This window comes from Lactuca sativa, chromosome 5 (assembly GCF_002870075.4).
Source record: "Lactuca sativa cultivar Salinas chromosome 5, Lsat_Salinas_v11, whole genome shotgun sequence".
Taxonomy (NCBI): Eukaryota; Viridiplantae; Streptophyta; class Magnoliopsida; order Asterales; family Asteraceae; genus Lactuca; species Lactuca sativa.
Genome location: NC_056627.2, coordinates 72,888,510 through 72,960,598, shown reverse-complemented (window position 1 = coordinate 72,960,598; position 72,089 = coordinate 72,888,510). Strand labels below are relative to the sequence as shown.

At 41.0% G+C, this 72,089-nt stretch overlaps 1 protein-coding gene and 5 non-coding genes across 10 annotated transcripts; all 6 read right to left on the bottom strand.

Annotated features, from left to right (window-relative positions):
• Positions 1 to 28,367: 28,367 nt before the first annotated feature.
• LOC111908045 (uncharacterized) lies at positions 28,368 to 47,460 on the bottom strand. Of its 5 annotated transcripts, XM_052764179.1 has the most exons (4): positions 47,171 to 47,460; positions 46,701 to 46,865; positions 43,148 to 43,548; positions 28,368 to 37,432 (listed from the first exon to the last, which is right to left on the bottom strand). In XM_052764179.1, exon 4 carries the CDS (start codon positions 34,837 to 34,839, stop codon positions 33,382 to 33,384), a length of 1,458 nt encoding a protein of 485 aa, XP_052620139.1. In that variant the 5' UTR covers positions 34,840 to 37,432; positions 43,148 to 43,548; positions 46,701 to 46,865; positions 47,171 to 47,460; the 3' UTR covers positions 28,368 to 33,381. The 5 variants fall into 5 exon arrangements, 3 of the variants coding, with proteins under 3 accessions (XP_052620139.1, XP_023759636.2, XP_023759635.1); XM_023903868.3 differs by lacking the exon at positions 43,148 to 43,548; XM_023903867.3 differs by lacking the exon at positions 28,368 to 37,432 and having other exon boundaries at positions 42,566 to 43,548; positions 47,171 to 47,439.
• On the bottom strand, positions 44,651 to 44,735 carry LOC111908056 (small nucleolar RNA snoR27). The gene has a single exon (XR_002855750.1). It is a non-coding gene; the product is annotated as a small nucleolar RNA snoR27 (small nucleolar RNA).
• On the bottom strand, positions 45,078 to 45,167 carry LOC111908052 (small nucleolar RNA snoR26). Its single transcript, XR_002855746.1, has one exon. It is a non-coding gene; the product is annotated as a small nucleolar RNA snoR26 (small nucleolar RNA).
• On the bottom strand, positions 45,346 to 45,438 carry LOC111908055 (small nucleolar RNA snoR27). Its single transcript, XR_002855749.1, has one exon. It is a non-coding gene; the product is annotated as a small nucleolar RNA snoR27 (small nucleolar RNA).
• LOC111908054 (small nucleolar RNA snoR27) lies at positions 45,682 to 45,774 on the bottom strand. Its single transcript, XR_002855748.1, has one exon. It is a non-coding gene; the product is annotated as a small nucleolar RNA snoR27 (small nucleolar RNA).
• On the bottom strand, positions 46,131 to 46,220 carry LOC111908053 (small nucleolar RNA snoR26). The gene has a single exon (XR_002855747.1). It is a non-coding gene; the product is annotated as a small nucleolar RNA snoR26 (small nucleolar RNA).
• Positions 47,461 to 72,089: the final 24,629 nt, after the last annotated feature.

Genomic DNA, 72,089 nt, shown 5'->3' with positions numbered 1-72,089 from the left:
GTCTAGCGGCTGCATCTTTCCGTGAGGCCTCTGGTGCTCTGCATTGACCTTCCTGCAGGTCAGGCATCTTTCTACGTACCAGGCGACATCCCGCTTCATGCAGGGCCACCAGTAGTCGGGTTGAAGATCTCTATACATCTTCGTTGCTCCTGGATGGATGGAAAACCGAGACTTATGAGCCTCATCCATCAACACTTGCCGTACTCCACCCCATTACGTCACTACTAGTATGTTTTCATTCATGAGTTTAAATGTGTTTGTGGTGATTAGTTGGCTAATTTCTTGATTAAGTAAAGGATCCTCAAATTAGCAAGCAACAAATGATTTTTGTGTTGTTTTTGCTTCACACAATCATAAAAACATTTCCTCCAACATGGTGGTGAAAGCATTTGACTCCTCTTGAATTTGGTGACTTTTTGGTTCTTAATGCTAGTTGACTTTCACTAATTACATGCTATTTGGAATTAGTGACTTTGACTAAGGAAATTGTTATGAGCTTCTCTAGCCATTTCAACAATTAAGAAAAGTCTAGGTAATCTCAGGCTCCTTGGATTACTATAGCCAGATTAAGGATTTAAATCAAAGTATTGCACCATTGGATTCTAATGATATGTTCATCAAAAGTCAAAGTGAGGAAACTTTAAGTCAACCATCTTTCCCATATTGATTCTACATCAAACCCTTATTTTCATTGAAATTGTCTATTTAAATTATAGTTAATTCTAGTTTGTTTCAAGTATTTCAAAACACCAAAACCCCCCATTTTTTTCCTATTGTTATTTTACAAGTATTTTTACAAAGAGATTTCTCATAGAGTTATAAATTGAACCAATCTCCGTGGATTCGATCCCTTTACCACTATACACTATTTTAGTGTGTAATATTTAGGGTTATTATTTGTGTTGGCCTCGATAACCACCAAATTTTTGGCGCCGTTGTCGGGGATTGGTTTATTTTTAATCAATTTGTTTCTCTATACCCAGATCTCAGCGTACAGGTGACTTGATTTACAATCCAGAAATCGAAAAAGAAGCAAGGCGTTTGGCGAAGGAAAAGCGAATTGAACGTGGTCAAACCTCTAATCCTCACGGGGATCCGGAGGTTGAAACCGCTTCATTAGGTGATATCGAACCCAATTCTAGTCCCGACCCTCGCCAAGAAATTCCCGAAACACCACCCCTACAACAAAATCCACCCATTATTGAACCAATTGCAATGGCGGACGGAGGAGAAGTTCCCGAAAGAACTTTGAGGCAAATGATGGAGACCGATGTTACACAAACTCCAACCGGTATCAATTACCCAGTTTTAGAAGGAGGCTCGGAGCTGAAGTCAAGTTTAGTCCATCACCTACCAATTTTTCATGGATTGGAGAATGCAGAACCTCATAAGCATTTGAAGATGTTCCACATTATTTGCACTAGCATGAAGCCACAAGGGTCAACTATAACGCCCGTAGATCAGGGCTAGTCAATTTAGAGACGATAAGCGTCAAAAATGACTTTTGATAGAAGATTATTTAGAATGAATAATCTTAACTAAGTTGTAGTATATGTTACAAGGATTCCGTACATATAAAGAACGTCGAAATCTGAGTTATAACGAAGAAGTTATGACCTGTCGAAGTTTCACGACAGAACCGGCACGACGCAGCGCGACGTAAAAAGTGAATTTACGTTAGAGCGATATTTAGCCTTAGCGATCTAAACGAAAGTTGTAGAATACGTTAAACCGTGGGCGTGCATAAAAAGAACGTCTAAATCTGACTTCGTATGAGGAAGTTATGATTTTTCTAAGTTTCGACTTAGCGGTATGCAGCCCGAATAAGCGATTTGAGATCGAGTGGTTTTTAGCCGAAACAATCTAAACAAAATCGAAGATCTCGTTAATAGTAGTAAAACGATAAAAAGATAGGCAAAAACGGACGTCAGACGAAGAAGTTATGAATTTCTAACGGAGTTTTCCTGTCCCGGCCTACTAAAAATAATATAATAAAAATAAAGTCAAAATTAGCCAACGGAGCCTAAATGAAAGTTGTAGATCATAGTCTCACCTACGCGTGGATATAAATAACGTCGAAAATGGAGCTCGTATGCGAAAGTTACGCAATTTTGAAGGTTGGTATGTCGGTGTACGCTAAGCGTAATGGAGTACGCCCAGCGTACCCATATGCATGAACTGAAATGGGCCACGTCGACCTGACCCAAAACACGAGTACCCGGGATCGTAAGCGATGACGTATCTGGCCTGATCCGAAGCGTACGCCTAGTGTACTCCGAAATTATGCCCAGCGTAATCCCAGATCCAGCACCCTATAAATAGAATGCGAGGGCAGCCGATTCTTTTGCTCATTTTCTCTTCTCTCTCTCTCTCTCTCTCTCCTGTTTTGCATCGTTTTGCGTGCAAGAAATATCCTGAAGCCCCGGTATCATTCCCGAGACCCGAAGCGAGTCCCGAAGCCCCGAAGATCCTGAGAAGTGAAATTTCCGAGCCAAAGCTCTGCCCGCGAAGAGCCCGGTTTTTGTGAAGATCTTCCAGATCTACCGAAGAATACTACTTTTACAAGTCGTAGTGCTGTCCAAGCATCATCTAATAAAGTGAGTGTGTAGTTACTTTCTTCTAACACATAAATATGAAGTATTTGCTATGAAATACATGCTATGTGTTTATATATTATTTGTCTATTTGAGATGGGCGTGGAATTGATGTTTTATACAAGTGTTAAATGATTTAAAATGTGTAAGTATTTATATCTACGAAAATGTTGGGTAGATGGGATAGTTGGTGACTATGGAGTTAGTGCCTATTGTATAAACCTTGGCTACAATGTGACTTCGTGCCTATTTGATGAACCTTGGCGACTATGGAGTTAGCGCACGTTGAGTAAACCTTGGCGACTATGGAGTTAGCGCTTGTTGAGTAAACTTTGGCGACTATGGAGTTAGCGCTTGTTAAGTGAACCTTGGTGAGTATGGAGTTAGCGCCTGATAGCTATGGATTTAGTACCTGATAAATAAACTTTGGCAGCAATGGATTCCGTGCCAATTCCTTAGGTAAATCCTTAGGAATAAATGAATGAAGGATAGTTGGTTCTTAGGGTAAAACCTTAAGAAGATAATGGGGATGGGTAATTGGGTTGATTGTTTGCTGATTAAATATAATAATTATATTATTGTGGGTTGAAAACCCTATATGCTCACCAGGCTCCCAAGCCTGACCCACTCAGTTTTCTTTGCATTACAGGTAATGGAACAAGAGTATAAGTTGGTGGACTTGACGAGAGATTTTGGATTATAGATCAGTAGTTATAAATAACTGTTGTAAGGTTTATTTTATATTGTTTATGCTTTTGGTCTGTATCGAACATGACATCCCAAGGTTTTATTATTTAATGAAAATACATTCTCTTTGAGAAATGTTTGGATAAATGGTTATCATATTTTTGTTTTTGGGAACAAATTCCGCAACAGTTTTCTTTAAACGATTACTCTTATTTTAAAAATAAAGCATATACAAATCGGTCTTTTATGGCCATGAAATTGGGGATGTCATATCAACCGATGACCAAATCAAGCTAAGGGCATTCCCCTTTTCATTGGCCGATAGAGCAAAAGATTCGTTATTCTATCTTCCACCGGGGTCGATCAACTCATGGACCGACATGGCAAGAGCTTTCCTTGATAAATTATATCCCGCCTCAAGAGTCTCAAGTCTTATAAATGAGATTTATGGAATCCGCCAAGGTCAAAATGAGACTTTCCATTATTATTGGGAGAGGTTCAACAACTTGTGTTATAGTTGCCCACAACACCAAATTCTGGAAGAACTCCTCATTCAACACTTCTATGAGGGATTGTTGCTAATGGAGAGAAGACTAGTTGATGCCTCAAGTGGTGGAGATGTCTTTAGTAAAACCCCACAACAAACAAGACAACTTTTCAACACCATAGCCGCAAATTCACAACATTTTGGCCATCACCAAGACATGAAGAGAGACACACAACACAAAGTCAATGAAGTGGGAACATCGAATCTTGAGTCTCAAATAAAAGATCTGACATCGGTCGTCCAAAAGCTAGCCATGGGACAAACTCCACAAGTGATGGTTTGTGGAATATGTGCAACAATGGGACATCCTACGGATATGTGTCCCATCCATCAAGAAGATGCGGAACATGTGAATGCCACGGGAGAGTTCCAAAACTACCACAACAAACCATCTGGTTACCAAAATGCATATAATTCAAGTTGGAAGCCAAATCCCAAAATGAGCTACAACCCAAGACCATTGCCTCAAAATGCATTGGTTAGACCGTCCTATCCACCACCACAACCTCAATACCAACATCAACAACCACACTATCAACCCAAACCGCACCCTCCACATCATCATCAACAACCTCCTCAATCTCAACCAAGTAGCTCCGGAATGTCTCTTGAAGACATTGTCAAATCTCTAGCCACTAGTACCCAATAATTCCAAAAAGAGACAAGGACTAGTATCTCCAACCTTGAAGCACAAATGGGAGATATAGTTACATCTATAAGCAAGTTGGAATCCCGTGGTAAACTCCCTTCTCAAACCGAAAAGAACCCAAATGTCAATGTGGTGACCTTGAGAAGTGGCAAACAAGCCGGAGAAAGTAGTTCAAAGAATAATCCAAGGGAAGAAGAGGAAGAAATAGAGATCATTCCCATTGAAGAACCTATAGTCAAGAACGATGCACAATTCGGAGTTCCAAAGAAGAGTACCCCTCTAGTAACACCAATAGCCACTCAACCACCGTTCCCCTCCTGACTTGCAGCTTCAAAGAAGAATATGGAGGAGAAAGAGATTTTGGACACCTTCCGAAAGGTGGAAGTAAACATCCCTCTGCTTGATGCGATCAAGCAAATTCTAAGATATGCAAAGTTCTTGAAAGAACTTTGCACCAACAAGAGGAAGTTGAAGCAAAATGAGAAAATTTTGATGAATGAAAAGGCATCCGCGGTTTTACAAAGGAAACTTCCACCCAAATGCAAAGATCCCGGAATGTTCACGGTTCCTTGCAAGATTGGAGATGTCACTTTTATAAGTGCTATGCTTGATCTTGGTGCCTCTATCAATGTCATGCCCTATTCGGTGTATGAATCATTGAATGTCGGACCCTTAAGTAAAACCGGTGTCATAATCTCTCTTGCGGATAAATCAAGTGTCTTTCCTAGAGGTGTTTTGGAAGATGTCCTAGTGCAAGTGAACCAATTGGTCTTCTCGGCGGATTTCTATGTGATTGATCTGGATGAGCAAGTGTCCTCCAAATCGGCTCTAATCTTGCTTGGGAGACCGTTTTTGAAGACGGCTAGGACGAAGATCGATGTGTATGCGGGAAGTTTGACAATGGAGTTTGATGGTGAAACAATAAGTTTTAATATTTATGATGCCATGATATATCCTAGTGATGTTTCATCTTTGTACTTTGTTGATGTTGTCAAGCCAATTACTCAAGAATTGTTTGAGTTATCTAACGGTGATATGTTGGAGATGATCTTAAGCAAAGGATTCGATTTTGGGAAGCTAGCCGAGCAATTAAAACTTTATTCTTTGGATCCGGAAGTTGAGAAGTTGGTAAAGAAAATGGAGATGAAGAAATCCACAAGATTAGATGTCAAGCAAATTGAATTGCCCCCAACTCATACAAAATTGCCCCCATCCCTTGTTCAACCACCCGAATTGGAATTGAAGGTCTTACCTCAACACTTGAAGTATGCCTATTTAGGAAAGAATGAAACCCTTTCGGTTATCATTTCAACTCACTTAACCGAATTTGAAGAAGAACAACTCGTCAAGGTGTTGAAGGAGCATAAAGAAGCCATGTGTTGGACGATTGCGGATATCAAGGGATTGAGTCCCTCCACTTGCATGCACAAGATCTTAATGGAGGATGAATGCAAGCCGAGCCGGGACGCACAAAGAAGGTTGAATCCGCCAATGATGGAAGTGGTCAAGAAAGAGATTTTGAAGCTCCTAGATGCAGGGATGATCTATCCAGTCTCGGATAGCAAGTGGGTGAGCCCGATGCAAGTCATTCCAAAGAAGACGGGAATCACGGTGGTCGAAAACAACAAAGGTATGATGGTCCCCGCCCGTGTGCAAAACGGGTGGAGAGTATGTATTGACTACCGCAAACTCAATGCAAGCACACGAAAAGATCATTTTCCATTGCCTTTCATCGACCAAATGTTAGAAAGGTTGGCAGGGAAATCCCATTATTGTTGTCTAGACGGGTATTCCGGTTTTCACCAAATCCCGGTGGCACCGGAAGACCAAGAAAAGACCACATTTACATGTCCATTTGGTACTTTTGCATACTAGAGAATGCCATTTGGATTGTGTAACGCCCTTTCCACTTTCCAACGTCGTATGGTTAGTATCTTTTCGGAATACGTTGAAAACATAATTGAGGTTTTTATGGACGATTTCACGGTATATGGCAACTCCTTTCAAGAGTGTTTGACCAATCTCACCAAAATTTTAAAAAGATGCATTGAAACAAATTTGGTTCTAAATTTTGAAAAATGTCATTTCATGGTGAGTCAAGGTCTCATTTTGGGTCACATTGTGTCTAAAAAAGGAATTGAGATAGATAAGGCCAAAATTGATGTTATCCAAAGCTTACCTTACCCGACTTGTGTTCGGGAAGTTCATTCTTTTTTGGGCCATGCAGGTTTCTACCGAAGGTTCATCAAGGATTTTTCAAAGATAACAAGACCAATGTGCCAACTCTTGCAAAAGGAGGTTGATTTTGAGTTCAATGAGGCGTGCAAAGAAGCTTTTGACAAGCTCAAAGAGTTGCTTACATCCGCTCCCATCATGCAAGCACCAAATTGGGATCTCCCCTTTGAGATCATGTGTGATGCAAGCAACTATGTGATAGGCGTCGTTTTGGGTCAAAAGAATGGGAGGGCCTCCCACATGATCTATTATGCATCAAGGACACTAGACAATGCTCAAAGCAACTACTCTACCACGGAGAAGGAGCTATTGGCCATAGTGTTTGCTTTGGAGAAGTTTCACAATATCTACTTGGCACCAAAGTCATAATGTATTCGGATCATGCGGCTCTCAAGTACTTGATGACAAAGAAAGATGCAAAGCCGAGACTCATCCGGTGGATCCTACTGTTACAAGAATTTGACTTGGAAATCCGGGACAAGAGCGGATGCGAGAACCTCGTGGCCGATCATCTAAGTCGGATCACTTCAAATGAAACTCCTCTCCCGTTGCGGGACGAGTTTCCGGATGAACATCTCTTTTCCCTTACTCAATCTATTCCTTGGTATGCCGATATCGCTAACTATTTGTTCACAAAAAGGTATCCCGACACATTCACACGTGCTCAAAAAGACAAGCTCAAAAGTGATGCAAAATACTATGTGTGGGATGAGCCTTATTTGTGGAAACATTGTCTCGATCAAATCATTAGGCGATGTGTACCCCAACAAGAGCATCAATCTATTTTGCAATTTTGTCATGAATTTGCTTGTGGGGGACACTTCGGACCTAGCCGAACCTTGAGAAAGGTTCTTGAATGTGGACTATTTTGGCCAACCATGTCACGCGACTGCTACTTGTTTTGAAAAAGTTGTGAACGATGTCAAATGACGAGAAACATTTCACAAAAGAACCAAATGCCCCAAAATCCAATCATTGTTTGTGAAATTTTTGACGTATGGGGGATTGATTTCATGGGCCCATTTCCTGTTTCGTTTGGCAACGTTTAGACCTTGCTCGCAGTTGACTATGTTTCTAAGTGGGTTGAGGCCAAAGCCACAAGATCGGATGATGCCAAAACAGTTATTGAGTTTTTAAAATCTAATGTGTTTGTGAGATTTGGTGTGCCTAGGGCTTTGATTAGTGATAGAGGGAAGCACTTTTGCAAAAAAATGATGGAAGCTTTATTGAAAAAGTATAACGTGACCCATCGTGTCTCTACCGTCTACCACCCTCAAACGAATGGTCAAGTGGAGGTCTCGAATCGTGAAGTGAAGTCTATTCTAGAGAAAACGGTGAATCCGACAAGGAAGGATTGGAGTTTGAGACTAGACGATGCCTTATGGGCCTATCGGACCGCTTATAAGACCCCGATAAGAATGTCGCCCTTCAGATTGGTTTTTGGAAAACCATGTCATCTTCCCGTCGAATTAGAGCACCGTGCATTTTGGGCGGTCAAGCAATGCAATTTCAACATTGACGACGCGGGAAGGCATAGCAAACTTCAACTCCAAGAGCTAGAAGAATTGAGAAACGAATCCTATGAAAACGCAAGGATTTACAAGGAGAAAACGAAGCTCTTCCACGACAATTCCATCACCCGGAAGCATTTTGAACCGGGGCATAGGGTCCTACTATACCATTCGCAATTGAAGTTATTTCCAGGCAAGCTAAGGTCAAGATGGATTGGACCTTTTGTCGTGATAAAGACCTTTGACCATGCGGCGGTAGACATTCAAAGCGAAAAGACGGGACAAATTTTCAAAGTCAATGGGCATCGGTTGAAGCCATTCTATGAAGGTTTCAGTGCTAATGCTCTTGAAATCATCCATTTGGATGTCCCGATGTGTTGAAGCAAGCCAAGAAGAACGTCTCGCTAAAGACGTTAAAGAAGGGCATTTTTGGAAAAGCAATGTGCTTTCGCCATTTTCCAAATTCAAATAAATCATTTTGAAAAGCGTTTTTTTTGGGATTCAAATAAATTTTTGAAAGGTTTCACCAATCGTTCCCCGTTTTACTCCAAATTTTCTCAAAATTTTGATATCGGGCCTTAAGGGGATCGTTTCGGCTTAAAAATCAAGTTTTTTTGGAAAAATCTCATTTTTGATGTGCAGGCATACCCGCGGCCCGCGTAAGATGCATGAAGGATTACCCGCGGCCCACGTAGGTCAAAAGATCCAATTGTCATTCAGTACCCGCGGCCCGAGCCCAACTCGTGTGTGGGATCAGAGAGCAACATTTCATCTCGAGCAAGTAGACGCGGCCAGCCCGCAGCCCGAGTCCAGCCCGCATAGGCCAAAGCTCAAACTTCATTCAGTACCCGCGGCCAGCCCGCAGCCCGCGCCTGACCCGTGTGGATTTTCGAAGCACTTGGAAAAAATTTTCGAGCAAATCAGTTCCTGCGGCCTGCCCGCGGCCCGAGTGCCACCCGCGCAGATGCCTTTCTTGTTCGTTGTTGGACAGGTCCATTTTTGGGGACTAGACGCGGCCAACACGCGGCCCGTGCCCAACCCGCGTGTTGGTCGCTTGAGTGTTTTGTTGGAGTTGTTGACTGCCTTGACTTTTGTTGACCATGGGGTTTAATGAGCTGACCAAACATTGACCGGGTTTGACCTTCCTTGACCAAGGATTAAACACCTCCTGCCTTCTTCTTCCTCATTCAAACTCTACAAATTCCTCCATTCTCTCTCTAGAAGCTCAAGAACACTAAACCCACTTCTCACAAAAATCCATTTTCCTGGAGTTCTACCGGTCGGAATCTCGTGAAACCACCGCCATTCTTCTCCATTTTTCATCCTCTACAAACCCCACCCAAATTCTGGTCCCATCTGTGGCCGGAATTCCGGGCACCACCGCCACCCACCACCACCTTCTTTCGCGTTTTCCGGCCAACTCCAGCCACCATTGGAGATTCCGAGCACGGGGTTTTGTTTCTCTCATCAAGGGCTTTCTAACCATACCAATCTTTCCGTAAAAACTCACGAAAATTTTCCGTCTAATTCCGGGTGCCGCCACTCTAGTCGCCGGAAAGTCATCTTGAAGCTTGTTTGTGGGGTTGTTTTAGCAATTAAAGCGTCAAATACGAAGCAAAATTGCAAGCTTGGGGTGTGTCTTGACGAAATCTTTTTGGTGGCACTAGTTCATCTCGGGTCTAAGAAATTGGGTAATCTCATTCCTTTAACTTGATAGTTTATATCCCAATTTCCCATTTGTTGTTGGTATTGTATGCCTTTGTTGTGGCTTGAAAGTTATTATTGGTAAAATTTTGTCCCGATAAAATGTCTAAACGTGCAAAAACGGGGACGAGAGCAACTTCCTCTAAAGGAGGGTCGAAGGGAAAATCCAAGGATCCCCCGTTTCGTTTGTTGAATCGCGAGGACCGTAAAACTTATGATTTTCTCGTTTCAAATAAGCGTCAAGTCAAGTCAACGAAATTCCTCCATAGGGAATCATTTGCTAGTCTTGGGGTGCTCGATGGAGTCCAAGCGTTGTTTAACAACATCGGGTGGGGTCAATTCCTCTATAACCACGCCGCCACCTATGTTGAACCCACCTTGGAATTTCTTGCCACATTCAATCCCGAGGAGGAAGCCCAAACCGTCACCTTCCAAATACTCGGTGAGAGACGATCCCTACCGCATCGGGTCGTAAACGCCCTAATGGGCGCACCAGTGGACAACCTATATTACCAACAAGACCCATGGCTAGGAAACTTCAATGAGCATCACTTTTGGCAGCAAATTACCAACTAGCCACAATATTCATCGTCTTCGTCAAAGGCCTCCTCCATAATTCACCCATGATTGCGCCTAGCGCATCGAGTTCTCACATGTACCATTTTCGCCCGCTCCGAAGTGGGACAAATTTCAAAGGCGGAATTATTTTTTCTTTGGTGCATGACTCGTGAGAACGGTCCGCGACCGGATTTTGCCTCCTTTTTCTTCACCAAATGTTACAACCTCACAACTATGGACAAAGGAGACATTTTCATTGGGGGATTGATCACCCTCATTGCATCTCGGCCACTGCTTCAACTCCATCTCTCTACTCTTCCATTCGAGAAGGCTTCCAGCCCCTCTAGCCTTGACGGCAACGCACTTCGCCGAATGCAACTCATCCGGGATTATGTCGTCGGTCCCATGTGGATCCTTGACAACCAACCATACCTCATTCTCCCCCATGAGTATATAGGGAGTTTTGAGCCGACCGATCCCGAGCAATGGATCATTCCATCAGACTACCCTCCTCCTGTAGATGATGAGGATGACCAATTTCAGCCACAACAACAGGGGGACACGAATTACCACCATATTTCCCCCTATGTTCTTTGAGCAATTCGCCACAATGTTCTCCATGGTGCAGTGCATCGATACCCAAACGCAAGAGAACACCAGGGTCATCCAGGATGCGGTGACCCGTGTTGATCAGCTGGAGCAGTCCTTCTTGTCCATTTCCCGCCAGGTTCAAGATATGTGGGACTACCATTATCGCCATGGGTATTTCCCGCCGCCCGACCCTCCGATTTAGGTCCTTTCCGCCCTTTCCCTAAGCATTGAGGACAATGCTTGTTCTTAAGCTTGGGGTGGGGAATTTCCCTTATCTTTTACTTTTTCATGCATTTTTAACTAGGTTGCATAACATTTTAGTATTAAGCTAATTTTCATTCATTTTATTTATTTATTTAAAATTCCAAAAAGATTTTATTTTCTTCTTTTTCACCTTTTATATTTTTGCATAACATTTAGCTTAAGGCATTAGCATTCATGCATTTTTGTTGTCTGTTTATTCTCACCTCTCTTGGATGCCATGGAACAGGTTCACAGTTATTGTATCCTTATTGGTCCAGGATCTTGTTGCCATCTCACCCATCGAACCGGGACCACTAGCTGCAGTTTGGGATTTCATACTTGGGATCAGATGCTGGTAGCTTAAAGGGGTAAGTGATCATGGCCAGGTAGTTTCATGAAAAATTATGCATACAATACTAACAACTATAGGATATACTATAGCAATGGATGTTCTTAGCCTTGTGGTCACTACCGCCGAGAGGATCACACTTGATCATGTTTGAACCGTTAGGATGAAGCACTAGTGCTTGTCCCCGAGTAGAATCCATATCCGGTCTCTTTACATCACCATATCTTTTTGCGATTTTCTTAGAATTTTAGAGAGTCTTTTAGTCCACATTTGGACATTTTCATCATCTTTGAAAAACCACAAGTTTGAAAAGGAGCTTACATTACATCTTTATGCTCCACACATGGTCATTTTCACACTTAGGCCATTCGGATTATATCATTACCTTTTCGGTTCCACTTACACACCTTTGGGAACCAAATTTTGAGTCAAAGGGTTTTCTTATTATAAAAAAACGATTGTTAATATGTTACCTTCAAGTATGTTATAAAAAGAAGAAGAAGAAGAAGAAGAAGAAGAAACATGCAAAATTTTCAGTTGCAACTATCTTAGATAGGTGGCCGGTTCAATTATTGAACAAATTTTCCAACATCTTGGTCACCCGGCGTTTGATATTCATTTGTATAGGTTGGTTTTATTGTATATAGATTGAGTTGTTTTTTTCGCAAATTGGTGATGTTAGAGAGACTGTCGAGTCGGATACTACGGGAGGTTTGGGCCAACACTAAGTGAACCGATTCCTACAACGGTGCCCGAGCGATTAAACCTAGTTACACATGAGAGAAACCGGAAAACGTGAGAACATAGTGTGCACTTAAAGAAGAGCTCCACCCGAGTCCATCCAGTTGCTTTCTCCCTACTACAGATGTTCTTCATTGTATGCATGTTCCATTAAGACTACGAATGACCATCCCTCCTTATTCACCTAGAGGAGTTGTCCTGGCTGTGGTTTATGGTCCCATTGTCATCGGATGAAAAAGTTGTGAGATAGCAGCGAGATCAATTCTGACCATGTTGACTAACGTCGAACAGGTTCCATGGTTCTATCCATTCTTTTTATTTCTAGGGTAGTTCATCCCAAGTTCATTTTAGTCTTGTCTTACTTGAGGACAAGTAAGGTTTAAGCTTGGGGTGATTTGATAGCTTCATTTTATTTACTTCTTTTTATAGTTTTTTTAGCGCATTCCATTCGCATTTTAGTTAATTCCCATGCATATTTTCCTTTTTGTTATTTTTATGACCATTGCGGGTACTTTCTAGTTTCTTGAGCATTATTGCATATTTTAAGGAAACTAGAGGAGCGGGAGTGTGCGGGATCTTTTGGATAGCGTTTGGACTTGAAGAGCAATGGGGATATCATGCTTGATGGCTTTGGAGGTGATCCAAGGAGTAGGCTTGTCGATTTCTTGAAGGCGCAGAAGTGTTGAACTTTAAATTTGAAAGGGCGAGAGAGAATTCTTGAGTGTGCAAGATCGATGTTTAAGAGTTTGTGGAAGTTTTGAGTGATGTGGAAAGACAAATTGGGCTTTAATTGAAGAAATATTGAAGAAAAATGGGCTAGGAGCTGATTGGATTCGAACTGGGCCAATGGATTAGCTGTGGGGGGCCAAGACTTGAAGAAGCCCAAAATACCCGTCAGAGCCCGCGGCCTGCGTAAGATTCCCCGCGGCCCGTGTGGATTCCTGACAAGGGCAATTTCAGGATTTTGCTAAGAGCTCTATATTGGTAAGGTGGGTGTGCCTCTTTAGCCTTATCTTGAAGATCTGAGTTTGACTTGTTCTCTCTGGAGTTTGGAGTGCTTTTGAAGGCCAAGAACACCTCAAGAACATCTTGATTTCACCTCTTGATTATTGTAAAATGTTTGGTACAATTTTCTCTAACTTTGTTTCTTTGAGTTTAGCCATGCTTGGCTAAACTAATCTTGGTTGACTTTTTGTTGAATCCTTTGAATTTTTGTTGAATATTGAAGAATCCATGAACTTGTTCTTAAATCTTTATGGGAATGTTTTGTGTTTTATCATATTATCACTACTAGTATGTTTTCATTCATGAGTTTAAATGTGTTTGTGGTGATTAGTTGGCTAATTTCTTGATTAAGTAAAGGATCCTCAAATTAGCAAGCAACAAATGATTTTTGTGTTGTTTTTGCTTCACACAATCATAAAAACATTTCCTCCAACATGGTGGTGAAAGCATTTGACTCCTCTTGAATTTGGTGACTTTTTGGTTCTTAATGCTAGTTGACTTTCACTAATTACATGCTATTTGGAATTAGTGACTTTGACTAAGGAAATTGTTATGAGCTTCTCTAGCCATTTCAACAATTAAGAAAAGTCTAGGTAATCTCAGGCTCCTTGGATTACTATAGCCAGATTAAGGATTTAAATCAAAGTATTGCACCATCGGATTCTAATGATATGTTCATCAAAAGTCAAAGTGAGGAAACTTTAAGTCAACCATCTTTCCCATATTGATTCTACATCAAACCCTTATTTTTGTTGAAATTGTCCATTTAAATTATAGTTAATTCTAGTTTGTTTCAAGTATTTCAAAACACCAAACCCCCCCCCCCCCCCCATTTTATTTCTATTGTTATTTTACAAGTATTTTTACAAAGAGATTTTTCATAGAGTTATAAATTGAACCAATCTCCGTGGATTCGATCCCTTTACCACTATACACTATTTTAGTGTGTAATATTTAGGGTTATTATTTGTGTTGGCCTCGACAACCACCACGCACCACCGAAACATCGTCAACTGTCGTCTTGCCCTTCTCCCAGGCATCAAAGACATAGGCTACATAACCGGCGCAACCCTGCTGAAAATAGCGCCTCGCTCCCGCCGCTGAGCACAGAACTGGTCCGTGTTGTGGCCTCTCGCCCTGGATCACTAACTCTCCCCCACTGGGAGTGCGAACCCTCACTAATTGCAGCTCACAATCTATCACCGCCCCATTGGGGCTCATCCAATCCATGCCTACGATGACCTTATTCCCTCGTAGGGGAATAGGGACCAAATCCACTGGAAACTACTCATCGAATAACTGCAGAGAACACCCTCTGTGTACCCTTGCAACCCAAACGGTCCTATCAGCTGCTATCTCGACCTCAAGTGGACAATCTAGCTCCCCTGGAGCTCTGCTAAACCTCTTGCTAAGTGCAAGAGAGACGAATGACCGGGTAGCCCCCTAATCAAACAACACTGTAGCTAAAATGCCGTTCACTGAGAACGACCCTATACCAAACATACACCCATAAGAAAATAAACAATAAAAAGGTGCAGAGATAAAAGAGAATCACATACCCATCACCACATCAGGAGTTGCCTTTGCTTCCTCTGCTGTCAGCTGGAAAGCCCTACTCTTTGCCACTGGCGTCTCAGTTCGGCCCTGACGACCATCTGTAATCCTCAAAGTAGCAGGGGCAGGTGCTGACACCTTCCTTGCGGCCGCTAAACTCGGACACTAGGACTTTTTATGTCCCCTCTGGTTGCACAGAAAGCAAATCAGATATGACGCTGCAATCACGGTGATAGTGGCTGTACAATCTCTGCTCATATGCCCAGTGCGGCCGCATTTAAAGCAGCCGGAACTCCCTGCCTTGCACACCCCGTCGTGCAATCTCCCACACTTACCACATCGACTGTGGCTTTGCTGACTCCTGGATCTATGATCATAAACCTTGGGCTTTTTGCCCGAACCCCCTGGAACCGAAGCCGCCTCCAGCTTCCTCATCCTCTCCAACTCAAGGTCAATCTGTCGCTCCCGAGCTCTAGCAATCATGTCATCCAACGTTTTACAGCTGGACCGGTTCACAAACTGGCGGATATCACTCCGCAGCATCTCATGATAACGGATCTTCTTCATTTCCTCATCAGTTGCGTACTGAGGAACGAGAAGTGTCCTTTCCCTGAACTTGGCGGTAATTTCCGCCACTGTCTCTGTGGTCTGGGTCAAATCCTGAAACTCACGAGCTAACTACTGCACCTCAATAACCGGTGCAAACTCGACTCTGAATTTGGTAGAAAAGTCTGCCCAATTCATGGCGTCCAAAGCCGTGTCATTCCCGATGGCATGACCAACCTCCTCCCACCAATCCTGTGCCCTGTCCTTCAGAAGACTGGACGCCAATCTGACCTTGTCCCCCTCGGGACACCTGCTCGAGCGGAAAGCGTTGGCCACGTCCGCCAACCATCTGGTACTCGCTATGGGGTCTCGCGCCCCATGGTAGTCTGGAGCTCCACATGCCCAGAACTCCCTGAAATTAAGCGTGCGCGACCCCATCATGGCCGCCACCTCAGCACGAAAGGTGCCTAGCTTCTCCTCTATCAACTCTAGTATACCCTCCTTGATCGAACCAAAGATCACTGGATTCTGCTCAAGAATGATACGAGTGACTTCTGAAGTGAAGAACTCTATGGTCTGCTCATCCAACTGTTCGGCTCCTGAGCCTGATCCCGATCCTTCTCCGGCACCTAAACTGCCGCCTGCTGGTCTAGAGCATAAAACCACCATTCTGAAAACACATTACGATAAATGTCAGAAACACTGATATATCTCAAGGGATCACTACTACTACAAACCCTCCGGTCTCATCTCAGCCTTCCTTGATTCGAGTATAGATCCTCTGCGTCCAGTAATATTGCACCCTACTACCGTCCACATATATCCGTACTTTCCTCAAGGACTGCCTCGACTCCACCCGACCACTACTATTGCTGTTGATCTCTACAACACTCATCCTAGGCTTGTCCTAGGGAAATATCTGGCTCAACCCTTATCAGTCCTCAGCTGCTGAAGGCCTCCTTGTGATGCCAATTAGTCATTACATGAATACCATCACATGTGGCGAGGCTCAGATAATCCTTCGAGTACAGAACTCATCCCCGCAACGGTTAGACTCAAACAAGAGCTGCGCAGCAGGGCCAAATCCAACACTCTGAGATTATTCAACCCTGTTCTCATGTGCTGTGACGCATTCACCTAACAGCTAACTCCCATCACTCAGAGTCCCACAAAGCACAAAGCAAGTAGCATTCGGACACGGAAACTACTCAAACAATTCTATCCTCGTAATGAGGAACTGTACAAGCATACAATGCTAAGCTCGTGCTATAAGGCATAACCTAAACAGGCTATCCTACTACTGTCTACTTGGTGCTAACATGCAATTCTCATAAAGCTGGAATACACAAAGCAGGCACATAAGGCATCCTCCTAGATCCTTAGTCCTATACTAGCATACTGTTCTACTGAAACAATTAATCATAATATAAACTTGTATGGGTAATTTGGGAGTACTTACTTGAGCTCGGCTGATCGCATGCACCACACCCCTTTTTCATTATCAAAACTCTTTTCTTTCTAAGTTCTTATCAAAAATGCTTTTCTTTTGAAAACCCTTTTTCCATTTTCCTTAGTTTGAGTTTAGATGCACCCGAGAGTGTATCTGAATCCCTCAAACCAACGCTCTGATACCAACTTGTAACGTCCCAAAAATACGGCCCAAAAATTTTTTGTTTTATAATATTAGAATTGTGATACTGAAAACCATACTGATAAACATATTTCATAAATCATAAAACATAATAAAGTGTATCATATCACACTGTATCAAACATGTGAAAATGTCCAATCAAACTCCCAGGAAAAGAAATTGCCGAAGCTGTGGTGTGTGCGATGCTATCAATCCGAGCTCTTCCCTTTTCTTGCGGAAGTACCTGAAACCAAAACTGAAATTGTAAGCACGAAGCTTAGTGAGCTCTCCCAAACTACCACATACCATACAATACATATAAATCACATACTGGGCCTTGCCCATTGCATCGGACCGAGGTCTGGAAGCTGCATCAGACCGAAGTCCGGAACTAACTGCATCGGACCGAAGTCTGGGAACAACTGAGCATAGCATAGCATAAACACATATCACTAGCATATAAACATACCAACCAGCATAAAAACATATACTGCATACTGCATCAGGCCGTAGCCTGGAACACATAACACATAAATCCTGTTTGAGCCACGAAGGCATCAAACACACGAACTGCTACATCAGACTGAAGCCCGGAAACTACCGCTAACTAGTCGGGTCGGCATTGTGGCCATGGACCCGTTCCTACTGGAAGGAAACTCACCTTGTGCACTGGCTACTAAGTGAACTGCTCTGGAAATTGTCTGCTACTGCTCTGGTACTTCCCCGGTTATAATTTCCATAAATACACTCAATTAATTACTGATAACTGTACTGAGGGTAAAATGACTATTTTACCCCTGGTCAAAGTCAACTTCCAGTTGACAGGACTCGCCAAGTCAGGGCGCAGACTCGCTGAGTCCTTCCTTTACTGACTCCAATTTTTACTCACCGAGTCCCTCTTTCACTCTCTGACTCACTCCGAACTCTCGACTCAAAGAAAGACGGGGACTCGCGACTTGACTCACCAAGTCCAAAGAACTACTCGCCGAGTCTGAAGAAATACTCGCCGAGTTCTATCGTGCAGACTCCATATACTGCTTTTGAATCCGCTCTATGGTTCCCAACTTGTAGATCTGAATTCTTGGACCCATTTGAACACGTAAAGTTGCTAACTTTACGTGTAACTACGAAGGAATGAAGCCATTGATCTTTGACAAACTTTATTCGGGAAAACTCATCCAACTCGCCGAGTTGCTCATGTAACTCGTCGAGTTCTAAGGCAAACTTCATCGGACTCGTCGAGTTGTTCTTCCAACTCGCTGAGTCAACAGCTATCTTCATACAACTCGCCGAGTCAGCCTTGGGACTCGCCGAGTTCTTTCAGTCCTTTTTCCATACAGCTCCGATCTGAGCCATGCAACTGATTCCAATCACGGATCTGAACTTCTAGGGCATGCTTTTCACGTAAAGTTGCTAACTTTACGTGCATGCATGCCTTTAAAGGCTTCATATGGCCAAAATAAGCTCTTAATGGGGTTGTAGGCTCAATAGGGACGTCAATCACAACCACAACCAAAACTTTATACTTCTAGCATGCCATGAGTGTCCAGATCTGAAGTATAACCCGGCCTTAAGACCTAATCATGGAGAATTTGGGGTTTTAGAGCTTAGAACCCACAAATTAGGGACAACATAGATCTATATGAACAATAGCCAAGGCATAGAATTTAATACCAGAAAAGATGACCAATAGAGTGTGTATTCCGGATTTACTTCCTCTTCCTTGGACTCTCCAACTTCCACCTTCTCCTTCTTACTCCAAAGATGCCTTCACAAGCAATAAACACACACACACACACTCACTAAGAACGGCTAGGTTTTTGTTAGCAGATGCTCTGGGGTGAAAAGGGATGAGTTTGGGCGCATAAGGGAGTTTAAATAGGTCCAAAACCCTGAAATTAGGGTTTCTTCCAGATAGGCAAACTCGCCGAGTCCAACGTATGGACTCGCCGAGTAGCCGGCAAAATGCGCGCACTCATCCCGTCTCTACTCGGCGAGTTGGGCAACGGACTCGCCGAGTTCTTCCTCAAAAATGGAAAGACTTATTTAAATACATACCGGGAATGAGGCGTTACAATTTAACCTAGTAATTTTGAAAAAAAAAAAGTTTTAAATTACACCATTTAGGTTTTATAGTTTAAATTTGAAAATAAAAGTTTTAGTTTTGAAATTTAAATAGTTAAACCCTAATATTTTGAAAATGTTTCAACATGTATCCTCAAGTTTTGGAATTTAAAATGTAATTGAAAGGTATTAATTTTGAAATATTAAATTCTACAACCCTAATATTTTGAAAAGTTCAAATTACACCCTTATGGATTTTATTAAATTAATTAAGTGTTTAATTAAAAGAGAGAATTAATAAATTCATAATAATATGGTTTAAGTTTAATCAAATTAAAAGTATAATTTATTAATAGATTAAACCACTTAGTATTTTAAATGTATAAAATACACCAGTATACTATATAAAATTAAAAGTTTAATATTTTATATGTATAAGTGAAAGGTTAGTCTTACCGTTAGTAAACCTCATTCACGAAGCTGGTAACTAAGGAGTGTTTAAGGAAGCGGCCTGTAAAATGACTGCTGAGAACCCAAAAAAGTTCAGAACCGAAGAACAACTTTTTTTAAAAAATATTTTCATTAAGAGCATTTTGGAGAAATCCAACATTATATTATATTAATCAAACTTTTTCATTCAATTAGTTTTCATTCGTCGTCGTACCATCATCGAACCGATAACAGACTGTCTTTGAACCACCACCGGACTAACACCAAATCCATTGGCATTTTTCTAGTTGTATGCACAATTTGATAGAACATATATTGTAGCTTCCATTTCTTTGGTAATACTCATTTCATTTTTACAGCCAAATATAGAAAAATTAATAATAAAAAAATTGTCTTGACAAATTTAATTTTCTCTCTTTTAAATTGTATGCTTTTAAAAAAATGTATGGTTTATAAGACATGTTCGCTGTTTAAATTACCATATGCACAGTTTAATAGATATATTAATTTATTAATACCCGGATTAATATATTCATGCATACATACATTCATATTTTAACACAAAATTTATATAATATATACAATTTAATACAATCAATTTTTAGTTTAATACATAAATTCACAACACAATACAATCCATTATACATTAATTCACATATTTAAATAAGTCAAACCCAAACTCTACCATCACCATCAACAACCACACATCGTCATAAACTACATTTATCACTTCCGTAACCATCATTCTTTCCAAATCATATCTGTATATAAATCATGGATCAATATATTAAATACTATATTCACAATTTAATAAATCAATTAATTTACTACTCAAGATTTTAATGCAAAACAATTATAAAACTAATACTACATCTGTCCCATATTTATTGTCCACTTTTGATTTTAGAAGTCTTTATTCTTTAACTTTGACCTTAAATATTTTTATTTATGTTATATATTATTTGATGAAACTTATAACAATCAAAATACATTTAAACCACAATCCATTCATATATTTTGCATCAAGTATTATATATCAAAAATAAAAATATTTAAGGTCAAAGTTGAAGAATAAAGACTTTAAAAATCAAAAGTGGACAATAAATATGGGACGGAGGGAGTATATTCTTACAAATTTATCAACATAAAAATAAATATATTCACAAAAAAATTAATACAAACATTCATACATAAATGAATCATATTTTAACATAGAATTAATAAAGAACTTCACAACTTAATATATTTAATTCACAGCTTAAAACAGTCAATTCACAATTTATAACACAAAATTCACAACTTAATATAATATATTTACTATTTAATACACAAAATATATAGTCACAACCTTATTTTCAACTTAAGACTTACATTTATACTTTCAGATCTATATACACTAGTGTTTTTTTTTGAAGTTTATTTACATAAATATTAAAAGTTTAAATTTTACGTACTTTAATGAAATTAGATAAAATCACATGTGTATAAAGCTTATTTCATCTCATATTACATAAGCAAACAAAAAATTCATGTAGCACCCGGTTCCTGGTATGTATTTCATTCAAGTATTATTCATTTTTGGCCTAGGACTCGGCGAGTTGATGGCCCAACTCATCGAGTAGGAGCGACTTGGACTCGAAAGTTTAATGACCTACTCGACGAGTCAGCGTCCAGAATCGACAAGTAGACAGTGTCTGGACAAAACCCTAATCTAAGGGATTGCACCCTATTTAAGCATCTCATTCGGCCTCCCTTCGTCCCTATTGCTTTCAGGACTCTCCATATCAAACCCTAATCGTTTGTGTAAAGATCTAAGGCCTTTGTGGTGGTTTTTGGTGATTTTGGAACATAAGAAGGAAGAGAAAGGCTTGAGGAATCAAGAGGAAGCCAGAGGAGTTCGAGTTTGTGCACCCTCTACAGTTCTTTAGAGGTATAAAGCTGATACCTTTCTCTTTCATGTTTTAGATCCCTTTTTGGGGTGATTTAGGGATTTTAGGAGCCATTCTTGGTGACCAGTCATGAGTGCAAGCATTGTTGGGGGCTAATACTTCAGATCCAACGTCTTTAAGGGGTTATAAGGCAGAAAGGGACTGATTTTGGAGCCTTAGAGAGCCTCATGCATCTTAAGAGTCTCATTTAGGGCCATTTGAGCTCATAGTCCCATGCATGCACGCAAAGTTTGTAACTTTACGTGCTAGATCGATCCTAGAAGCGTAGATCTATCTTTTGGTCAAGTGTTTTACATCAGAAATCGAGAAATGAGACTTGGTCATTCTCGACGCGGCGATTCGTTCTTGGGACTCGGCGATTCCATGGCTTGACTTCCCTTTTCTGTTATGGTTCGAAGGAACCCAGTGAGTGTTAGAGTGGTTTTAGAGGGTCCGGGGGAGTGACCCAACGCATTGGATGTAGACATAGACCTGGAAATTGTAGGACTCGGCGAGTGTATGAGCAGACTCGGCAAGTCCAAGGCAATATCCCAACTTTCAAAGATGAATTCGACGAGTTGTTAATACAACTCGGCAAGTCAAGGACAAGACTTGTTCATAGGATGGGGATGAACTCGACGAGTTGTTCTCAACTCGGCGAGTCAGATGAAAGTCCATTCGAGGTTGTTTTAGAAGGAGAACTTGCCGATTCGTTGCTAAACTCGACGAGTAGAAGCATGAAGAAGGTCAGATGAAAGGATAGGGACTCGACGAGTTGGCGGCCCAACTCGGCGAGTCAGGTCAACTGGAAGTTGACTTTGACTTTGACTTGGTCAGGGGTAAAATAGTCATTTTACCCTAAGAGTAGTTATCAGTGTCTGATTAAGTGTTTTATGGATTTATAGCCGGAGGATCACCGGAGCAGCAGTCAGACATATGTCGATCAGCTTTTCAGCAGTCAGCCTTACGAGGTGAGTTACCTTCCAGTAGAAGTGGATCTAAGGCACCAATGCCGGCCCACCAGTAGGAGTCGTATGTTAGATGATTGTCTTTGTGATATTCATCTAGGTTTGCTGCTACCTGATATGTTATGTGCTAGTATGATATGATGTTATATGCTAGTAGCAGTAGGGGAGATAGTCCCCAAGATTTTCGGTCGATAGGGCCGAAGGGGGTAGTCATACCCAGTCATGCTAGAAAGAATATGATTATGTGTTGCATGTTATGTGATAGTAGTAGTAGAGGGGTGAAATAGTCCCAAGTATCCGGTCGAGAGGACCGAAGGGGTAGGTCGGGCACCCAGATATGTTTGATAGTATATATATGTTATGTGATTGTATGGTATGCAGTACGATGGGGGAACTCACTAAGCTTCGTGCTTACAGTTTTCAGTTTTGTTTCAGGTACCTCTTCAACGAAGGGGAAGGAGCTGACGCGGTAGCTGCACATCATACACACACACACATTGGATAGAATTGCTTGAGCTTGTTTCCTTTTTGTCTAAATGTCGTTTGCTTTGTGCTTTGTGGGACTCTAAGTGATGGGAGTTAGCTATTAGGTGGGTACGTTAGGTCACATGCAATCAGGTTTGAATAACCTCAGAGTGTCGGATTTGACCCTATTGCATAGCTCTTGTTTGAGTCCTAACCGTTGTATGGATGAGTCCCTTGCTCGAAGGATTATCTGAGCTTCCTGGCATGTGATTGTATCCATATGGTGGCTAATTGGTGTTGCAAAGAGGCCTTCAACAGCTGAGAACTGGTTTGGGTGGAGTTAGAGGTACCCTAGGGCAAGCCTAGGATGATAATAGCATAGATTAGTAATAGTAGAAGGGACTTGGTAGAGTCGAGGCAGTTCTTGAGGAAAGTACGGATAGATGTGGAAGGTAGTATGGCTCGTACTACTAAAATCAGAGGATCCGTACTTGAGTCGAGGAAGGCTGAGACGAGACCAGGAAACTTGTAGTAGATGTTATCCCTCTAGATATATCAGTATTTCTGACGGTTGTCGTTGTGTGTTTTCAGAATGGTGGTACTACGCCCTAGACTAGCAGTTGGCAGTTCAGGAGAGGGATCAGGTTCGGGTTCGGGCTTCGAGCCAGTGGACGAGAGGTTACGCGAGTTTATCGCGTCGAAGATCACTAGAGGCATCCTTAATGCGACCTCAGTTATCTTTGGGTTGATCAAGGAAGGGATAGTAGAGTTGATGGTGGAGCGCCTCAGGGCATTCAGGAGTAACATGGCGACCAGTCAGTCAGGATCACGCACACTGTCCTTTAAGGACTTCAAGGGAAGTGGTGCGTCGGATTTCCATGGGGCGAAGGACCCCATTGCTGCCAGACGATGGATTGCAGACATTGAGTCTGCACAGTTGACTAGCTTCTGCCCCGAGGGTCGAAGGTGCGATATGCAGCAGGATGCTTGAGGGACCGGGCCAGGGATTGGTAGGAGTCGGTTGGTGACTCTGGGAGCCTCGGCTATTGAGGCTTTGACATGGCCGGATTTTGTGACCCAGTTCAAAGCTGAGTTCGCGCCTGCGGTGGAACTCCAGCAGTTGGCCCGGGAGTTCGTGGATATGAGATAGACGATGGAGACAGTGGCAGAGATCACCGCCAAGTTCCGAGAGAGGGCGTTACTGGTGCCCCAATATGCGGGAGACGAGGATATGAGGAGGACCCACTACCATGACATGCTGCGAGCCGACATTCGGGAGCATGTCAGTTTTCAGCTTGTCCTACCCTAGATTCCATGATTGCCAGGACAAGGGAGAGGGAGATTGACCTGGAGCACATCCGGAAGAGGAAGGCCGAGGAGGGACAAGTGACTGGGGCTTTGGGGAAGAAGCCCAAGGGATCAGACGTTGGGCCAAAAGGACAGCAGGGCTGAGGCCGCTGCAGGAAATGCGGCAAGTCACATGAGGGAGCGTGCAGGTTGGGATCGTCGGGATGCTATAAGTACGGCAAGTTGGGGCATTTCAGCAAGGATTGTACCGCCCCTACACCCACTATTCAGACATCTGAGTTGTTGTGTTTCCATTGCAACCAGAGGGGCCATAAGAAGGCCAATTGCCCCCAGTTGACAGCAGCAGCGCCAGTGAAGGCGCCAGCTCTAGCGACCCTGCGGATTACGGATGGCCGACAGGGCAAGTTAGAGGCTCCAGTGGTGAGGAGTCAGGCCTTCCAGTTGACTACCAAGGAGGCACGCGCGCACCCAATGTGGTGGTGGGTATGATTCTTTCTCCCTAATTTATTCATATGATGCTTATGGTATTGATATATGCTCTGTATTATATATGTTTAGGACCGTTCCATGTGAACGGTATCCCTAGTTCAGGTGTTGTTTCATTCGGGCGCTGCTCGATCGTTTGTTTCTCTTGCGCTTAGCAAGAAGGTTCTTGAGTCCGCGGGCATGTTAGATTGTCCTCTAGAGGTCAAGATTGCAGACGACCGGTCTGTGCGAGCATCAGAGGTCTTCCAGGATTGTCTTTTGAGGTTGTTCGAGGAGCATTATCTACTGGATATGGTTCCCATATCGTTGAGGGGGAACAAGGTTATTATTGGTATGGATTGGCTAAGCCCCAATGAGGCAGTGATTGACTGCGCGCAGCAGTTGGTCCGGATTAGCTGGTGATTCAGGGCGAGAGGCCACGAGGACCAGTTTATGTTCGGCAACGAGCGCTAGGAGCTACCTTCAACAGGGTTGCGCAGGATACGTCGCCTATGTTATGGAAATTCGGGAGGCGGGAGGGGCGACGGTGGGTGATGTGCTAGTAGTGTGAGAGTTTGCGAATGTATTCCCCTAGGAGTTGCCCGGGATACCTCCTGAGATGCAGGAGTTGTCTACACAGCTACAGGAGCTGTTAGACAAGGGATTCATTAGGCTGAGCAGTTCGCCCTGAGGAGCCCCGATTCTGTTTGTGAAGAAGAAGGACGGGTCGCATCCGATGTGTATAGATTATCAGGAGCTGAATAAGGTAATGGTGAAGAATCGTTACCCACTCCCGGGGATCGATGACCTCTTTGACCAGCTATAGGGAGCATTTTAGTTCTCCAATATTGATTTGCGTTCAGGTTATCATCAGATGAGGGTCAGAGAGGAGGATGTACAGAAAACTGCCTTTCAGACGCATTATGATCACTATGAGTTCGTGATGATGCCTTTCGGGCTCACCGATGCTCCTGCCGCGTTCATAGATCTCATGAACCGCGTGTGTAAACCGATGTTGGATCGGTTCGTGATAGTTTTCATTGATAACATCTTGGTTTATTCCAAGATGCAAGAGCAGCATGAGGAACACATGCGGGAGGTTCTAGATACTTTGAGGAGGGAGAACTTATATGTTAACTTCTCCAAGTGCGAGTTCTAGTTGTGCAAGGTGCAGTTTCTTGGGCACCTTGTCAACTAGAACGGGATATCGGTTGACCCGGCCAAAGTGGAGGCCGTGATGAGATGGGAAGTTCTAAGGTCTCCATCTGAGATTTAGAGTTTCCTAGGATTAGTCGGCTATTATCAGAGACTAATCCATGATTTCTCCAAGATAGTCGTACCCCTGACCAGGCTGACGAGGAAAGTCGTGGTCTTTCGTTGGGTGCCTGAGCAGCAGGCTGCATTTGAGACGTTGAGACATAGATTGTGCGAGGCGCAAATCTTAGCCCTGCCAGAGGGCATGGAGGATTTTTTTCGTATACTGCGATGCGTCCATATCGGGTTTGGGCACAGTTTTGATGTAGAGAGGACATGTTATTGCTTACGCTTCGAGGCAGCTGAAGCCTCACGAGGCGAATTATCCGACGCATGATTTGGAGCTAGGGGCTGTTGTTTTTGCCCTCAAGATTTTGCGTCATTACCTCTAGAGGGTTCGTTATACCATCTACACGGACCACAAGAGTCTGAGGTATCTCATGGATCAGCCGAATCTGAATATGAGGCAGTGTCGGTGGCTTGATGTGGTGAAGGATTATGATTGCGGGATCCTCTACCATCTGGGGAAGGCCAATGTTGTGGCTGACGCGCTTAGCCGCAAGGCAACGCCGATCAAGGGTATCTGTATGAGGATGACCGTGGTGACTCCGCTGTTGGAGCGGATCTGAGAGGCCCAACAGGAGGCCATGAAGGAGGAACACCGGAAGAATGAGTATGTTGTGGGTCAGGTTTCCTCCTTCGACTATGATAGCCGAGGGTTGTTGACCCTTCACCGTAGGGTGTGGGTCCCCTATCATGGAGGCATGCGTCAGATATTTATGGAGGAGGCACACAAATCCAGGTTTTCTATCCATCCTGGGGCGACGAAGATGTAATTATTATTAGTATTTTAAGGTCAAATGTTATAAATTGGATTTTTGGGGGTTAAAAGTGTAATTATGGGGTTTAAAATTGTAAAGACTTTTGAGGGTCGAGGGTTGTTTGTTATCTTTTGGAATTAGATTGGAAGAAATCTTGGAAGCAAGGGACTATATGGTAAATTTGGGACTTTAATTGAAAGCCTTTTGGGATGGAGGGACCAGAAGTGTAATTTTGCAAAAGATTTAAGTGGTTGGGATTTATAACCCGCCACCTTTGTCATTCAAACCCTAGTTGCCTTCTATCAGCCATCTCTCTCTCTCTCTCTCTCTCTCTCTCTCTCTCTCTCTCTCCGTCTTCAACCTCCGGCTGCCATCTCCTTGTTAAAGCTCGACCAACCGGTGTCTCTGTTGTCGGCAAGGACGTGAATGATATAGAGGCTATCGGGAGGGACCACCAAGACCATGGAGGGTGCTGCCAAACCCTAGTCGCTGCCTTCGGTTGAAGACTGTCGAGCCCTCGCCGCCTTGCTGCGGTCGGTGCTGCCATTTCCAACAAGAAGAAAGGTTGAGGATCGGAGTCGGACGACGGGAATCACTTTCATTCAACCTAAGTCGCCGAGCAACCATTGATTTTCAGCTAACCGTCACCTCCCCCGCTATATTCATTTCTTTTCCTTCTTATGTTTGTCATCATCGCGTCTCAGCCTCGTTGGCGCCGCCATGACTGCCGTCGTTATGCTACTCATGGTGTTGTTGTTGTCGTTATGCGCCACCGGTGGCGGTTGTGCTCAAAATCTCGAGGAAGGGCCTGTTGTGTATCTTGATTAACTGGGAACCAACAAAAAAACCACCACCACCACCACCACCACGAGGTGGTGGCTGCCGACATGAAATCGCTACTACCGCTGCCATATGTCACCAAAAGGGTGGTTGGTTTCCCATTTCGAGCAAGAGTCGTGTTTGATGGGTTGTATAGTCGGAGAATCGAGGAAGACCGCCACTGCCACCACCGTGAGGTGGTAGCTGACGTCGTGTACCACCGTGGGTGGGTGTATTTTCGTGTGTATGTGTTTGTAATTAGATTAGGGTGTGCGTGTGTTGATCGGATGGGCATTGTAATTGTAACAAATCGGAATAATGAAAAGGAAAAAATCAAAACCACCATCGTGAGGTGGTGGCTGCCGCCACCGGCCGCCGTGTCGGGTGGCAGTGTGCCTTGTTGGATCGTGACTAGTTTGGGACGTTTGGACAATGGACTAAAACCCTAATGGGCCTTGTAAGCCCTAATGGGCCCAATAAAGCCTAATGGGCTTAACGATATCCTAGTGGGCCTAATAGGCCCAATAAAGCCCTTGTTGACCTAAAATCCCAACAAATTGATAAATGGGCTAGTATTTAGGTTGGAAAAAAAAAACCATAATGCCAATAAAACCCTAATTTGGGGAATTAATCGGGACACACGAGAATTATTTAATAACCGGATATTAAATAATAATCATTAGCAAAAAATTAATCTAAGTAATATTGAACTTAATGGATTAAACCCTTAATGGATTAAGTCCTTAATGGGTTAACTGAGAAGACTTAACCCTAATCATCATTTTATGTGAAAACCCTAATTTCACTTGGGTGTACTATTGGGCCTTTCAATTGGGCCTTAATGATTGGGTTACTAATGGGCCATCCAAGATCAAGCAAATGGACTAGAACAATTAATGGGCTTTAGGGTAAGACCTATATGAGGGGTTGGGCCCAATTTGGAAAATTAGGCCATAGATGGGCCATAGTTGGGCCTAGATGATTATGAGACATTGGGCCATGAAATGCTAATTGTTTGGGCTGGGATTAATGGTTGGGCCTTAGGGTAAGACCTTTTAAAGGTTGGGCCCAATTTGGAAAATTGGGTCATATGTGGGGCCTTGATTCCTATTTTGACTTTGGGCCTATGGATTGGGCCTTGGGCTTGAATAAAGCCAAACAAGGGGGTAATGTAGTGATTATCCAAAGTATGTACTTATGGTTATGTATTGGAACCCAATTATTAATTGGTTGTTATTTTAGTGTTAACAGTTCGAGAATCTGTCATCCAGCAGCTGGGGTTGAGTCAGCGGGACTTCAGCAGTGTGAGGTGAGTTACCTTCCCGCAAGGGTGGGTCTAAGGCCACAATGCCGGCCCACCAATAGGAGGTGTTTATGAGATGATTGTCTTTGTGATAATTATCTGGTTTGCTCTTATTTGATGTGTTATTTGCTAGGATGCTATGATTATGTGATGATATATTAGTTAGATATTGGTTGAAAGATATTGAAGGGGTAGATAGTTTCCGTACATGCCTAGCAATATGATTATGATTACTTAATGATATATTTGTTGGTTACCGGTTGAAAGATACTGATGGCGGTTACCGGTTGAAAGATATCGATGGCAGTTACCGGTTGAAAGATACTGAAGGGGTATACAGAACCCATGCATGCTTATTTGTCTGTTTATGATATGTTAGTATGTGATCAGTATGTTTATGATATGTTAGTATGTGATCAGTATGTTTATGATATGTTAGTATGTGATCAATATGCTTATGATATGTTATTATGTGATAGTGGTAGGGGTGAACTAGTCCCCGGTGTAACACCCCAAAATACGAGCCAAAAATTTCATTTTTGAAAACATATATTTAGCAAAACATTCGAATAAAACGTTTACTGGTCATAACATCTTATAAAGATATCGCATGTCTAAAAAGAACATTTCAATAACATAAAAATGTCAGAGTACAAATCCCCAGGAAGGTCTCATGATGCGGAATATGAAACATGTGTGTGATGAGCTGCTACCGCGCCAGCTCCTTCCCCTTCGAAGAAGAGGTACCTGAAACCAAAAATGAAAACTGTAAGCACGAAGCTTAGTGAGTTCCCCCATCGTACCGCATATCATACAATCACATATCATACATATTGTCGGGCATTTCTGGGGTGCCCGACCTACCCGGTGCGGCTATTCTGGGGAGCCGGCCTACCCGTGTCAAGCCGTTCTGGGGTGCTGACTACCCATGTCACGCCGTTCTGGGGTGCTGACTACCCTTCGGTCCTGACGACCGAACCTCGGGGACTAGTCCCCTCCTACTACCTCTATCGCATATAACGTAAAAATCCAGCATGCAAACATATCATCATATACTGTCAGACGTATCTGGGGTGTCTGACTACCCTTCGGTCCTAACTACCGAACTCTATTACTATCACATGTAACATATCATGCTAGCATATAACATATCAGGTAGTAGCAAACCTAGATGATATCACAAAGACAATCATCTACCATACATTTCCTACTGGTGGGCCGGCATTGTGGCCTTAGACCCACCGCTACTGGAAGGTAACTCACCTCGAAGTAGCTGCTGATCTGTGTGGGAAAGGTATGTCTGCTGCGGCTGCTGCTGCTTCGGAAATCCTCCGATTGTAATTCCCACCAAACACTTAATCAATTACTGCTAACCGCCCTCAGGGTAAATTGTCCATTTACCCTTAACAAGTCATGAGTCAAGTCACAGTCAACTGCCAGTTGACCAGACTCGCCGAGTGGGCTAGCCAACTCGCCGAGTCCCTTTCCTTTAGTCTGACCATAAGTCCGTCTCTACTCGTCGAGTTAAGCGTAGACTTGACGAGTCTTCCTTCTATACCCAAGGCCAATAGTCATTCATCCTACTCGCCGAGTTGTATGAGCAACTTGCCGAGTTCATCTTCATCCGAAGAACACTCTAAGTTGTGACTTGCCGAGTTGTATGAACAACTCGCCGAGTTGTTCTTGAGACAAGGAGATTGTTGTGAACTCGCCGAGTCGTTGCAATGACTCGCCGAGTGACTTCATGAGTGAGTCTGACTTCCAACCCACTGAGTCATACCCTATGACTCACCACGCCAACTCGCAACACAAAAGGGGAACAACCCGGGGACTCGCGACCCGACTCGCCGAGTCTGATGAACGACTCGCCGAGTCTGCCTCATGCAAAAACTATACATGCGGTTTTGCTTGAATCCAATCCATGTCATTCGTAGATCTGGGTTCCTAGGGCCTGGTTTACACGTAAAGTTTCCAACTTTACGTGTAGATAATCACCAATGAAGGTTTTAGGGCTCAAAGTGCACCAAAAGGGGTAGATCTAGGACTTTCATGCAATATGACTCCATAAAGGCAGTAGATCCAAGCTCCAGGGACTAAATCATGCCTAGATCTAAAGGCTAACAACTTATTACAACCCACCAAGCACAAACAAGCTTGAAGAATGGCTCAAAAAGGACTTTCATGAAGCTATTAGGGACTACAAGCTTGAAAACAGAGGGGAAACGAGCTATACCTCAAGGAAAACGTTGAGATGTCACAAAAATGCTTGGCCTCCTTCTCCTCTTCTTGATCTACTCCTCTTTCTCCTCAAAAACTTCAAGAACACACCCAAAACACTTCAATCTCACAAGGAAAAGGGCAAAGACGATGTAGGGAGCTCTGAGGGTGAATGGGAGCGAGGTTGGGGCGGAAATGAGTGTTTAAATAGGGTGCAAACCCTTGAAATTTAGGGTTTCAACAGACAGCGGTGACTCGCCGAGTCGCCAACTTAAACGTGCCCCCGGACCGCGTCCCTACTCGGCGAGTTGGACCTACAACTCGTCGAGTCCAAGGCTAAAATGACAATTACTAGGATAAATTTTACGTACCAGGAACCAGGTGCTACAAATCTCCCCCACTTATTTTAGACTTCGTCCTCGAAGTCTGCCGCTCGATCCTGAAACAGCTCGGGGTAATGCTCCATCATTTCTTCCACCGGTTCCCAAGTCCATTCCGAACCCTTGCGGTGCTGCCATTGCACTTTCACTAGCTCCACCCTCTTGTTCCTTAGATCCTTCGACTTCCAGTCGAGAATTGCGACTGGGAGCTCAATGTAATTCAGGCTGTCATCAACCTATATATCCTCTAATGGCACCACCGCTGAATCATCCACGAGACACTTTCGCAGCTAGGAGACATGGAAGGTGTTGTGGATCTGGCTGAGCTCGGATGGCAGATCCAGCATATATGCCACCTTGCCCACCCGGGCTGCAACCCTGAACGGTCCAATGAATCTCGGGCCCAACTTGCCCCGCTTCCTGAATCGAATGACGTCTTTCCAAGGCGACACCTTAAGGAGAACCATATCCCCGACCTAGAACTCCAGGTCTGATCGACGCTTGTCGGCGTAACTTTTCTGCCGACTTTGCGCAGTCTGAAGCCTACTCCGAACCTGCTGGATTCTCTCAGTCGTCTTGAGCACCACCTCGGTGCTCCCCATGACCATTTGGCCAACTTCACCCCAGCATATCGGGGTCCTGCACCTCCGACCGTACAACATCTCGAATGGGGGACGATCAATACTCGCGTGATAGCTGTTGTTGTACGAGAACTCAGCCAAAGGAAGATAGGTATCCTAGCTACCACCAAAATCTAACACGCACGCCCGCAACATATCCTCCAAAGTCTGGATGGTCCGCTCACTCTGACCATACGTCTGCGGGTGAAAAGCGGTGCTAAAATGCAGACGAGTGCCCAACTCATCATGAAACCTCTTCCAAAACCTGGAAGTGAACCGCACATCTCGATCTGATATCACTAACACTGGCACCCCGTGTCGCGCCACTATCTCCCTGATATAGATATCAGACAACTTTTCGACCGAGATACTCTCCGGAATCGGAATAAAATGGGCGCTCTTGGTCAACCGATCCACGATGACCCAAATCGAATCTACTCCTCGCGCCGTTCGTGGAAGCTTCGTGATAAAATCCATCGTAATATCCTCTCATTTCCACAACGGGATATCCAACGGCTGCATCTTGCCGTGCGGTCTCTGATGCTCGGCCTTGACCTTCCTGCAGGTCAAACACCGCTCGACGTACCACGCCACATCCCACTTCATGCAGGGCCACCAATAGTCCAGACGAATATCCCGATACATCTTCGTTGCCCCTGGATGAATAGAGAATCGGGATTTTTGTGCGCCTCCTCCATCAAGATCTGGTGCACGCCTCCGTGATACGGCACCCACACCCTACGGTGTAGTGTCAACAACCCCCGGCTATCATAATCAAAGGAGGTGACTTGACCCACTATTCTCTCACTCTTCCGATGCTCCTCCTTTATAGCCTCCTGTTGAGCCTCCCAAATCTGCTCCAACAGGGGAGTCACCACAGTCATCCTCATGCAAACATCCCTGATCGGCGCCGCCTTGCGGCTAAGCGTATCGGCCACCACATTGGCCTTCTCCAGGTGGTAAAGGATCTCGCAATCATAATCCTTCACCACGTCCAACCACCGACGCTGCCTCATGTTCAGATTCGGCTGATCCATGAGGTACCTCAAACTCTTATGGTCCGTGTAAATAGTACAACGAACCCCGTAAAGGTAATGTCGCCAAATCTTGAGGGCAAAGACCACCGCCCCCAACTCTAAATCGTGTGTCGGATAGTTCGCCTCGTGAGGCTTCAGCTACCTCGAGGCATAAGCAATGACATGCCCCCTCTGCATCAACACTGCGCCTAAACCTGAGATCGACGCATCGCAATATACCACAAAATCCTCCATGCCCTCGGGCAGGGCTAAGATCGGTGCCTCGCACAATCTCTGCCTCAGAGTCTCGAACGCTGCCTGCTGCTCAGGCCCCCACCGAAAGACCACGGCTTTCCTAGTCAACCGTGTCAGGGGTACGACTATCTTGGAGAAATCCTGAATGAACCTCCGATAGTAGCCTGCCAATCCTAGGAAACTCCGAATCTCGGATGGAGACTTCGGAACCTCCCACCTCATCACGGCCTCCACCTTGGCCGGGTCTACTGAAATCCCGTTCTGATTGACGAGGTGCCCAAGAAACTGCACCTCGCGCAACCAAAACTCACATTTGAAGAACTTGGCGTACAATCTCTCCCTCCTCGGGGTCTCCAATACCTCTCTCAGATGCTCCTCATGCTCCTCCTGAGTCTTGGAATAAACCAAGATGTCATCAATGAAAACTATCACAGACCGATCCAACATCGATCTGCACACGCGGTTCATGAGGTCCATGAACGTGGCAGGAGCATTAGTGAGCCCAAACGGCATCACCACGAACTCATAATGGCCATAACGCGTCCGAAACGCGATCTTCTGTATATCCTCCTCTCTAACGCTCATCTGATGATAGCCTGAACGCAAATCGATCTTCGAGAACCAAGATGTTCCCTTCAACTGATCAAAGAGATCATCAATCCTCGGGAGTGGGTAATGGTTCTTCACCGTTACCTTATTCAGCTCCCGATAATCTATACACATCTGATGCGACCCATCCTTCTTCTTCACAAATAGGATCGGGGCTCCCCAGGGCGAACTGCTCGGACGAATAAATCCCTTGTCCAGCAGCTCCTGCAGCTGCGTAGACAACTCCTGCATCTCGGGAGGAGCCAACCAATAGGGTGCCTTGGCTATCAGAGCCGCACCAGGAAGTAGGTCGATCCTGAACTCTACCTGGTGCTCCGGAGGTATTGCAGGAAGCTCCTCCGGGAACACATCAGCGTAGTCTCGTACCACTGGAACCTCGCTCACCGTCGCCTTACCCGTCTCCCGGGTATCCATAACATACGCGACATATCCCGCGCATCCCTGCTGAAGGTAGCGCCTAGCTCTCGCTGCTGAACATACTATAGGTCCACGCTGTGGACTCTCGCCGTGGATCACCAACTCTCCCCCGCTTGGGGTCCTGACCCGCACTAGCTGTTGTGCGCAATCTATCACCGCCCCATTAGGGCTCAACCAATCCATGCCTATAATCACCTTGTTCCCCCGCAACGGTATGGGAACCAAATCCACCAAATAACGCTCCTCAAATAACCTCAAAACACAATCCCTGAACACTGTTGATGCTCGCACCGATCGATCACCGGCAATCTCTACCTCTAAAGGGCAATCCAACATGCCCGAGGACTCAGTAAACCTCTTGCTAAGCGCAAGGGAAACAAATGATCGGGTGGCAACCGAGTCGAACAACACCTGAACCAAAATACCGTTCACATGGAACGATCCTAATGCATATACACAGAGCACAAATCAATAACATAACATCATAAAATAAAATAGAGAGAAAGAATCATACCCGTCACCACATCGGGTGCGGCGCGTGCCTCTTCTGCTGTCAGCTAAAACGCCCGGCTCCTCACCACTGGAGCATCTGCCTTGCCCTACCGGCCGTCCGTAATCCGCAGGGTAGCTAGAGCTGGCGCCTTAACTGGTGCTGATGATGTCAACTGGGGGCAATTGGCCTTCTTGTGGCCCCTCTGGTTGCAGTGAAAACACAGCAACTCTGATGTCTGAATCACAGGTGCAGGGGCGGTACAATCCCTGCTGAAATGCCCCGTCTTGCCGCACTTATAGCAGCCGGACGATCCTAATCTACATGCCCCCTCATGAGGCCTGCCGCATTTCCTGCAGCGGCTCGGTCCTGACTGGCCTTTCGGCCTACCATCTGATCCCTTGGGCTTCTTCCCCGAAGCCCCTCCTCTCTGTCCCTCCTCAGTCTTCCTCTTCCGGACGTGCTCCAGATCTATCTCTCTCTCCCTCGCCCTGGCAATCATAGAGTCCAAGGTAGGGCAAAATTAAAAACTGACATGCTCTCGAATATCAGCTCGGAGCATGTCATGGTAGCGGGTCCTCCTCATGTCCTCATCACCCGCATACTGGGGCACTAATAATGCCCTCTCCCGGAACTTGGCGGTGATCTCCGCCATAGTCTCCGTCGTCTGTCTCATATCTAGGAACTCCCTGGCTAGCTGTTGAAGCTCGACAGCCGGCGCAAACTCTGCCCTGAACCTGGTCACGAAGTCCGACCAGGTCATCGCCTCGACAGCCGAGGCTCCCAACGAGTCACCGACGGACTCCCACCAATCCCTAGCTCGATCTCTCAAACATCCTGCTGTAAATCTCACCTTCGACCCCTCAGGGCAGAAGCTAATCGTCTGTGCAGACTCAATGTCTGCAATCCATCGTCTGGCAGCTATGGGGTCCTTCGCCCCATGAAAATCCGGCGCACCACTGCCCCGAAAGTCCTTGAAGGACAGTGTGCGGGATCCTGACTGGCCAAATGCCATGTCACTCCTAAATGCCCGGAGGCGATCCTCCATCATCTCCAATATCCCTTCCTTGATCGACCCGAAGATAATGGGGGTCGACTCAAGGATGCCTCTGGTGATCTCTGACGCGATGAACTCGCGTAGCCCCTCATCTACTGGCTCGGAACCTGATCATGAACCCGATCCCTCTCCTGTACTGCCAACTGCTGGCCTCGAACGTAGTACCACCATTCTGAAATACAAAAGAAATAACAACTGTTAGTGATAATGATACCTCTGGAGGGATCACACCTACTACAAGTTCCCTGGTCTTATCTTGGCATTCCTCGATTCGGGTACGGATCCTCTGCCTTCAGTAGTATGGGCCCATACTACCTTCCACATCTATTCGTATCTTCTCCAAGGACTGTCGTGACTCCACCAAGTCCTTTTCACTACCGCTGATCTTTGCTACTCTTATCCTAGGCTTACCCTAGGAAACCTCTGACTCCACCCAAACCAGTCCTCAGCTGCTGAAGGCCTCTTGGTGATGCCAATTAGCCATCACCTTAATACAATCACATGTGACGAGGCTCGGATAATCCTTCGAGTGAGGGACTCATCCCTACCACGGTTAGGACTCAAACAAGAGCTACGCAATAAGGTCAAATCCAACACTCTGAGATTATTCAACCCTGGTCACATGTGACTTTAACGTATTCACCTAACAACTAACTCCCATCACTTCAAAGCCCACATAGCACAAAGCAACAGCATTTGGACATACAGGAAACAATTTCAAGCAGCTCTATCCTCGTAGAGAAAAACTGGACTAGCATACAATGATAAACTCGTACTATCAGGAATAACCTAAACAGGCTACCCTACTGTTGTCTACTCAATTCTAGCATGCAACTTTTCATATACTGAAGCACAGAAAGCAGGCACATAAGGCATCACTCCTATATCCTTAGTCTAATTCTAGCATGCTATTCTACAGAAACTGATAAACATATATAAACTTGTATGGGTGCATTGGGGATTACTTACTTGAGCTCGGCCGGTCGCGCACATCACACACTTCGTTCCTTCTTAAAACACTTTACTTAACCTTTTGGAAAACATTTTCTTTTTCAAAATCTTTTAATCCCTCGATTTGAGTTCAGACACCCCCCGAAGGTGTGTCCGAATCCCTCAAACCAGGGCTCTGATACCAACTTGTAACACCCCAAAATACGAGCCAAAAATTTCATTTTTGAAAACCTATATTTAGCAAAACATTCGAATAAAACGTTTACTGGTCATAACATCTTATAAAGATATCGCATGTCTAAAAAGAACATTTCAATAACATAAAAATGTTAGAGTACAAATCCCCAGGAATGTCTCATGATGCAGAATACGAAACATGTGTATGATGGACTGCTACCGCGCCAGCTCCTTCCCCTTCGAAGAAGAGGTACCTGAAACCAAAAATGAAAACTGTAAGCACAAAGCTTAGTGAATTCCCTCATCGTACCGCATATCATACAATCACATATCATACATATTGCCGGGCATTTCTGGGGTGCCCGACCTACCCGGTACGACCATTCTGGGGTGCCGACCTACCCGTGTCAAGCCGTTATGGGGTGCTGACTACCCATGTCACGTCGTTCTAGGGTGCTGACTACCCTTCGGTCTTGACGACCGAACCTCGGGGACTAGTCCCCTCCTACTACCTCTATCGCATATAACGTAAAAAGCCAACATGCAAACATATCATCATATACTGTCAGACGTATCTGGGGTGTCTGACTACCCTTCGGTCCTAACTACCAAACTCTATTACTATCACATGTAACATATCATGTTAGCATATAACATATCAGATAGTAGCAAACCTAGATGATATCACAAAGACAATCATCTACCATACATTTCCTACTGGTGGTCCGGCATTGTGGCCTTAGACCCACCGCTACTGGAAGGTAACTCACCTCGAAGTAGCTGCTGATCTGTGTAAGAAAAGTCTGTCTGCTGCGGCTGCTGCTGCTTTGGAAATCCTCCGACTGTAATTCCCACCAAACACTTAATCAATTACTGCTAACCGCCCTCAGGGTAAATTGTCCATTTACCCTTAACAAGTCATGAGTCAAGTCACAATCAACTGCCAGGTGACCAGACTCGCCGAGTTGGCTAGCCAACTCGCCGAGTCCCTTTCCTTTAGTTTGACCATAAGTCCGTCTCTACTCGTCGAGTTAAGAGTAGACTCGACGATTCTTCCTTCTATACCCAAGGCCAATAGTCCTTCATCCTACTCGCCGAGTTCATCTTCATCCGAAGAACACTCTAAGATGTGACTCGCCGAGTTGTATGAACAACTCGCCGAGTTGTTCTTAAGACAAGGAGATTGTCGTGAACTCGTCGAGTCGTTGCAATGACTCGCCGAGTGACTTCATGAGTGAGTCTGACTTCCAACCCACTGAGTCATACCCTATGACTCACCACTCCAACTCGCAACACAAAAGGGGAACAACTCGGGGACTCGCGACCTGACTCGCCGAGTCTGCCTCATGCAAAAACTATACACGCGATTTTGCTTGAATCTAGTCCATGCCATTCGTAGATCTGGGTTCCTAAGGCCTGGTTTACATGTAAAGTTTCCAACTTTACGTGTAGATAATCACCAATGAAGGTTTCAGGGCTCAAAGTGCACCAAAAGGGGTAGATCTAGGACTTTCATGCAATATGACTCCATAAAGGCAGTAGATCCAAGCTCCAGGGACTAAATCATGCCTAGATCTAAAGGCTAACAACTTATTACAACCCACCAAGCACAAACAAGCTTGAAGAATGGCTCAAAAAGGACTTTCATGAAGCTATTAGGGACTACAAGCTTGAAAACAGAGGGGAAACGAGCTATACCTCAAGGAAAACGTTGAGATGTCACAAAAATGCTTGGCCTCCTTCTCCTCTTCTTGATCTACTCCTCTTTCTCCTCAAAAACTTCAAGAACACACCCAAAACACTTCAATCTCACAAGGAAAAGGGCAAAGACGATGTAGGGAGCTCTGAGGGTGAATGGGGGCGAGGTTGGGGCGGAAATGAGTGTTTAAATAAGGTGCAAACCCTTGAAATTTAGGGTTTCAACAAACAGCGGTGACTCGCACGAGTCCAAAATATGGACTCGCCGAGTCGTCAACTTAAACGTGCCCCCGGACCGCGTCCCTACTCGGCGAGTTGGACCTACAACTCGCCGAGTCCAAGGCTAAAATGACAATTACTAGGATAAATTTTACGTACCAGGAACCAGGTGCTACACCCGGTTACCGGTTGAAAGATACCGATGGCAGATACCGGTTGAAAGATACAGATTGCAGTTACCGGTTGAAAGATACTGATGACAAATACCGGTTGAAAGATACTGAGGGTATTATTTGGTATGTGGTATGATCGGGGAACTCACTAAGCTTCGTGTTTATGATTTACAGTATTGGTTTCAGGTGCTTTGTTTTTAAAGGAAAGGAGTCGGCTCGATCGCAGTGCATCACACTATGTTTTCCGCAAACAGGATCCTTGGGATTACACTCTGATATGGTTTTATGATACTATGTTTTGATTATTGACACTTTGGTTTTGACATGAGATATTATTATGAAAGTTTTTATATTGATTGGTTTTATACAATAACTTAATCAAAACGAAATTTTTGGCCTTGAATTTTGGGATATTACACAGTGGTACAACGCCAAAGAAGACTAAACCCGAATATGCAAGTAGTCATGAAGAAAAAGGTGCTAAAACTTTTGGATATCGGGATTATTTATTCGATATCGGATAGCCAATGGGTGAGTCCGGTGCACGTAGTACCCAAAAAATGAGGAATGACGACAGTCACCAACAAGGAGAACGAGCTCATTCCAACAAGAACGGTAACCGGTTGGCGTGTGTGCTTCGATTATCGTAGGCAAAACGATGCTACATGCAAATATCATTTTCCATAACCTTTATTTATTTTTCTTTGCTCTAGATTCCTGGAAATTTTTAGTCTAAGTGAGTTGTTGTTTTGGCAAAAAGATTGACGAAATTTAGAGAAAGATTTGAGAAACGGCGAGAAAGGCGAGAGTTGAGCATTCCGAGTGCTATTTTTAGCAAACAAGTGAAGCGTCATGTTCAAGAAATGTTTATCTTTGTTGGTGCTAAGGAATTTTGAAGAAATATGTTGTATACAGCACTTATTTGTGCCATTTTTCTCTCAACACAATGTGGTATCCACCACCACAATGTGTCGTTGCAGACAGAACAACAAAAAATTATTCCAGCAAGCCGAACATGGTGTGTTCCTTTTTACCACGAGGTGGTTCCTTGTCAAGTCCTATTTTCGAGTCTAATCATATACATTCTGAAGTAAAAATGTCCAAGTCTTTGAGTCACGTTTTGTAGCGGTCAACCACTTCTGTTTCCACACTTTTGAGCAAGTTATCCTACACACATGCAACGCAATTGAAGATGCATCTTCTATCCCAGGAGAGTCTGTTCCTTTGTCTCCCTTTTTAATTTTATGTTTTGCATAGCATGCAATGAGGACATTGCATGAATTAAGTGTGGGGTAGGGGTTATATTGCATTAGAGAAAAAAAAAGCATTTGATTTTTCAAAATTTGCATTGCTAGTTTTCAAATTTTACATTCATATACACTTGAAATAATAATTTAATTTAGGAAAACCTAGTTAATTAAAAATTTTACTAGTATTGGATTGGATGATTCGATGAGAGCCCAAATGTTTACCCGAGCAACACATGTTATAGAGTATTTGTGGCTTCCCATTTCCTAGTGAAAAGTCATGAAGTATGAAAAGTAATCTGGTAGCTTATATGATGTAACAAGTTTTGCAGCCTATACCTGAAATCCATCCAGGAGAGCTTATGTAGTCAATGCACTTAGACTAATGCCTCTAACCAATAAAGGTTAAAGTTAAGCTCCTAGATTAAGCATGTACGACTTCGGGTGACAGATTAAAAAAAGACAGAAATTACCAAAAAGTTGAAGAATTTTAGAGCTGGCAAAGTATGAAATCTAAAGATCAAAAAGTTTGAAGAAATTATAGAAGTGAAGATACCAGAATCAAACAACAAGTTGGTGAATTTAAAGAATTGAAAGGCAAATATCAAAGAAGAGATGAATTCCAAAGAGCTCCATTGTGGTATCAAGTTCTAATTCTTTCTAGAGTTTATGTATGCTTGGTAGTTTAACCAAAAAACACATTGAGGTTAAGAAAGATTTATGGGGATGGATTTGGAAGATTGCAAAAATAAATGTTGTATAAACTAAGGGTGAAGGTTCATATGGACTGTGAGTACTTAGGAATGAGAAGTTTTTAGGAATCATAGACACAAATGCATGCATTGCGGTCTTGGGATAATGGATGGGTTTGAAATGGATTGTTTTAGGCGATATTGGTCAGATAATAAAAATCAATTTGCTTGGGGGCAAACAAAGAATAAGTATGGGGTATTTTGATATGTACACATCTATACATATAATTATACATCATATCTTAATATTTTTAATTATTTTATGCTTATTATAGAACAAAATGTGCTTACTTTGTTATGTATTTTGTTGTAAGGATAAAAGATATACTTGGAGCAAAAAGGAAGCTGGAAGCTAAGGAATTTGAATGAAGACTATTAAATGAAGAATAATGCACTAAACACGTCCTAGTGACTTTCGCACGACGTGGTGTTTTGACCTTTTCCGATTGACTTCGAAGACTTGTTGAATACATGATAACAATGAAGACCACGATGTCGTGGCATTGGTTTAAATCGTTTCTTTTGTTTCTTGCTTTAGTTTGATAATTGATTTAGTTAATTGTTAGTTTAGCTTATTTAATTAAGTTTCTAGTCTTCCAAATTAGATAAAAAAAACCTTTTTTCTAAATTTCTTAGTAATTTAGTTAGTAGTAGGTAAGAATTAACTAATAATATCGTATCTTTAATTCTTTACCTATTCTTTATAATGGGGTTATCCGGTTTCTTTTTTTGATATAAAATTTATATATAATCACATTATAAAAAATCCAACATTATTAAATAAACTTCCAACCTTATTAAACAAAAATAAGGATGTGTGTTGCATAGACTATTAATTATTTCAATAATATTCTTATACTTATTATATACATTTTTATTTATTTTTAATACTTTTGGTCCTTTTATTGGGATTTTATGTTTTATTTTTATATTTTTATCGGTTGCCATAATTTTTTAGTACAACATAGAATCATTATCTTGTAATAATTTAATTAGAGTTTAATTAAATGATGTTTAAATGAAAGTTGTTTATAATTATAAATTGTAATATAAATGACAAAAATATAATTAATATAAAGCATTTAAAACTTAAAAAGATACTTATCTAATGTGATTATGGCAACCATAAAAAAAATAAGTAGAAAGGTTTAAAAATATATTTTAATTAAAAAGGTTTAAGATATTTTATTCTGACGTGAAAAAAAATCTTATGAAAATGTCTAATCATCCCCTTAGGGTACATGAATAGTAGACCCAATCATATATTGTTTAGCCTCGTTGAGAAAAAAAAAAAGCTATTTTCTAAACAAATTACTTTATAAACATTAATATTCTTTTAAATAAAAAATTGTCCTATTTTCTATTGTAATTGTGTGAGAACTTTGTATTCATTTCTTTAACAAATTACATATTTATAAATGGGGAAATTCTATTTGTACTCTCAATTGCTTTGTGTACCCTCTATATGAGTGTAATAATGCTTGTATACCCCTCATGATGTTACGATTTATATGAGTAAGAGGAATATATATAGTAGCACCCTATAAATGAACCAACAATAAAAAAGAATAAAGCATTGTTGCAGCCTTTTATTATATTAACAATAGTTTAGTATTTCAAGTTTCAATAATATCACATTATATTAAAGAAAGATAAAAAGTTGTAGAAATCACATTCACAATTCAATAAAACAGTTCAAACTCTCATTTATGGTATTCACAACTTATTTGATTTGTTAACTTATTTGATTTGTTGAATCTTTTCATCAAACACGTTTTACGCACCATACTAAATCACATTTTAATAGAGCATTTCAAAACTATCATTCCCAATTTAATATAAGATTTGGGGCTTTCATTCATAACAGGTTCAAAACATACCTCATTTTCATTGGTGGCCGACCTCAAATCCAAATCTAGCGACGGTAAAGCATGCAGTGGTCGGTTTCATATTCTCGGCAACATCAGTAGTTGTTTTTACTGGTGGTTCGTGGTGGTGATTTCTGGACCGATATCTGATTTGTGTTGGTGGCCCTCAATTCCAAATTTGATGTAGATCAGGTGATATCTGATGTAGATCTATTGAGATCTGAACAGATCTAGTGATAGATCAGAAAAGGTGGTGGCGATTTTTATGTCGGTGAATGAGATGACGTTAGTAGAAGTCGTCGAATGACTAGGTAATGGTGATGTTGTCAACAGAGGAACCACCACCAGTCAAGAGGAACCACCACAAGTCATCAGGTGAAAGACGAGTTTTCAAATTCTCTTCAGATCTAGATCTAACCACAAAACAAATTCTTTGGCTTTAGATCTTAGAGTTTGTTTTGATGAAGTCGGTTACCAAAAAACAATCAACAAAACATGAACCATAGATATCAAAAAGAGAGCGGAGACAAAGCAGATCTGGAAGGAGATGGTTGTAGTCCTCATTGTAACTTCATAGATCTACGTTCGAATATTGTAGATCTAGAGTCGAATATTATATATATGAGCTAGAAAGCACGGATCTAAAATCAACTAGAGCTTGTACATCTTTGACGGGGAAGAGGTAACGACGATTCCAGATATGAAATTCGTCGCTGACGGTGATTGCTGTGGTGCGGTGGTTGTGTTCATCAAAGGTGGTTAAAAAAAGATGAGAAAGTTTTTTTTTTGGGTAATTATGAAAGATTGTTATCTGATTAATGATTAAAGGTTATGAAATGAGTTTCACAAAGATCATTGTGACCTTATTGTTTTTTTCTATTTATTAGAAAAATAAAAAAATATCTTAAACATAAATTAAAAATGAATTATTTTTACGGTTTTTAATCTTTTATGGTTCACATTTAATCTTTTATATATATATATATATATATATATATATATATATATATATATTAAAATTTGACAAAGTTAGGAATAATAAATTTTTGATGATCTTCATTTTGACACACCACTTACCAAAGTTTCATATGTTTAGTCCCTTAGTTAACTTTTGATGACCCATTTTGCTACACCACTTCTTATGACTTCTAGCTTTTGTTTTCACGATTAACAAAAAGAAAAACAAAAAAACGTCGCGAGGCTAAGCCCGAGGTATTTTTAATAATTAACATTAAGATGGTAGATCCTCAACTATGGATATATTTCTCTATAACACAATAATACCAGTCAAATTCCAATTTCTGCGTAACTTAGTTCTCTATTGCATATCCAAACAAACATATAACATACAGTTTATTTTTGTTTGATCTCGTTTGTTAATGATAGTCATTTAATTAAACCAGGATATAGAAGAATCGTGAACACAACTCATAAAAAAACACAAAATGGATCTTAGGAAAATCAACTAATCATTGCGTAGACGGAAACAAAATACTTGATAAATATTATATTAATGAAGGATCTAAAGAAGTTTAAAGTATCATCAAATCCAATTAAGGAATTTATAACGCAGTTTTTTCATAATCATCATCGATCCAAACACTTGAATAATAATAAACGTAACATTTAAAAAATTTGTAAAAAAATGGAAGCTAAGTAAAGAAAACAAGACAGATTGAAATCAACATCAAGTAGCATACGATAGACTTAAGAACTGATCCCGGTGATTTTTTTATGATAGAATTAAAACGCAAGTTGTATACTTGTAACGGCAGCAAGATCACCAATATACCAGGACTATCTACCCTAATGGAAAAACAACCGCATTTACAGGCCGTAATGGGCCAGAATGGGCCGCATGTCTTCTTCTAAATTCTAAACTCTGAAGTCATCCAAAAACAAAATTGATATATATTTGGCGACGTAAATGTAGAAGAAGAAAAAGCATCTCAGAATTACTTTCCCCGTTGTTTTCTTCATTATGAATCAAAGTGCAAGGATGACGAAGTCTGATTATCATCATCGATGCTAATTCCAATCCCACATAAACATCTAAAAACTAAACCATTCAGATACAAAAGCAATTTAATCAAACCAGGATATACAAGAATCGTGAATACAACTCGTATGAAAACAGAAAAAGGATCCGAGGAAAATCAACTAATCACTATGTAGAGGGAAATAAAATAGGAGATAGATATTATATAAATGAAGGATCTCAGGAAGTTTAAACTATCATCAGATCCGATTAAGGAATTTACAGATAGATAACGCAGTTTCTTCATAAGCATCATCGATCCAACACTTGAATAATTAATCAACATAACATCTAAAAAATTTGTAACAAAATGAAAGACAAGTAAAGAAAACAAGACAGATTGAGATCAACATCAAGTAGCATACGAGAATCATGAAAGCAATTTAATCAAACCAGGATATACAAGAATCATGAATACAATTCGTATGAAAACACAAAACAGATCTGAGGAAAATCAACTAATCATTTCGTAGAGGGAAATAAAATACGTGATAGATATTATATAAATGAAGGATCTCAAGAAGTTTAAACTATCATCAAATCCGATTAAGGAATTTACAGATAGATAACGCAGTTTTTTCATAATCATCATCGATCCAACACTTGAATAATTAATCAACATAACATTTAAAAAATTTGTAACAAAATGAAAGACAAGTAAAGAAAACAAGACAGATTGAGATCAACATAAAGTAGCATATGATCGACTTGAGAACGCCTGATGATTTATGATAAATTTAAAACGCAAGCTGTATACTTATAACGGCAGCAACATCACCATTATACGGGGACTATGAACCCTAATGGAAAAACAACGCATTTACAGGCCGTAATGGGCCAGAATGGGCCGCATGTCTTCTTCTAAATTCTAAACTCTAAAGTCAAACAAAAACATTACAGTTTTAATAAACAAGTAAAGAAATTGATATATATTTGGCAACGTAAATGTAGAAGAAAAAGCATCTCAGAAATACTTTCCCCGTTGTTTTCTTCAGTATGAATCAAAGTGCAAGGATGACGAAGTCTGATTATCATCATCGATGCTAATTCAAATCCCACATAAACATCTAAAAACTAAATCGTTCAGATATAAAAGCAATTTTATACTGGTGTAATGGGAAGAAATGTGAAGCATATGCTACAATAAACAAATTAAGAAAAGTATGATGTTAGTCTGGCATTAAACCCAAAACAAAAAGACCTCAAAATCCAAAATAAACGACTGAAGGAATTGAATTCTGTCCCGTGTTTTGTTGGCAGGAAATGGGAAGGAATTCAATTCCATTCCTTATAATACTTCTGTTAGCTTTGTGAATTGGTTAAAGGCCATATCTTGCCGATTAAAAGGTGCCTAAAGCTGCATACCAACTACTAAAAAACAAAAAGAAAGAAATCAAGATAGTATAGAATTTTATCTGAGATATGGTCATAAGAAAACACAAAACATAAATTCATCTACTATAATATCACAAATACAGTTTCCACTTAGTAAAAAAAACATAAGAAAATCAAGTAAAAACAATGTACCTGAGAACGATCATTGAGCATCTGTTATAATGCTTGTCAGCCCTCAACTCCTGAACTGCACTTGGATTTTGCAAAAATGTGACAATTGGAGCCGCTGCCACCTCCAGAGACTTCAATCTTGCCACTACCTCTACTCTCCAGTAAGAACTCACAGCCTCGGAACAACTACATATATACATATAGATCTATAAATACGCATTATAAATTTTCACAGGATATTTTCTAAACACACATTAAACTTTATGAGTAGTGCTGAAAACCTCATAAAATTGGTGCAGATTTAAAGCAATATCTGTATCCATTTTATCGTTCGAAGCTACTACATTTAGCATCTGAATATCAAACTGTAACACTTCTCTTTATCTCGAACGAGGGTTTTAGAAACACGGGTATTCAGTATTCACACATGGATAATTGAAAAAACGGAAAAAATAGTAACAAAAATCATATGTAAATAGAGAGTTTACTACCTTGAGGAACATCTTCGGTATGGTAAAGGGACTTGGTGGATATCCATGGCGTAATCAACTGTTGTTCAAAAGCTCGATCTCAGATTTAAGGATTTGACCTTTTGGGTAAAGCTCGCGTTCTTGAGTGAATTCCAACAGCGGAAACACCAGATGCCTGTCGAGCTTCGGAGCAATTCGAGGTGTCAGATCGTATTTCGCCGTCGCCATGATTTGATTTGATGTTTTTTTAGGTTTCCCTTCGATTAAATATATATATGGAGGTAGATGGTGGCTACGATGCTGTTGTTAGGGTTTTGTGGCTCTCCTCGCCTTTCTTTTCGTTATTCGCTCTTTCTTCTGTCGTATGCGACTTTCGGCCCTCGATCTTTAATCAATGTTACAACTCATTCCTATCTTTTGATTTTGTTATTTTCTTTATAGAGTTTTAACTTTTTTTTTATAATGAAAGTTCTAAAATTCTATTAAAGTTCTAATAATATTAGTTAAGTTTTTAATTATAATTTTGTCACCATTTAGCAATTAGGTAAAACTATATCATGTTCACCAGGTAACCATCCTACGTGGATGCCACGTGGAAGTTTCTTTTAAAAATCCTATAAAATTAATTTTATCTTTAAGGGACCAAGATCAAGAAAATCAACATCTTTAAGGGATCATTTTTTAAAATAAAGATTGAAGGGGAAGCATCCATTTGGAGGCTTGGTGACACAAGAGAGTTTCAAAACATTATCACCAGTCATATACAGAGCAAACCATAAGACATCATTGTTGATAACATGGTAGCACATGATCTTTATGATTGAACAGCTCGTGTTGTGGGTCCCTCCGATGATACCTAAGGTACCCGAGAACAAGATCCACATTCATTGAAGGACCAACCACAGTAAGAACATTGTAATCATTACACATAGGGAAATATAATACATTAATACTACTCAAATTCCAATTTCTACGTAACTTAATTTGTTTATTTTGGATTTTGATGTCTTTTTGTTTAGGGTTTAATGTCGGACTAACGTCAACTTCTCATTAAAAACAGATTCAACTTACAAGATAAACCTCACTACACGGATCCTATACTACACTCTTCGCTCAATATTGTTCTATCATAACAAATATCAACAACATGAAACCCTAACTAAGAGTTCTAGGAGATAAAAAAAACAAAAAAAACAAAAAAAAAATAGCATCATATAGATAATCTCGAGAGTATATTGTAAGCTAAAAATGAAAACCTAATTCTTTCCATTTATATATAGCATACAAGAATACAATATGTCTCACTATACATGTATGAATACAATTGTATCATTTAAGAGGATATAGTTGTCATACTATAAGTTCCAAAACCTTTAGTGCGTCCAGTTAAAGCTCCACACGTAGAAGCATCCAAGCTCTCACATACAATCATTTTAAAGTTGCATCTCTACTTTGATAACAATACCTAACAGCCCCTCAACCTTTAGTGCCAAGTTCCAAAAATTCCCCAACAAACCTGCACTAACTAGATTAAGTCAGTAGTGTCCATACTTGTTAGGTGATTAAGATTGTAAGGAAATAGACATTATTTCGAACAAGTATGCCCAAGGGTAGGGGTGAGCAAACCCAAACCAAGTAACCGAGAAACTGACTAAAACCGACGAAACCAAAACCGAGAAAACCGAAACCGGAGCAAAACCGACGGTTAGGGTTTGAAATTTTAAAAAATCGAAAAATCGGGTTCGGTTTCGATTTTTACCTAGAAACCGACCCATCCAACCCGAGAAACCGACCCATACTTAAAACCGACAAACCGCCCCAAGAAATCGACCCATACTTGATTGTTTTTTTTTGTTGTAATAGACTATTTTGGGCTTTGGTTGTAACTTGTAATAGACTCTTTGTTGTAAAACTCATGTTTTTTGAAGTATTTAACTTAAAATTGGTGTTTTTTGAAGTATTTAACATGTTGCTTCATTTATAAAAAATGGGTTAAAACCCAAAGCCGATGGGTTTAAACCCAGGACCCGTGAATGTATGGGTTGAACCCAAGAAACCGAAAAACCACCCAAACCGACCTCAGAATCCGAGAAACCAAACCGACCAGAAACCGATCCTTTTGGGTTCTGAAAATAAGAAACCGACCACTTATAATTTGGGTTGGGGTTGGGTCCAAAACCGACCCAAACTAACCCATGCACAGCCCTACCCAAGGGTATGACACATTTGTTTTATGTTACCCTTGACATTTTGGAATTGTAAAATCTCTATTGTCAACTATGGCTGCCATCATCATATCCTATCTTAATTTTCTAATGTAAAAATGAATATTGTCCATAACTCCAGAAATATTAATTAAAAATTTCATATTAGATAAGAAGCAATCTTGTGGATTGGAAAGAGAGTCGTATTTATGAAGAAGATCACCCTTTTGTTTTAGGCCGCCTTTGATATTTTGGAACCGAAGAATCTCCTTAGTCAATTCTATCTTAATTTTATAATTTAAAAGAGTATATTGCCTATAGTCAACTCTAAAAATAATAAGATTATTACTATTACTATCAATAATAAACTAAAGATTAGAAGAGTTAGAATTCCATGCTCCTTTCAAATTTCATGGAACCATATTATCGCTCATGCATCTTCCTGTTTATTAGTTTTTCATTTTTCATATGATTAATTGACACTGCAAGAGCTTTATGTACTTATTTCTTCGTATGTTCTTCATATTTAATTGTGTTTCCTTGCTGGCCTATTGCAGTTTCTCATATTCAACATGTTCTAAGCGAGTAGATTCATTGCTCGGTATCCAAACAACTAGGATTATGTCCAAGGGTATGCATGATTGTTAATTATGTAATTAAAATATCATAAAATGAGAATACGGTTGTGAAGGGGATGACATATCTATTTATGCTACCTTTGACATTTTGGAAGTCTAAAATCTCCATATTCAACTATGTATATAGTCTCTCATGATCATATCTTAATTTTATAATGTAAAAAAGAATATTGCCCATAACTCTATAAATAATAGCATAGTGTTTGCGAGCTATATTAATACAAGAAGTTCATACTAATTTGTTTTGGTTTCTTGAAACCAAATTCATCACTCATGAATCTTCCTCTTTATTTGCTTTTCATTCTTATATGCAGCAATATCTACCTTGTTTCTTGTATCCCAAGAAGAAACTATGCCCAAACAAGGTGCTCAGAGCGTGATCGGATTGCACTCTTGCAATTCAAAAAAGGGCTTGTGGACAATTACGCCCTTCTCAAGTCATGAGGAAATACCAACACTTCACGAGATTGTTGTAAATGGAGAGGAGTAGGATACAACAATGACACAGGCCAAGTCATTAGGCTTGATCTTCCTGTATTTTGGTTAGAAGAAGTTGATCAATTACTTGGTCTTAGTGGTGAAATCGGTTCTTCATTGCTCTCATTAAATTCTTTGACATATTTAGATTTGAGTGGAAACAATTTCACTCGTATCCCAAACTTCCTTGGTTCCCTCAACAGCCTACAACACCTCATACTTTCTAACATCGAGTTAACTTCACCCGGAATTCCCTATCAATTAGGAAATCTCTCCAACTTACAAACTCTTGATCTTTCAGCCACATCAGTCGTCTTAAAGACCACAGATTGGCTTTCCCACAACTGCTTGCTACAAATGTGGCAAGGAGGGGCATATAGCCAAGGATTTCCCCAAGGGATTCATGGTTTTCTTTCATTGCAATCAGACAGGCCATCGGAAGGTCGAGTGTCCACAATTGCTACAGGGGTCAGCGCAAGGGTCTGTGCGAGTTACTGAGGGATGGCCAGTGAAGGCCAAGGCACCGAAAGCTCACGGAAGAGCTTTCCAGTTGACGGCGGAGGAGGTCCGTGCAATGCTCGATGTCGTGGCTGGTATGTATTCTTTCATTTATTTATGCTGAATTGTGATGCGATGCTTATTTTATGATATGTGTAGGTACATTTCTTATGAATTTTGTACATGCTTTGGTGTTATTTGACTTGGGTGCGAGTCGGTCATTTGTGTCTTTAGCGTTTAGTTAGCACATCACTATCGGGTGCGAGTCGGTCATTTGTGTCTTTAGCGTGTACTCGAGATCTTCGGTGTTGAGTTCCCGATAGATCTGGTCCCGATTGCGACGGGGGACGTGTGTGTCATAGTAGGCATGGATTGGTTGAGCCGATTTGGGGCTGTTATAGACTATGAGCGACAGTTGGTGACGATACGAGACCCTAGTGGGGGAGTACTTACGGTGTACGGCGAGGGTACCCGATGTGGCTCAACATTATGTTCGGCTGCCAGAGCGAGACAGAGTTTACAGCAGGGCTGCAGTGGGTTCGTAGCCTATGTGATGGATACACGAGTGGCTGCTGGGAGACCAAGTTCGATTGATGAAGTTTCGATAGTATGCGAGTTCCTGGATGTTTTTCCCGAGGAGTTGCCGGGTGTGCCTCCCGAGAGGCAGGTAGAGTTTCGCATCGATTTGGTTCTGGGGGCAGCGCCTATCGCCAAGGCGCCTTATCGCCTTGCGCCGCCAGAGATGCAGAAGTTTTCCTCGCAGCTTCAGGAGCTTTTAGGGAAGGGGTTTATTAGACCGAGTAACTCACCGTGGGGAGCGTCGATCCTTTTTGTTAAGAAAAAGGATGGTTCACACCGGATGTGCATTGATTACCGGGAGTTGAACAAGTTGACGGTCAAGAACTGTTATCCATTACCGAGGATCGACGACTTGTCCGATCAGTTTCAGGGGGCGTCTTGGTTCTCCAAGATTAACTTGAGGTCTGGGTATCATCAGATGAGAGTGCGAGATGAAGATATCCAGAAGACGGCGTTTAGAACTCGTTACGGACATTACGAGTTTGTGGTGATGCCTTTTGAGCTCACCAATGCACCGACATCATTCATGGATCTCATGAACAGGGTGTGCAGACCGATGTTGGATCGATCGATGATCGTGTTCATCGACGATATTCTGGTATATTCGAGATCTAGAGAGCAGCACGAGGAGCATCTGAGAGAGATTCTCGGGATATTGAGGTTAGAGAGGATTTATGCCAAATTCTTCAACTGTGAGTTCTGGTTACAGGAGGTCCAGTTCTTGGGGCATCTCGATAACCAAAATGGGATTTTGGTCAATCCGTCCAAGATTGAGGCGGTTATGAGGTGGGAGGTGCCGAGATTACCCACCGAGATCAGGAGTTTTCTAGGATTGGCCGGCTACTATCAGAGATTTATCAAATATTTTTCCAAGATCGTCGTGCCCCTCACCAGGTTTACCCGAAAGGGTGTTGCTTTTTCGTGGGGTCCGGAGCAGCAAACCTCGTGTTAGACACTTCGCCAGAGACTATGCGAGGCTCCGGTGTTAGCCCTCCCGGAAGGGGTGGAGGATTTTGTGGTGTATTGCGACACATCGATATCGGGGTTGGGTGGAGTACTTATGCAGAGGGGGCATGTGATAGTGTATGCATCGAGGTAGCTGAAGCCTCATGAGATGAGGTATCCCACCCACGATCTGGAGTTGGGGGCAGTGGTGTTCACCCTCAAGATCTGGCGTCACTATCTGTATGGGGTTCAGTGTACCATATACACTGACCACAAGATCTTGAAGTATTTGATGGATCAGCCCAACCTGAATATGCGCCAGAGGAGATGGTTAGACGTGGTAAAGGATTGCGATTGTGAGATCCTATACCACCCGGGCAAAGCTAATGTTGTAGCTGATGCCCTGAGCCGTAGGGCGGAGAGTGCCCCGATTCGAGACATTTGTATGCGGTTGATAGTGATGACTCCGGTGTTAGACACCATTCGAAAGACCCATGCAGAGGTCGTGATACCGGAGAACCACAAGAGAGAGCGGGTGATCGGGTAGGTACCTGAGTTTGTTACCGATAGCCGCGGGCTTATGACCTTTCAGGGTCGGATTTGGGTGCTGTATGCAGGCAGGGCACGTACCACTTTGATGGAGGAGGCGCACAGATCGAGGTTCTCGATCCATCCCGGGGCCACTAAGATGTATTTGGATCTGAAGAAAGACTATTGGTGGCCCTGTATGAAGAGGGATGTTGCATGGTTTGTTGAGAGGTGCTTGACCAATCGCAGGGTTAAGGTTGAGCACCAGCGTCCGCACAGCAAGTTGCAGCCACTTGAGGTTCCCCAGTGGAAGTGGAAACGGATTTCCATGGATTTTATCACCAAATTTCCAAGGACCACAAGGACTAGTCAGTCAGAGTGAAGATTAGAGCCTCTAGTTGTCAGCATGGGAGGTGGATTGAGGTGTCAGACTGGACCAGATTTCAAGAGTACTCATCATGATTTCCGAGTATGGGCGATCTTAAGGTTTAACCGGTGGTTAATCGCTAGCATTGGTAAGCACAGGTTGTCATCAGTCGGGTACTAAAAAGCAAGAATGATTGGGAATCCTTCAATTCTTGCGTGCCATGAAGATTTAGTTGAATCTAAGTGGGGGAGATACTTTTTATAAATTTATCCAAATGTGAGTTCTGGTTGCGCGGGATGCAATCTCTTGGGCACCTTGTCAACCAGAAGGGTATACTAGTCTATCCGGCCTAGATATAGGTTGTGATGTAGTTGGAGATTCCGAGGTCTCCATCTGAGATTCCGAGTTTACTGGGTCTAGCAGGTTATTACCGGAGATTTAAGTGGGATTTCTCCGAGATTGCGCTTCCTTTGACCCGACGGACCAAGAAGTCGGTGGCCTTTTTGCTGGGGGCCTGAGCAACAAGCAGCCTTCGAGACTCTCAAACAGCAGTTATGTGAGACACTAATTCTCACCCTGCCAGCGGATGTAGATGATTTCGTGGTTTACTGTGACGCTTCGATCACAGGCATGGGTACGGTACTGATGCAGCGAGGTCACGTGATAACAGGTTTCAGGAACCAAGTTAGAGCTCCAGTTAGGGCTCAAGTTCAGTTGTGTGTTAGGTCGAGTGCATGTTCGACCGGTATGGAAAGTGTTGTAAGACTACGGGGGTAGCCGTAGCATTCACTAGCGATCAGGTAGCATGGGAAGTGTTGTAAGACTATGGGGGTAGCCGTAGCATTCACTAGCGGTCAGATAGTGATAGAGTGTCGTGAGACTGCGGGTGTAGCCGCAACATTTACTAGGTTAGTAGATAGTGTGAGCGCGTTGTTAGGACGCGGAAGGAACAAGTACCCACCAGTTCGGGTGTAGCAGTAAGGATAAGGAAATACAGGGATTGAATTTTGAAATTACCCAGATGGATTAGATATGGTTGAGCCAGTGATAGGACTGTTGGAGCGCCACTACAATTATGGGATCAGGAAAGCAATGGACCGTATGAGATTGCTTGTGATGTATGGCTACCATCAGTTAGGCGGAAATCACTTTTAGCCTTGGATTTGAGGATGACAGGATGAATTGAGACTAGAAAAGTCTCGATAGACTTTGGAAAGCAGCCAGGTGGTAACCTACTGCTTCAGACAGATTAGTGTTTAGGCAGTTTCAACATTTGGGCAGTATTAGTATTTGTGTTTTGGGTTGCAAATACGGACGGAATAGTTGGTTTATTGGGGAGTGACGAGTCAATTACAGAGGGATTAAATGAGTCTTGGCCAAGTATAAGTGACCTGCAGAGATAATTGGGCTTGTAACCCTGAATTATAGTGGGAACCTTGAGTTATTGAAAGTTGAGTAGCCGGTTGAAGGATAAAGTGGACTGGGTCCAACGATAATGATTCAGTATGAGTGGTCTGTCAGGGATTAGACCATCTCGAGATAGTAGATTCAGACGAAGTAGATGTTATCCTATTGCGAGGAATTTGTTCATATGAGGATATTGGGACTTTGCGAAGATTGGTCAGAGCTACCCTGGGAAGGCTAGAGTGTGCCCATGACGGTGATCATGTTACTAGAAGTGGTTTGGCATATAAGAAATAGTAAGGAGTGATTTCGAGGACGAAATCTAATTTAAGTGGGGCAGAGTTGTAACACCTGTTTATTTATTAGTTAAATAAGTAACTTAATGAACGAATGGTAGCCTAAAATCAATAATTATATATGCAGAATATTGTGTTCGAGGAGTTAATTGCCACATTTTTAGAAGTCGGGGGTTAAAATTGTGAGTTCTGGGCTCAGTTTATAATTATTTATGAAGTCAGGGGCTCCATGGTAATTATTTGGATTTAATTTAAGAGGAAGTGAGGTGGAAGGGCTAATTATGTCATAATTAAGATATTGGGGGCCGTTTTAGTAAAATCTGGACTTAATTTGTAAAGGAATTGAATGGGCAAGGTTTAAATGGTATATCATAGATTTTTTTTGAAGGGGTTCTATGGAGGAGGAGCCGGAACTGTCATTATGGCAAATATATGATGAGGGACCGGGTATATAGCATCCTTGCCCGTCAAACCCTAACCCTAAGCCCCTTAAGTTGCATTTGTCACTCACACCCCCTTATGCCTCCCAACCGCCGGCCGCCACCCATTCTCTCTTGCTCCTCCAACCACCGAGCCTCCATTGTGTCTCTCCAGTGGTGCTGAAGACGGAGACCATTGCGTAATGCTGCCATTCAGTCGGTAACGAAGGGAAGCGGGTTGCAGTCGCCACGTCCACCCGTTAGATCCCACCATTTCCGCCTTGATATTGCCTTTCCGGCGAGTGGTGAGGCCAAGAATCATCGTCGGACATTAAGCAAGACAGTGTCGCCGCCACCGTCCCTCTGTATCTTCTTATTCTTCTCCTCCTGCCTTCTGCCGTCGTGAAGGACTCGATGTTCCGCCATCGGGTGGGTGTTGTTGCTTTGGTGGTCGTTAACCATCGCCATTGCCGTCGCTGGTGCTGTTGACGAGGCCAAGGGTGCTGTAGACGACACCATGGTGGTATGTTGCCACCCTCGGACGTGTCCCTCCGTCTCTTTTGCCAAGCCATCGCCGCCGCCGCTGCTACAACTATTTCATCAGGTTTTTGTTGCGCCGCCGGTTGCTACCACCAGCCACCGTGGGAGGTGGCTGTGTACCTTATTTACTTCGTGAGTAGGTGTGTGTGGTTGTATTTCAATTATAAATATGTGTGTTTGGGTGTTGTGTTTAGCCGGAGTTCATGGAAAAGTCACCACCACCACCATGAGGTGGTGGCTGCCACCACGTGCCACCGCCGACCACCACAAGGGTGGTTGCGCATGTGTGTTTATTTAGTATAGTGTGTGTGTTTATGTTGTGAGTTCATTGTAAAATTGTAATAGTGGCTAGAATAAGGAAATGAAAACTGAAAACCACCACCTTAGGGTGGTGGCTGCCGCCTCCTGCCGCCGTCGTCCGCCGTGTCAGGTGGCAGTGTGCTTGCCCCTTGGAGTTTGATTCGTTTAGGGTGCTTGAAACCCTAATGGGTCTTGAAACCCTAATGGTCCTAATGATGCTTAATAGACATAAAAGCCCAAACATGTGATCAATGGGCTTAAGGAAAACCCCAATGGGTCCAATGGACCCTAATTAACCCAATAAAGCCCTAATGGACCTAAAAGCCCAACAAATTGATAAATAGACTAATATTTGGGTTGGAAAAACCATATTGCCAAGAAAACCCTAATTTGTGGAAATTGCTTGGGACACACACGAGAATTAATTATTAAATCTTAAATAATAATTAATAATCATTGTCAAACTAGCTTAAGGCATAATGGACTTAATGGGTTAAGAAAGAAACACTGAACCTTAATCATCATTTCATGTGAAAACTCTGATTTTGAGATTATGGGCTTGGACTTATCGGGACCCACATTCGGGCCATTGGAATGGAATTGTGTGATTAAGCTAACCACACCATATGACTTATTTAGAAGAATGATGGACTTAATGGATTAAGTCCTTAATGGATAAATTCCTTAATGGTTTAAGTGAGAAACACTTAACCCTAATTGTTATTTTATGTGAAAACCCTAATTTCACTTGGGTTTATTGTTGGGCCTTTTCTTGAGCCTTGATGATTGGGTTATTAATGGGCTATCCAAGATCAAGCAAATGGACTAGAATAATTAATGGGCTTTGAGGTAAGGCCCATATAAGGAGTTGGGCCTAATTTGGAAAATTGGGCCATAGATGGGTCATAGTTGGGCCTTAATGATTATATAATATTAGACTATTAGACTGTCAAAGGTTGGACTGGAATATATGGTTGGGCCTTATGGTAAGACCTTGTAACGATGGGGCCCAATTTGGAAAATTAGGCCATATGTTGGGCTTTGATCCTTATTTGACCTTGGGCCTATGGATTGGGCCTTGGGCTTGGGTAAGCTAAGCTTGGAGTAATGTTGTAATTATCCAAAGTATGTATTTATAGTTATGTAGTGGAACCCAATTATTAATTGGGTGTTATTTTGATATTGATAGATCAGCAATCTGTCATCCAGTAGCTATGGTTTTGGTCAGCGGGACTTCAGCAGTGTGAGGTGAGTTTACCTTCCAGTAGCGGTGGGTCTAAGGCCACAATGTCGACTCACCAGTAGGAGTCGTATGTTAGGTGATTATCTTTGTGATATTCACCTAGGATTACTATTACATGATATGTTTATATGCTAGCATGATATGTGTTTATGTGGTAGTAGTAGGGGTGAAATAGTCCCTGGTAGTTGGGTGAAATAGACCGACGGGTACGTCAAGCACCCCAGAATGGCTTGACCTGGGTAAGTCAGACACCCTAGAATTGTATGACAATACATTATATTATGCTATGTGTTTATGTGGTAGTAGTAGGGGTGAAACAGTCCCCGGTAGTCGGGTAAAATAGACCGACGGGTACGTCAAGCACCTTAGAATGGCTTGACCTGGGTACGTTAAACACCCCAGAATGGTTTGACTTGGGTAAGTCAGGCACCCCATAATTGCCTGACAGTATATTGTATGGTATGTGGTAGTTTGGAGGAGCTCACTAAGCATCGTGCTTACAGTTTCAGTTTTGGTTTCAGGTACTCAGTTTCAAAAGAGGAGCTCGGGAAGATTGCAGTGCACACACCACTTGTCCAACCTGGGATGTTTATACTCTGATATTCTGAAAATTGTTACGATATTTTGAGATACACTGTATATGATTTTTATACGGTGTTCGATGACTAAGGTTTTATTATTAAATTAAAACGAAATTTTCGACTGTATTTTTGGGATGTTCCAAGTTGGTATCAGAGCCTTGGTTTGAGGGATTCGGGTACACTCCCGGGTGTGTCTGAACTCAAACTAAGGACTTGGTATGCAAATTTTTAAAAGTAAAAATCATTTTATAAAAAGAAGTTTGAAAAGAGAAAATGACTTTGAAAAGAACAAGGTGTGTGATGCGCATAATCAACCGAGCTCAAGTAAGTTTTCGCCAAGATACCCATACATGTTATTCTATGTTTTGTTATGTTATGATATGCTTATGAGAAATGCATGCTAGATTAGGGCTAAGGATCTAGGAGGATGCCTTATACGCCTATTATATGTGCTTGTAGACTTGCATGCTAGTACTGATTAGTCGGTGATAGGATAGCCTATTTAGGTTATGCCTGATTGTATGAGTCTTTGAATTACATGCTAGCATAGATTACTGGTAAGAGGATTGAATGGCTTTATTGGTTAGATTTTACCGTTTGTCTGAATGTTGCTTGCTTTGTACTTTGTGGGACTTCGTGTGATGGGAGTTAACTACTAGATAAATACGTTAAAACACATGTGACCAAGGTTGAATAATCTCAGAGTGCTGGATTTGACCCTATTGCACAGCTCTCGTTTGAGTCTAACCGTTGTAGGGATTAGTCCTTTACTCGAAGGATTATCCGAGCCTCGTCACATGTGATGGTATTCATGTAGTGGTTAATTGGCATCATGAAGAGTTTTTCAGCAGCTGAGGATTGGGTGGGTACGAGAACCTAGGGAACCCTAGGAAATGATTTAGGGGTCGTTTGATAGTTGCTAACTGGGTTAGAGTTGACTGGGTTAGAAGCTGACTGAGTTAGGAGTTCTGACTGAGTTAACTTCTGATTGAAACTTGTTGTTTGATTTTGCATCTGACTGACTGTGCAAAATGACTATATTACCCTCAAATAACATTTTTTTTATGATAATTCATTTATGATTTATCATTGTAACATTACATTTTTTATAAACAAAAATAAAACTGAGTGTAATCTCATAACAACAAAAAAAATAATTACACAACTGAGTTCTTGAATATACATGTTTAAGTTGACAGATCACAAATATAGTTTTACCAATTACACACTCTAGAGCCTTACCGTTACAGCAAGATCACACTCTATTATCAAGAAAACAAAATGGATTTTCAGAATGCAATTAATAAGAACATGTTTTTCTCTGCTTGAATCAGAATGCAATTAATAAGAACAGGTTTTTCTCTGCTTGAATCTTGACGAATATTGTCTTAATACGTTGTTTTTCCAACACCTAATCTTTTTCTGCAAAAAAATAAATAAATAACTTGTTGAATACAAGTGCTGTTAAAAAAAAGACATCACTTTCACTACAATGATATCAATATCATAGTTTGATTGATGTAAAATACACTCTTAACTTTCAACAAGAGTGCACACGGCCACACAAATCATTGACTTTATATAATTATAATATGAATTGGATGTTGACCAATCTATTTGCTTGCTGTATGATCAGAATTCGCAAGTATAACCTTATTTTAGCTAGTTTAATTGTGCAATGTTGCAATCTATTTGTTTATTGTATGATCACAAAATCTTGCAATCTATTTGCTTACTGTAAAATCCTAACTCAACTAAAGAGATAATCACAACCTGCATAACATAAACATCACTTGTTCAAGTTCATCAAACATATTTCCTAAAGGAAAAAAAGGCAATCGATAGAATCATAAAGTAACTACAATTGATACTAGCATATACGAGATAATAGTATAATTACATATATACCCTTTGTAGTGATTAACATGAATCAAAATCTACAGATATAGAGATGATCAAACAACGAATAAAGAAATCATAAACCCATGAAGCAACTTCATCAACAAAGAAAATCCATCAAAAAACCAATTCAAATTAGCATAATCAAATAAAAAAGGTTGAATTTTTGTTTTCACCTGAACACAAAACATTGAAGGTGTGGTTCTGCCGACTGCCCAGTTCCATCTAATTGAAAAAATTGTTACCTGAGTAATATTCCAAATTGTTTGAGCATCGGTTGTAGTTGAATAGATGATTGATATTTTCATAACGAATGGGGAGATCAGATCTTCCATTGAAATTGTTTTTGCAGAGACAGAGAGGAGAGGAGACATGAAACTAACGATGAAGGAGGGCGGCGGCGATGGAGACAAGGATGAAGCAGGGCGGCGACGATGGAGACGAGGATGGAGGAGGTGACCGGCGTTTGAGGGGAAGCGATGGAGCTGTAGCTTTGTGTTTGTTCATAAATTTGGCGACGAGGAAAAAGAGTTGTGAAGGATGCGTATTTTGGGAGAAGGGTAAAGAATCAGTCAGCTCTTTTTTTAGTGCGGACCGAATCAGCTTTTTTTTATGGACCAAGTAAGACATGTGGACCGGGTCAGATGTAAATCAAACAACCTGACTGGACCGAGTCAGAAAAAAACATCAGACCGGACCCAGTCAGCACCAAATCAAACTGCCCCTTAGTGGACTTGGTTGCGCTGTTAGCGAGCATTTAGGGTACCAGTTTGAGGAAGTGACTTGGAGGATTTGGGATGATTTCTGAGGAAAGTATGGATATGTCATACCCCAAAACCGGAACGGCGGAAACGTTCTGGGGTGGATGACGTCATGTCAAGTATCACAACATATGCAGTATAGTAATCAAAGTACAACAACCATTGCAATAATAGTAATAGTTTTACATAAGTTACATTTTATAGAGACATCAAAGTAATACAGAAATAGTATAGATGTAGCTCGGTTCTAGGCTGGCTTCACAAAAGCTCCCGGGTGTACCTGTCTATCGTTGACCTGAGAATACAAGTTATTTTGAAAGCGAGTATCAACATTTTTATAAATGCTGGTGAGTTCATAAGTATTTAGTGTCATTTGTGTAAGTAAGCATTTTATTCAAAATAACTTTATAAAAAGTAGTAATTTAGAATCTACGGTGTATTAGCGTCCTTTCCAGAAAATCCTATATTTTCTAATTAAAAGCAGTTTTTTACCAAGACTCGACAGTGTTATGTTTTTAAGAGAAATTTTCCCTGAAATACTATCATTACCCAAAATACGGTATTTGACTTAAAAGAAAGTAGGAGAATATCACTAGTAAAATACTAGGGGAAAATAACATATGCCTCAACAGAAAACACTACTGACTAAGGCAAAAGAAATCATAGACTCCAGGAGAGTATCGAATGAATGATACGCCTGACTCAGTCTAACAAAAAGAAACACGGACCCCAGACGGTATCAAATGAACGATACAGCTAGCAAGGTCTAAAACAAAGAAACACAGACCCCAGACAGCATCAAATGAACGATACAGCTAGCAAGGTCTAAAACAAAGAGTAATCCTAAGAGTGTTGTTTCATAAATACAATGTTAATTCTCGTTACCTTAAGGCCATGAATTTTAAGGTAAACATGGAGATACTCGTAACCATACTGATTGACACTAAAGTACTTGACGCCCTGCAAGTGTCGGAATAAATGTGACATTTGTCACCCCTTGGCTTGGTAGGCCGAGGATTGTAGCTAGCAGTCAGGGTGCGGGAGTGTCAGTCCCGTATAGATCTATACACACAATGCCCACTCTCCCTCCAGGAGACTCTGGTTACCAACTTGACGACAGGGAGATTCGTGTTCTGAGGATGCATCTCGTATTTTGAATTCTATTAGAGGCACTGGAGAAATGATATAGACTCGCGAATGAACTGACTCCATTGGAATTATCGTACTAGAAAGAGTAAATAGAACCTCCTAACTATTCCTATAATAGTTACTAGTGTCTCTGATCTATGAATGATGAATGGAAGGATGCCCTTGCTACCCAAGGGAAAAGAACTGGTTGATGTAAAACTTTATGCCCATACATGTATACATGATATATAACTAATGTTTAAACGACCTTCGGACGCATATCCGATACCCACCAGACCACATCCCAACGAGGAAAAGGAAATAGGGCGAACTAGCCTTCCTAAGTCTTTTAAACATTATTTAGATAACTATACAAGTATAGGCATGCATTTAATGAAGTAGAAGCATAGAAGCATAGAAGAAAACTTTGGTAAAACCTTGGTAAAACTTTAAAAATAAGTATTTACGACTTGATATCTTTATGTAAAACAAGCTTTGAAAACCGTTCATAAACACGTTTTGAACATAATTTGGTAACACAAAATAAGTAAAGAAAACCTTTGTTTAAAACATTGTTGTAACTGGTGTAGAAGTAAAACATACAACATGAGTGATAATTTGAGAAAATATTTAAACAAGTAAAGACGTTTTGGAAAACCATCTATAGTATTATACTTGGTAAAACAACTGAAAGTGTGATAAATCCTTGTGCATGCGGGTTATTAATCACATATGATTGATATGATAACTAGCATGTTTTAACTTGTATTCCCCCCTCATAAAAGCATGTAAAAACATTTAAAAGGTTAATTCAGGGGTATGAACTCACCTGACGTTGGCGTTTCGGATGAATGGACGGTATAGGATGCTAAGTGTCAAGTGAGGACTTGACCACACACGCAAATCCTATTTAACATGTAATGATATATTTAAGTATCTAATTAGTCATTTAATAACTAATTAAGCAAGTAATGAAGTCCTACTACATAAAAACACTTTGCTACCGGTGCTAGGAGTACCAAGGGTTGCATATAAGGTGTGTATGGACTCACATTGGAGTTTACTCTTCAAATGAGGGCCCTTATGGGTGTTTACGATTTCAAGACCACTTCCCCCATGATTTTACGACCGTAAAATCATGGTAGTGGTGTCATGGGATGTTTAAAGGTCTTATCTCACTCATAGAATCATGCTAGAGTCAAATCAAGGGCTAAGGAAGTGATTGGGGCTCAAAATGGACACAATAGGGAGTTTACGGTCCATGGGCCACTCCTTGAGGAGTTTACAGCCGTAAACACATGAGTTTATGGTAGTAAACTCATGTTTAGTCCATTTCTCTTGTTGTTTGGTGGTTCTAGGCTATGTAGGCAAGGTTCTAGTCACTTATATGAGCATAGGAAGGTGTTAGAGGCACTTAAACACCTTGTAAAGGTGTTTACGGTCTATGAAGGTGTTCTTGGTGAGTTTACTACCTTAAACACATGATTTTATGGTAGTAAAATCATGTTAGTCCATGAATCATGTGTTTTGGTGCATCAAATGAAGGATTACAAGGCTCTAGGCACTCATGGAAGCTTTTGGGGGTGTTTAAGGGGCAATTTAACACCCAAAAAGGTGTTTATGGTCCTTGAAGATGGGTTTACGGTCCAAGAATGTTCTTAGACCGTAAACTCATGTTTACTCCCCATTTTTTAAGATTTTGGTGTTCTAAGTCTTTTCATGTAAGCCCCTAAGTCATAACTAAGCTCCATAAGTGGTTTGGAAGGGTTTTTGGGCATTAAAACCCCATTTATGGGTGTTTACGGTCCAAGAATGTTCTTGGACCGTAAACTCATGATTTTGCCACTTTTGGGAGTCTTAAACACGAATTTGTAAGTTAAACGAGCTAGACAACAAGTTAGGATAGATCACTTACTAGTTTGGGGCTTGAAAGAGGCGATTTTTGACCAAACCCGATTTGTAGAGAGAGAGACTCCTAAGGTGTGAAAAGGGTTGGAATGAAACCCACTCAACCCTTATATAGGGTGGAGTTTATGGCCTGGTTGGGGGTCCACCTAACACCAACTGCGAACGGGGTTTTTCACGACTACCGTTAAACACGAAAATTTTAAAATTAGACCGCCTTATTTTTGGTTTGCTTGACGAATATTATTTAAAATATTCCAACGGGTTTAATTCTGGTCAAAAATATTTTTGGGATAAATTTGGCTAATTTTTGACGTACTTAATTTCGACGTTAAAACTAACAGAAATTTTTGGGTTGTCACATGATAGGTGTGGAAGGTAGTATTGGGCCCGTACTACTAAAAGCATAAGATCCATACTCGAATCGGTGAGAGTCTTGGAGAATCTAAGAAGCTTCGGGGAGAGGTTTATGACCCGGTTTGGGGACAGAGGATGTTCTTGTTGTTGCAGCTTAGCCTTGGGCAAGTGAGCTAGTGAGCATGACAGGGTGTCAGACCCTGAAGGACATGATTTCCAAAAGGTTGCAGATGAGAGATCGATTTGGAGCACTTTAAGAAGGTAGATTCGTGCTAGGTGAGTATAGTAGAGGGTCCTAGGAAGAGACCCATGACTTCTGATCATCGGGTGAAACGCCAGCAGGGCCTGAGTCAGTGAAGCACGTGCGAGAAAGTGCACAAGGGAGTTTGTCACTCCAAGGGTTTAAGCTACTACAGGTGTGGCAGGGTTGATCATATCAGCTGGAGGTGACTCGGATTCCTCCAGATGTTGCGGGTATGTCATCTTTTACAGCTACTAGATTGATGTTGGGTATTATTTAAAGGATATTCGGTCACGGTTAGAGCGATAGTTCTCCAGTAAAGTCAGCGTGCAGTGGTTCTATCATGGTTCATGTATAGTTGACGATCGTCTGTGGATGAACTTTAGAGTTCAAGGCACTACCGTTGCTAGCAAAGGACTGGTATCATGAAGATAGTGGAGTCAGTTGCGAGTGTTACATGCATAAGTGGTTGGTCATCGAATGTTTAAAAGAATTGCATTTCTCGCATGGTTTGTGTTCGGTTAGAGTTCAGTGCTGCTGCGATATTGGAAGTGGGAACAAGGACTAGTCAGTGAGAGTGAAGATTAGAGCCTCTAGTTGTTAGCATGGGAGGTGGATTGAGGTGTCATACTGGACTAGATTTCAAGAGTACTCATCAAGATTTCCAAGTATGGGCGATCTTAAGGTTTAACCGGTGGTTAATCGCTAGCATTGGTAAGCACAGGTTGTCATCAGTGGGGTACTAGAAAGCGAGAAGGATTGGGAATCCTTCAATTCTTGCGTGACGTGAAGATTTAGTTGAATCTAAGTGGGGGAGATACTTTTTATAAAGTTATCCAAATGTGAGTTCTAGTTGCGCGGGGTGCAATTGTTGGGTTTTGGTATACTACAACATCCTATGGTGCACATACAACCCTAAATACCTTGGATCTATGTTTTCACTAATTATACATGCAAATGGTTTCCAAGGTATTAATATTACAACTAGCATGCATTTAACATAAAAATATAATATACTAGTTAGCATGACATACCTTTTGATGGAGCTTGAATTCTTGGTGTATTTGGCCTTAAAGAGCTTAGCCCCAATAGTGTGGAAGCCTCAAATGGAATCACAACACACCATGGACAAAGGATAAACTTGAGAGAGAATTCCATGCACACAAAAGACACCATGAACTCCAAAAAGATACAAGTGGCGATTTTGGGCAATGAAGTATCTATTTATATATGGAATTTCTAGGGTCATGGATATAACCCAAATCCATACCCATGGGCTTTATGATCCATGGTCCATGTGGCCAAACTCTTTATGTATCCATACATAAACTTGGTCCAACATGGATCATAAGCACAACACATATAAATATAACTAATTATCATAATTAGTCCCCATAGATTTAATTAGTCTCTATTTGACCATTAAATTAATTCCAAATTAATTCTTGATCAATACTAATTAAAACATATGATCTCATATTAATATATTATAACTTATAATATATTAATAAACCATAAATAGGCTTCTCTCAAAAGTCCATCCTAACAGATTGTCCTGATGATATGCAACCCAAATGGACCATGCTACTCTCGGGTCGAATACATACCAATAATAGTTATGGGCTTAGACACCTAATCCAATAGTCTCCCACTTGGATAAGTCTAAAACTATTATTCAAGTATGACTCCAAGATCCCGACTAGCAATCGTAGCTCTTAAAAGCCGCTGTCGAACTCTGAACAAATCAATGACATGTCCATTAGATAAGGGATCATATATTCCTCCATTCTAGATATCATATGGACTGAGACATAGATTATAATCATTCTCTCTGTCCATTTGTTGTTTCCCGATTTCCGATTTATGACGACTGACTAATTGAACAAATCAAATCAGTCCAGGCCCGGCCGAGCACTTACGTTTGTCATCACCAAATCATCGAGGGGCCCACATATATCGCTTTTATCCCGAAGGTAAAAGGAACGGATAAACTTTGACTCATATGTCTTGTTCTACTACTTGTCGAATCATACACAAAGGCACGTTTTATAACATCGAGTTACCGAATGTGTTTTCATGCAATCAATGTATAACCAACTCATAGTAACAACTCATATCTCTAGGTTTGAAGAATATAAGATATTATCGTCTCATGATCACTCGTGATAAAATCCATGAAGTGATTCCAATGAGCGCGGGTTGAATCCAATACTCAGGACTTATGAGCACTCATGAGTGTTGTAGCCCTTTGTCCAACATCTTAGACCTCTACAAGCCAACCCATGACAGTCTTAATTCATATCTACCTCCAACATATGACCGACTGTGGATGGTTTGAATAACTTAGTCATTCTGGAAGAATAACCTAGTTTATTCTGGAAGTCAAAACATGCAAAATGAAACACAAGAATAATTGAATCTAATATGGTATCAAAACCTATGAACATAAATAAAACACCTTTTATTTATCACCATATGATTATACATTATTCATTGTATACTATTTCAGATATCAACTTTATTCTTGAATTTAAAACAATAGTTGTCCCATGCTCCAAGCATGTACACTATGTTTTCTAAACGCTAGTCATGCCATACACCAAGTATGCATACTATGTTTTTCTATGATCTTAACTTTGTGAAGTAGATCAATTGAACATAACTCCAATGATCCTCTTTTCACAGTCCCAAATCCTTACTGTAAATGCAAGAATTCCAAATTCATGCCATTTACTGAAATATGTTAGATTCTAAACTTATATGCATAGATCCTCTTGTAACGATTATGCACAAAGTCGCAAAGACTTGACAATAAACATTACAGAGCATTCCAAAGGAGATCAGCTCCTTGGAAACATCCTTCTTGCATTAAGTTTCCTAATCTTACACAGATTGAATAATTTCTAACTTTGAAACATTTCCATATTCCATTTTGACTATCACTTCTGAACAAGAGTTGCCTCCTTACAGATTATGTCAATATGGTCCTTCCAGAATTATAACTATACTTCCAACTGTCCTTGAGCAACCAATCTTTGGTAAACCTTAGATTGTCCTCGACAATTGTTTAATCCTTTTAGTCATATCTAATTCTAGACCTTTTCCCTTCTTAATACCTCAGGCATTTGGAAAATTTTAGAAAGGATGAATATAGCACATGTAATCGATCCTATATCCGAAGCATATGGGACACGATTCATGATGTCTCACATAAAGACTAAACCAATCTTTTGCTATAATATTTTCATTACAATTTGCCAAGTTCTTATAATTCAGATTATGAAAAGGGATGCCATAATCATAATCAAATTTTAGAACGCAAATAATGAACCCATATACATAATTTTCTTATGTTGAGCCATTACAACATGAAATTCATATATATATATATATATATATATATATATATATATATATATATATATATATATATATATATATATATATATCCTTGACTAAATACGATTAAAACCTCAATCTAAGCTTTTAGATTTGAGATGAAGTATAATTTCCTCTCCCTTAATTATAGCAAAACAACTCTTTCCCAATTGAAACCTTTTGTTTTCTATAATTAACATTGCTAACTTGAAATACTTACCATAATTATCATGCTCCCACTAACATGATGATTATTAGCATAACACTTGTGCTCCCACTAGCTTTGACATGTACTCAGAAATCAGCTGGACTTCTAGAAATCAATACTTTATTGACTTTCTTACCAAAGTTCAAATTTTTGATACTAGATTGCTTTGATAAAACTTTATCATAATCATACACCTTATCTTAGATAGCTCACAGGTGTATCTAAACAATTTTAAGAACTATAAAAAGGGATGTCGTAATCATAGTCTTGATTGTTTAGACCTTTGCCACTTCTCACAAGTCCATGTTAGTGTGCCGGTAAACCACACACGCTCCACTAACGACTTTAAGAATGCAAATATCACAATTGCTATCTAGCTAAAATCTACTTAGTGAAAGTGTTTTTTCACCATCATTTTCATGAATCGGAGAGAAACCTTATGACACTTAGATTTAATGGTGTATGTGTTCTTATCCATGTGAATTGTCAAAAACCATAGTCACAAGACAAGGATAATGACAAATCCAAACTCATATGGATTGAACTCAATCTTAATTTCTTGCCACATGGCAGCTCAAGGGCCTGCCATTGCTTCCAAGTTGTTGTGCAACCAATTGAGAACTCTAAGAACTCATATGCAAAGCCAACTTTATTAGAATGGGCACAGAATATGTCAACACGATAGGTTATAAACCTCAAGTCGTGTGCTAGTGAAGAACTTCAGGTTTTATTCTTGATTAGATCTTGAAATTCTTTTCAGGATCTTTAAGACTTCCACTGTCCTATTGACATTTAAGACTATCTTGTCAAATATTCAATAGATAGTGTGGATTATTTATCAAGACACATACTTCACACAATTGGCCTTAGTTGGTCTTTGTTTTATCCAAAACATCACAACTTACCAATTTCAAATGTACAAGAGTAGAAAAATTTTACTCTTACATTTGACAAGTGTTTTTAAACCTTCTCTAAGACATGTCACTCAAGTTACATTCTTAGAGTATAACTCTAAGAATTGTTTTTGGAATGAAGTATGAATTATCTTCTTGATTTAACCACTTCAACAATTCACAGGTCCTCTTCTTAGCTATCATAAATTCACTTAGAGGATGAATTGTGATAAGGTCTCTTAATCATTAAGATGATCATATACCATGATACTAAAATACTCTCCCATCTTTTCAGATTTGAGAAACCTTTTATCCTTCTGCCTAATTTGATTCTTCTTATTCGCTCTGCCATACATTGGAACCTTTTCCAATGTCTCAGAATTACACTTAAGCTTGTAAGTATAACCATATTTACTGAGCTTTAGTAAATTATGACGAATAATCTTATCGATATTTTGTGGTGGACTTTACCAGTGCACAAGAATGTGTACTCGATCACTTAGTCCTTCACTTGAATCACATATACATGTTAACAAGGAACTAGTCTTAATTTTTCCAAAGATGAAAAATGCTCATTCATCATGCTATACAACTTGCATGATTCCAAGTTTTGGTCTTATTGAAACCTTGGGTGACGAGAATCTTTCCTTATTTGGTAAATTTAGACAGTACCTGATGTGTGCAAACTCACTTAGTTTTAAACCTACTTTTAATTATCAAATAACACACAAAAGGCAGTGAACCTATCAATTGTGATATAGTTAAATAAGCAGGGTATCGAACACAGGGAACGGCAAATTAAAACTAAAAACTAATTTTATCTAAGTTAATCAATAAGTAGGGTTTTATCTAGTTTTACAAGACTAGAAACTTACTAACTATTACTAATTTAAAAACAAGAAAACAAAGAATTAAGTATATTCAATAATTGGGAAGGAACTTCTGTTTAGTTCAACTCAATTAATCTTATGGTTGATTTCAAGGTAATGGTGCAATGGATTAATTCTTTTGTTGGTTACCGATTCAAGTGATTAGATTCGCATTCACTACACTAATCCTTAGCAAATAAACTAACTTAAACAGTGGCCAGTTGTCTAATTTAATTAGATTTACTAGATTAATTATTTGGATTCTTTTAGACTTGCAATAGTTAACTAATTTATTCTTTTAATTAACTTCTTGTTTGATGGTCATCTCACAAGCTTGCACATGAATTTACTCAATTTTCTTATTAATTCTAGTTTCATATTCATTAATCCTAGACATATGACAATAGTGATCACAAAGCATATGAGGTTAATAATCAATAGATGTTCATGCTAATCAATTATCTTCCTATTAACAGAAAATTAATTATTATTCACACACAAGGTTCTTTAGCAAGCTAAAATAACAAAAATTCACCAACTTTAGAATTAATCCTACCAATCAATCAAATCATATTGTCAACTTTGTATCTCCAAACAGAAGTCTAAAGGTTCTAGCTCATAATTGAAGTAGATAACAGCAAACAAACATAATCAAATTGTTTAACCATAATGATAAAACGAAAGATTAAGTAAAATGATGAAATTTGCCTCAATTCTCCTTCGGGATTGAATTCTAGCTTATGACTTCGTCTTCTAGGGTTTTTCTGACTTCTTAATCGCAACAAAGCTCTTCTGAATCGTCCCAAAATTCCCCCCTATCGTTCTGTGAAGTTATCTTTATATATACGAATCGACTCATCGAGTCAGGTGGCGATTCGTCGAGTCCATCTCACATTCCCCGTATTGTGATAACTCTCTGGGATCCCGAATCTTTATCTTCTCGATTCTTCGATCGGACTCGCCGAGTAGTCGCCCCTACTCGCCGAGTAGGTGCTTTTTTCAATGTTTTTCTTCTTTGTTCCATTCTCGAACTTCTAACTGTTTCTCCCGCTTCCTTTCGCTTCTGAGCTTCATTTTTGGACTGAAAACATAATTCAAACACTTTTAAGTACCTTTTGTCCATAAAATGCAATAATTTAGCTAATAAATGAATAAAAATGTATACTTAATATGAACTAATTATGCACATATCAGTACCACAAATGAAAGAATCAAATTCATATTTCCACTCTTGCTCTTAATGGAATCTTTATAAGCAACAAAATTTTTCACAAATGCCATTACAAGGATATTTTAAAATAAATAAAATCAAAAAAAAATTTCTTTTATTTTAAAACTTTGCAGAAAAACTTATCCTTACAATCCATATGAAAACTTGTTGTTATCTATTCTTATGCAATATCTCATAACTCCTAAGAAGTAGCTCAAAAATCCGATCTTCAAACTATGCGATAGAAATCCATCTACGCGATCAAATTCAACATATTCTTTCTTTAAGTTTCTTCACTTTTCTTTGATTCTTAAAACATCAACATGTGACCCAGTCACATCATGTATCAAGAATCTCATAATAGAAACTTAGCAGAGTTAGATAGTGGACTTTACCTGAAGTAGAGTCAAACTTATTGACTCTAACATCCTTAGCTAAATTGGCAGCTTCGCAACCAATGCCCCTTCCTTTGGCAATTTAACATATGGATGCTTTGGTAATGGAACATGGGACTATCACAGACTTAGCCATTCTCTTTACCATTTGGTCAACCGAGTTGACTATGGCTGATCCCTTTCCATTGGGAAGAGAGAGCTTTACTGGATATCCAAGGTTACATTGTCAATGTCCATAAGTTTTAGGAAGTTGATCTTAGCAAATAGATAAGATCATTAAGGGTCTTGTCATAGTCTGTTTCATAGGAGTCCCAAAGGAACTCACTATGTGACTTAGAAAGTAGTTGAGCCACCAACTTTCTCAAGACTTTGACACCCAACTCTCTCGGCTTATCAATATGTGACTACATCTCCAAGAGTGACCAAACATAGACCTTTACTTGCCAATAGGGCTTGAGTGACCTTAAACTTTTCAAGAACTTGTGGGTTAGGGAGAATAATTGGAGGAGGTGAAAGAAAAATGATTTCCATGGGACATCATCTTCATTTAAGAAAGCTTGTTTCAAGAGATTTGGGAAGATCATAAATGTATAAACCAAACATCTTTTGGGAGATATTCAAGATAGTTGATTTAAATTCCTTAATATGACACCCAATATGAAATATTAAGGCTAGGA

Excerpts from the sequence above, each read along its gene's own strand:
- LOC111908045 (XM_052764179.1), bottom strand. The coding sequence starts at position 34,839 with ATGTTGGATTGCCCTTTAGAGGTAGAGATTGCCGGTGATCGATCGGTG.